At 63.3% G+C, this 67,803-nt stretch overlaps 2 protein-coding genes across 4 annotated transcripts in view; both read right to left on the bottom strand.

Annotated features, from left to right (window-relative positions):
• MICALL2 (MICAL like 2) overlaps positions 1-17,133 on the bottom strand; it is an 18,787-nt gene extending 1,654 nt beyond the window's left edge. Inside the window, exons 1-13 of one of the 2 annotated variants that reach the window (XM_047714238.1) lie at positions 16,851-17,133; positions 9,927-9,975; positions 8,137-8,278; positions 7,084-7,271; positions 6,372-6,481; positions 5,348-6,133; positions 3,411-3,667; positions 2,283-2,373; positions 1,575-1,819; positions 1,120-1,187; positions 903-1,026; positions 708-798; positions 491-564 (exon numbers count right to left, since the gene is read on the bottom strand). In XM_047714238.1, the coding sequence (XP_047570194.1) occupies positions 491-564; positions 708-798; positions 903-1,026; positions 1,120-1,187; positions 1,575-1,819; positions 2,283-2,373; positions 3,411-3,667; positions 5,348-6,133; positions 6,372-6,481; positions 7,084-7,271; positions 8,137-8,278; positions 9,927-9,975; positions 16,851-16,993 (2,368 nt within the window). In that variant the 5' untranslated portion in view covers positions 16,994-17,133. The remainder of the gene's footprint in view (positions 1-490; positions 565-707; positions 799-902; positions 1,027-1,119; positions 1,188-1,574; positions 1,820-2,282; positions 2,374-3,410; positions 3,668-5,347; positions 6,134-6,371; positions 6,482-7,083; positions 7,272-8,136; positions 8,279-9,926; positions 9,976-16,850) is intronic. The other variant, XM_047714239.1, reaches the window with a different exon arrangement.
• Positions 17,134-26,807: 9,674 nt separating this feature from the next.
• INTS1 (integrator complex subunit 1) lies at positions 26,808-55,831 on the bottom strand. 2 transcript variants are annotated; one of them, XM_047714635.1, is made up of 47 exons: positions 55,491-55,831; positions 54,769-55,059; positions 52,301-52,497; positions 52,020-52,157; positions 51,572-51,731; positions 51,327-51,432; positions 51,021-51,213; positions 50,785-50,930; positions 50,477-50,618; positions 49,447-49,623; positions 48,791-48,899; positions 48,101-48,221; positions 47,746-47,823; positions 46,979-47,136; positions 46,304-46,400; positions 43,508-43,599; positions 43,259-43,319; positions 42,489-42,686; positions 42,140-42,269; positions 41,692-41,871; positions 41,450-41,599; positions 40,925-41,104; positions 40,749-40,853; positions 39,611-39,778; positions 39,409-39,520; positions 38,371-38,532; positions 37,645-37,791; positions 37,195-37,293; positions 36,849-36,973; positions 35,681-35,935; positions 35,021-35,180; positions 34,612-34,752; positions 34,102-34,273; positions 33,901-34,024; positions 33,072-33,202; positions 32,503-32,590; positions 32,182-32,408; positions 31,968-32,091; positions 31,145-31,278; positions 30,560-30,752; positions 29,931-30,058; positions 29,554-29,666; positions 29,010-29,123; positions 27,915-27,985; positions 27,516-27,607; positions 27,276-27,385; positions 26,808-27,127 (listed from the first exon to the last, which is right to left on the bottom strand). In XM_047714635.1, exons 1-47 carry the CDS (start codon positions 55,546-55,548, stop codon positions 27,012-27,014), a joined length of 6,573 nt encoding a protein of 2,190 aa, XP_047570591.1. In that variant the 5' UTR covers positions 55,549-55,831; the 3' UTR covers positions 26,808-27,011. The 2 variants fall into 2 exon arrangements, with proteins under 2 accessions (XP_047570591.1, XP_047570592.1); XM_047714636.1 differs by having other exon boundaries at positions 51,021-51,207.
• Positions 55,832-67,803: the final 11,972 nt, after the last annotated feature.

The raw sequence follows: 67,803 nt of genomic DNA, 5'->3' as shown, positions 1-67,803 counted from the left end.
TTCTGCGGTGAGCTCTTGGCTACGCCAGATGGACAGATGGACGGATGGACAGGTGGAATGGAAGGGTGGACGGGTGGGTGAGTGAACGAATGAATGAATCAGTGGAAGAACGGCCAGATCAGACGCAAGCGCCGCTGCCGCCATCCCATAGCAAGGAAGGGCAGGGCCAGGACTGCCGGGCCTCAGCCCCACCATCTGCAGTACCCAGAGGCCGTGCTAGTCAGGGCTTACAGCCTGCACACACGATCAGCTCACGTAACCACTGCAGCTGAGGGGAGTGGAGGTGGTAATCACTGCAGAGGAGCACAGAGAGGGTGAGTGCTCTGGCCAAGGACACACAGCCAGGAGAAGAGGCGCTGAGACTTGACCCTGGGCAACCCATCAGCCTCTGCCAAGGTGGCTGCCCAGGCAGCCAGGAGGGGCCTGGGAGAGGCCGCCCCCACCCACCCACCCCGGCTGGCTGTGGCTCCCTGGGGTAGGCAGGACTCACTGGGTTTGGCCATCAGCTGCCGCAGAGCCCCCTCGAGGTCCAACTGCTGCTCCACCAGCCGCTGGTCCCTGGCCCTGCCGAGGGGACGCAGGCGTGAGGCCCAGCCCGCCTGGCTGGCTGCCCCCACCCGCCCAGTGCCTGAGCTGGGGCGGCCGGAAGAGGAGGCGGCCGTCCAGGAGAGGACCCCTTCCGGGGGAGGAGCGGCTGGACCCCTCACTTGTACATCAGCTCCGACTCCTGCCGCAGCAGCAGCTGCTTCTCGTGGATGAGCTGGAACCAGTCCGCCATGAGGGTGTCCTCGGAGGCATCTGTGGAGAGTGGGGGGGCCAGGATGGCTCAGCTGGGGCCAGGGCGGCTCCAGGGCGAAGCTGGCTAAGGCCAGGCTGGGGCACCAGGCAGAGTATCGGCTCACCTCCCTCAGCGGCACGGAGACGCTTCTCCAGTTCCACGCCCCTGAGCTCCAGGACGTCCAGCTGGTTCTCGATGTCCTGCATGTGCTTCTGGATCTCCTCCGGGGGCATGTAGTTAGGGGGCAGCTGCGGGCGGAGGGCTGGTGAGGGGCCGTGGGAGACGCCGGGCCATGCCCCAGCGGGCGGCGTTCCTGGCCCCCCATACCCTGGCTTACTCACCTTGGCGGGGTTGGTCACTGCCTTGCTGGTTGAAGAGGGGACACCAGCCGAACCCAAGGGCTTCCCTGCTGAGGGCGAAAAAGTCTCCTGGACCTGGTGGCACCAGGCCCAAAGCTGTGTTGACCCCACCCTGCCTGCCCAGCAGCCCTGCTCGCCCCTCTCCCTGGCAGCCCTAAGCAGTGCCCTGCTGGTGCCCAAAAACCAGAGCTCACAGACAGATCCAGGCACCATCCCCCCCAGCCCCTGTGCCCCCCCGTCAGCAGCCCAGGCACCCCAAGCGCAAACGCTCCCCTATCGCCAGGAGGACCTATCTGGTCCTCCCCTCCCTACTGGTGGGCAAGGGCTCAGGGACAGGGTCCTCCAAGCCCCCTGCCCCACCCGAAGCCCCTCTGACACCACTGGGTCGTGTTCCAGGGCCGGGCATCCGGAGCCTCCGGGTTCCCGCCCAGCATTACCTGAGGGGCTGGGCAGAGGGCTAGCTGCACCCACTGTCCCGTCAGGCGAAAGAGGGGTTGGGGGAACGTGGACGGGCCCCTCGGAACTCTCACGGGCCTTCCCAAGTGCCTCACCAGTCCGGGGCTCTGCCAGGACCCTAGACAGAGGGCAGGAGGTCAGCTGAGGGAAGGACAGGCTGCCCCCACACCCAGGTGCAGACAACCTGAGGCAGGGATGAGCTCGTGACCGACCAGCTGCGACCCTCCTAGAACACAGATGTGTATTCCCGTGAGCACTCACCTGTGGGTGTGAGCACCATCCTCACACCTGGCGCAGGACCCCAACCCTGCTGCCCGCCCCCGGGCCACACACTGCTACAGTGCACTCAGGGCGGCTGGTGTGACTGCCCCTACCATGACTCAGGCTGGTGTGACTGCCCTACCGTGATTTAGGCCGGTGTGACTGCCCCCCCGCCATCACTCAAGCCGGTGTGACTGCCCCCATCACTCATGCTGGTGTGAACTGGCTTCTGCTACCACTGCTGAGAGGTCTGGGCAGATGTGCACTCATCCCTCCCATGGGTATGTTAGTCGGTCCGTTTGTGCGCCATTATTCACCTGTGAGCGCTGGTGAGCACCTACTCTGTGCCTGACCCTGTGTTAGCCCTCAGACCACATGAGCACAAAGCCTGAGGCCCAGGTGCAGGTGCAGGGGAACCCCCCCTTCACCTCTCAGCAGGGTTTTTCTTCACCGGCTTCAGGCGGGCCCTCCATCCTGCTGGCCCGTCCTCCTGGTCTTCTTGGGGGCTGGCACTCATGCCTAGGTTGGGGGGCAGGGACACAGGTCACAGGGGGTGTTCTGCTGGGAAAGACTGGATCTCACCCACCCCCACCCCAGCTTCCTGCAACGGGTGCCTCTTGAATCCCCACACAGCCAGCCGGGCCCACAGGACAGAGTCAGGCTAGGAGTCGGGCTCAGGACTTCAAGCCTACACTGTGTGTGCTCAGGGGAATCGCTCCCCTCTCTGGGCCTCAACTTTCCCGGATGCCACATGGGTGAGGGGGAGGCCAGGTGAGCCCCATGGATGCTGAGTGCCCATGTGTCTGTGGGACGGATGGCTAAGCTGGGACAGCCCATCTGCTGGCTTCCTTGGCTGAGAACAGAGTGGCTTTCATTACAGGGGGACTCGGCTGAGGGAAAGATCTTGGTAAAACACTGAGCATGGGGTGTCATGTGAGCCTAGCTCAGTAACGCCAGGGCGCCCGTAAGAGATACCCAGGCATCCAGAAACAAGGTAACTCCACAGTTACCCCAAAAAGTGTATGAAACGGCGCCGGGAACACGAGGCCACAAGATGGTAGTAAGTGGTGGGAGGGGCCTCTAGGAGGGGCCCAGGGGCGGCTCCAGGACGCAGGGAGCCCCGGGGTACTGCTGTCAGGACAGAGCGGGAAGGACAGACACACACAGGAACCATGGACGCGAAACCCCAGGGAAGAGGGGGTGAGGTCACGACCAGGGCAAGGCAAGAGAGGAATCACGGACACCCTGGCGTGGTCACCAGGGACAGTGACGCCGATGACCGGGGCCACGGGGCCTCAGCAAGAAGGGCCAGTGAGGTAGGTGGGCGGCTAACAGTGACCATAAAGCCACGCCACCCCAAGAACATCGGCCGCCCCAAAACTTGAGTCAGGCAGAGCAGGGAGAGCAAGGACCAGGGTGGGTGCTGTGACCCAGGTGATACAGAGGACAGGCACTCAGGGCTGGCAAGCCCAGGTGCCAGGCAGGAACCCGAAAATCACTGCAGAACCACGGGCCAGGGAGCGCCCACCCCACCTCTGCTCCAGGGGAACTCTTACCCTTCACTGGTGGGGCCTCTGGCTTCGGCCTGGAGCCAGCACTCGCCCGACTGGCCCCGGGGCACACCCCGGAGCTCTTCCTGCCCGCCTGGGGCGATGTGGCTGCCCCTGACGTGGTGCCCACCTTCAGGGGGGCTGGAAGCTCAGGCCTCGCCGGGGGGCTAAGGGCCCGGGGAGATGCCAGCTGTGCCAGCTTGGCTGATGGACTTGCTTGTGGCCCTTCGGTTCTGGTATGGGATTGCAGAGCAGGGGAGGGTCTATGGGCGAGAGCGTAGGCATCAGGCACAGGTGGACCCAGGAGCCCTTCCCGCCATGACCCCCAGGCAGAAGCCCCTTGGTCTCCCCTGGCAGCTGATTCCTAATGTCCACCCTCCTGATGGGGACAGACAGCCCCTCCAAGGGACTAGCCAAGAGCACCCACTTCTGGCACAGGTGTATATGGCCCTGGATATTACCTTCCCATCTTACTCTGGTACGGGCTGAGATTTTTTTTTTTTTTTTTTAAAGATTTTATTTATTTATTTGACAGATCACAAGCAGGCAGAGAGGCAGGCAGAGAGAGAGGAGGAAGCAGGCTCCCTGCTGAGCAGAGAGCCCGATGCGGGGCTCGATCCCAGGACTCTGAGATCATGACCTGAGCCGAAGGCAGCGGCCCAACCCACTGAGCCACCCAGGCGCCCCACGGGCTGAGATTAAAACACCCCCAAAACACACTGTACACGGGGTGTGCGGAGGGGCCACACCCACAGCCCCGCCCCCTTCCAACTACCTGCCCAGAGCCGGGATGCCCTGGACCCGCCTAGCCCCATCTGAGCAACATGTGTGAGGCCTCCCCATGGGTGGCCCATCAGCGGCCATCCTGCACCCTCTCGGGGCACATGCGTGCAGGAAGCAGGGCTGCCAGCTCCCAACGGGGCCCAGGGCAGGGGGCTGGGACCTCCCCAAACCAGAGCAGCTCCTCCATGTGCCCCATGCTCCCCAGGAAACCAGTCTCTCCCTCCCACTTCTCCCCGCCATCTGGGTGCACGGTGACCGGGGCAGCCCTAAGCCAGAATGCCACCCCAAAATAAGGGGCCACACGAGGTAGCGGGCATGGCATCATCAGCCAGCCTGGTGTGCAACCTTCTTACTCACTAGGCCAGCATTGCATGGTGAACGGTTCCCCCCGCCCCAACATTCACGTCCACTTGGAAGCCCAGAGCATGGCCTTATTGGGAAATAGGGTGTTAGCAGACGTAACCAAGTATGGATGAGGTCATCCTGGATTAGGGAGGCCCTAAGTCCAGTGACGGGTGTCCTTATAAAAGACAGAAAAGTAGAGGACACAGACACAGAGAAATTCAGGTGACCCTGGAGGCTGAGAGGGAGGGTATGACCGCAAGCAAGGAAAGCGGGGCCACCAGGAGCTGGCTGAGGCGGGAAGGACGCCCCTCCCCCAACATCCCCGGAGGGAGTGCAGCCCTGCCTGCCCTGGGTTCGGCCCTCTGGCCTCCAGAACTGGGAGAGAACAAAGTTCCGTCGCTTGAGCCCCCAGAGCACGGTGCTCTGTCCAGTAGCCTCTGCACATGACCGCGGGGATACTCCATCCATCAGGGCCCGCTCCGTGTCCAGCGTGCAGAGGGCACTGGGGGAATTGTCGGGGGATGAGCTCTGCCCCGGTCAGACAGGACACTGGGACCTCTCCTATCCTCTGGTTCCCCATTGGGTGTCCTCCACGTGTGCCATATAGAGGCCCCAGGGGACAGCATCCATGCCCCTGAAAGCCCAACCACCACAACTCTAAGTGACAATGGTGTCCCCTCCTAATGACCACTGGGCACTCTGGGTCCCGTCTTATTCCCACTTCCCAGATGAGGAAGCTGAGGCTGGAGAGCACACCCAGGTAGGGCCTGGAAGCCTCCTCAGCTGCCCCTGACCCTGCCCAGCCCCTCACCCACCTGCCAGGCAGCTGGGCCCCGGTGTCCCCGAGCCTGGGAAGGGCCTTCCGGAGGCAGCTGAGTGCCTGCTCCCTGCTGCTGTCTCCAGAAGCCACATCTGCTGGAGCTGGGGCCCTGCCTGCCAGGCCAGGGCTGGGGGTGGCCCCAGGAGTCTGGAAGAATCTCTCGCGGGCCTGCTGCATCTTGGAAGCTGATGGGGTGCCGTCTGGGGTGTCTGCTGGGACTGGAGATGCTGGGCCCACACTGACCTTGGTCTGGGGGGCTGCTACATGGGGGGTCCCTGGGCCCTGTGGGGTGGCCAGGTGAGAGTCCGCAGCACTCGGCATCAGGGCAGGACGGGGGCTGACAGCTGCCGTGTCCTGGACCAGCGGTGACGACCCCGCTGGGGAGCTGTTGGCCACACGCATGCTGGCTTTGCCACCCTGGAGGCCCACCAAGAAACTGGGCCCGGCTGAGCTACCCGCGTGGACGTGGGAGGAGGTGGCGGCCGGAGGCTCAGCTGGAGTGGGGACACCCTTGGCCGCTGAGCTGCCCACCACCGGCTCCGGGGCCGCTGGCCTGGCTTTTGGCCTTGTGTCTCGGAGCCCATTTGCCTCCTGGGCCTTCCACGGGGCACTGCGTGGCTGGGAGTCCAAGGGCACAGCCCTTGGCTGTCGGGGGCCCAGGGCCCGCAATGTGGGGCTTGCGGACGTGGCTTCGGGGTGGTGGCTGGAACACACGAAGACGCCGGGCTCGCCGGTGGGCCTGTAGGCCCCAGAGTGCAGCGTGTTGGAGCACTGCTTACACCTGAGGCGGGGCAGAGGCAGGCCCGTGAGGACACTCCAGGCCGGCATGCGTGCCCCACTCACGCACACGCCTGGGCACAGGCTCGTGCAGCCCCACGTCCACGTGTGTGGCGGGGACTCACTCGACAGCCAGCCCTCCTCGCAGTCATTAGTGTCTGTGCCTATCAGCGCGGCACACGCACACACGCGAGCACACACGCGAGCACACGCACGTGCCAAAGCCCCCGCGCCGGCCCCACCTGAAGCAGCTCCGGTGGTAGAGTTTCCCGTCCGCCAGGTGTCGCTGCACAAGGTGCACGTGTTTGCCGCAGACCCCACAGGTGCTGCTGACTGAGCTGCTCGGCGAGGCCTGGCCCATGGGAAGGGTGCCAGCTGTCATTTCTGAGGGCCCCCCACCCCAGGCCTCCCTCCTGACCGCTGCCTCATCAGTGCGCGAGAAGATCCCACTTTACAGACCAGAGAACTGAGGCCCCAAGGGGAGCAGCAGCCTGCCAGACGCTGCCAGGAGGGCCCATGCCCCGGCCGGCCAGACTCCAACTTCAGGGTCTGCAGCCCAACCCCAGTATAGGGGGTCTGGGGGCACAGAGCACAGGTTCACGAGAGGGGCAGCAGTCCTAACAGCAGGCTCGAACAGCAGGGGGCGCCCAACCACAGCATATCCCCTGCCTCGTCCCCGCCTCTGAAAGTGGGGATACCCTAATGCCCTGGGCAGGCTGGGAGGACACACCCAGGATTCTTTCCTGGCCCACCCACAAGGGAGGGGCAGAAGGTCACAAAGGTCGGGACTCAGGGTCCCAGCTGTGCTCAGCCTGCACGACCTCCCTGGGCCTCAGAGACCTATGGGTACAATGGGGATCCTATCCCGACCGCGGGATAGGACCCCACTCCCAGGGGGTGTCAGGTCACACTCAGTGCCGGGAGCCAGAGGGAAGGCGGGGCTGGGGTGCTTACGGTCTTTGGCAGGAGGCCCCCTGAGCTGCCGTCCTTCCACTGGATGGTGGGGTTTCTATTGGCTGGAGACAGTGGCTGCTCCCGGGCTGCAGTGGGTGAGGGCCTGGCCGGCTGGGATGTGGCCTTCTTCCCGGACGGCTCCTCGCTGGGCTCCGATGAGGGTCTTTTGATACCAGCCACACCCCCAACTGCCATGACACAAACAGGCTCAGGCTCTGAAAGCATCTGGGGCCACCCCTGGTCCAGGTCCCCTGTGGGAGCCCGGGGCTGCTGGGAAGGGCAGCTCCCGCGCTGTCCGGGGGCGCGGGAGGGGTGGCCGAGGTCAACTGGGCGCACATTCCCAGCGGGGGCCTGGCCTCCCCCACGGCCCTCCCCTCTGGCTCTGAGAGCCCCGATCTGGGGTCTGGGAAGTGGAACTTTTCTGTTTCTCCACAAAGTGGAAAGATCAAGGCGGGGCTGGTCCTGTGCCCAGAGTGATTCCGGGGATTTCTGAGGCCTGGATGAGGAATGTGGGGGGAGGGGAAGTGGCTGAGCCTTGGGGTACACAAAGCAGCCAGAATAAAGTTCCTCGGGCCTGTCCCTCACCCACACGCGCCCCGCCTGGAGGCCCTGGCTTGCCAGGGCCAGCCTGGTGTCTATAAGGCCAAATGTCAGGACCAAATGGGGTGGTAGGGGGTGCGACCTCTGGAGCCAGGCCCGGGAGCCCACACAGGGTCTGCCAAGCTGCCTGAGGCAAGAGTTGTGGGCACAGTTTCCAGGCATGTAGATGGGCAAGCTGAGATCAAGAGGGTGAGGATCTGGGCGCATCCATTTGGTGGACAGATGTGGGGGGGCCTGCAGGGTCTGAACCCGTGCTCATTACTTCCAGAGCACGGGGGGGCCTTGCTCCCCCGGGGAGGAGACCACAGCTCAGGGAGCCCCATACATGTGGCACCAGAAGGGCCTCCCTGCCCACTTTCCGCCCCACCGGGCAGCGCTGGGGGCCGAGAGGGCGGGTGGGCCTGGCCGTGTGGGCTGTGCAGAGGCGAGGTGGGAGAGGGCCTCCTGACTCACTGGGGGAGCGTCCGTGGAAGTAGTTGTAGTACTGGGACACGTAGGTCAGGATGCTCAGCCGGTCAGGCACCTTCAGGGCCACCATGTCCTCAGCGTCCAGCAGGGCTGGGATGCCCAGCTCCTCCTCGGCCACACGGAAGGCCTGGTAGGGGGTGGTCAGCATGGGTGGGCTGGGGGACAACCCTTCCTCCTTCCCTGCCAGCCCACCAGCTCCTCCAGGAAGGAGGCCAGAAACCCGCTCAAGCCCAGATACCTCTGGGTTCAACGTTCACGCTCTGCTCAGGCTGCATGACCTCCCTGAGCCTCAGTTTACCAGTCCGTACAACAGGAACCATATCCTGGCCACGCATGAGCCAGTCCCTGCCATGGCCAGTGTGCTGTCTCCTGCCTGCAAATGCCCGTCCCTCACCTGATGGTCCTCGAATCCCACATGCACCCTTCCCCTAACTGCTGACACAGCCACACCACACCTGAGGACAATACCTCAGTCTCCAGGCGTCCGAAATAGGGCTCTAGGGGTGACCTTCCTGCCATGCTCAGGCCAAAAGCCTTAAATCTCCTTTGACTCCCTTTCAAAACACATTCAGAATCTGACTCCTCCTGCGGCCATCATCATCCCCTTGCCACCCACCCCGCTGTCAACACAGTTCCTGTGGACCCCGAGCACTCCCACAAAGCACTCCCACTCTCCCCTGGGAGAGGAGGCCAAGCACTTCCCATGCTCCGCCAGCCCCACTCTGCTCCCACCGCCTCCCTCACTGTTCCAGCCTTGCTCCCACTCTGTTCCCCCCGCCTCTCCAAGTCTGTTCCCACTGTGCCCCCACTCTCTTCCAGCCGCGCCCCCACTCGCTGTTTCTCCTACTACCCAGGTCCCTGCCTGCCCAGCGCCCTTGCCCGGGGAGCACCCCCCACCAGGTACGCCCCCCCCAGAAGTGCCCAGGGGGCTCCATCTTTCCAGGGCGGGACCTGCCCTGTCCCCTCATGAGGCCGCACACAGCTCTGCCGCACTGTCCCTGCATGTTCATCCTGCTGGCACACGCTACAGTGTCGCTACAGGACTTCCTGCCACGACAGACGAGCTCCCGTCCAAGCTGTCCATCCTGAGGGCGACACGTGGAGAGCGCGGCTGAGGAACTGAATCTGTCCTTTATTTCATCTAAATTAAGTCAAATTGAAAGGCAAACCATCCGTGAGCTGGGCAGGGCCGGCTGCGGACACCTGGGTTTGCCCCACCAGAGCCCAGTCTGACACCCCGCTGGAGAGCCAGCTCTGGGAGGAAGGGCGTGAGTCTTGTCTCTCTAGGCAACGGCCTCCAATGACAATGGGGCATGTTCTGCAGTGAGGAAACTGAGGCAGGGAAGGGTCTGGCATCAGTGCAGCAGAGTGTGCTCAGGACCCGGCAGCCAGGAGGTTGGCGGGCACACACTGTAGGTCTCCACAGGGCAGGGAAGGGCCACCGGCCCGCCAGGACCCACCCCAGGGCTGGTCCTCCCAGAGCCACCTCTGGCCCCCGTCTGCCTTGGGTGGGAACTGAGTCCCAGCCACTCCCGACCCCTGCCTTCCCCCACAGGAGGAAGGAGACCAGGAGGTCCGGGGTACCAGACAAGAGGCTGTATTTCTGGGGTAGGGTGACCTGGCTCAGGACAGGCTGCGGAGCTCAGCGGTGCGTCTCCGGCCACCGGGTGCTCACCTGCTAGGCCGGCAGCTCCCACAGCTGCCCTGGGGGCGCCCGAGGGGATCTGGGACCTGGGTGACGGTGCAGGGAAGACTAGAGAAACAGGGGCACTCACCAGTTTGTTGTTCTCATAAATGTTTTCCTTCCTGAGAGCATTGAAGTCTCTGGAAGAGAGAAAGACAGGTGTCCGAAGTAGCTCAGGGAGGGAGACCGAGGCACGAGGTCACCACCCGGCACCCCAAGCAGGCAGAGCTGGCCCTGCTCCGGGCTCAGCAATGCTGGTCGGCACCTGGGCAACCAGACTGACCAGCATGCTCCAAGCAGCGGGTCCCCACAGGGTGGGGAAGGGCCACAGCCAAGGCAGGACCCACCGCAGGGCCCTGTCCTCTCAGAGCCACCTCTGGTCAAGACAAAGGCACCAGCCTGGGCAGCACAGCCAAGCACACGTCCGAGTGGGCTGCTTCCAAACTCCCAGAAGCCTGTGGGCCTCGTGGGTCACCGGAGGCCCGTGTCCCAGGGGTGAGAGCAGGGGGTGGACATAAGAGGCAGTGGGGGACGGAGCTCCACGCTGCCCACTAGTCAGGGCACCACCAAAACCTGACCTCGGGGGTGCTGAATGTCCGAGGTGCCAGGCCCAGCCTGGACGGGACTCCGTGTCCCCACCCAACACGGGCACACCTCAGCTCACTGCCCCCCTGCAAGGGGGCTCCAAGCAGGAAATATGGCCAGCCCGGCAGCACCCGTCCTGACACAGGCCACTCAGATACCTACCGGCAGGGCCTCTGCCGCAGCTCAGCCCCTTCAGTATGTGCGCTATTGGACCCAGGGGGAGCCCTCTCCTCTCTCTCTAAGGCCTTAGTGTCCCCGTCTGGGAGGAGGATGGCAGCTTCTGACTGGAACTGGGGGGTCTGGCTGCAGCGGGTGCGGCAGGGAGGGGACGGGGCTGCCGTGTGCCCAGCTTCCTCCAAGGAGGCCCCCGCCAGCCTCCAGCCCCGCGTCCATCACCCTGCCCGGCTTCGGGGAGAACTCGCCATCCGCTCAGACCACCCCCCAGGTAACGTGTTCCAGATGCTAAGACCACCCCATGAGCACAGACAGTGCTTTTGTGCATGGGACAAGATGGAGGCAGCTCTGTCTCCAGGAGGACAAAGGGCCAGAGGGGCGGGCGCGGCACCCTCCTGGTTCTTCAGAGCAGCCACAAGCAGCTCACCCGGGGTCTGTCCCACCGGTGTCCACAGCACACGGAGGGGCCCGTCTCTACCCGTCACCCAGGGGGCTCTCGGCAGCCGGGGCCTCCGTCCGCCGCCCCCCTCCCTCTGCCACCCCATCCCTTTGAAAGTTCAATCTCTTTTCCAGACCTGCCCCGGGTCACTGACCCACATGGCCGTGTCCTCAGCAAGATGCCCCGGTAGTGGGAGGGCAGGATAACAAGGTCTGTTTTGTCTGCAAACACGCGGGGGGAAGGAGGCCCCAGCCCCTACATCTGCCGTGGGGAGGGGGCGCAGCGGCTCGCCTGGCGGAATGCGGGGAGGGGGGCCTCGCTTCGCCCAGACCCCAAGGGAGCACCTCACCGTGGTGGTGCCGACCCCGCTGAGCAGGCGCCAAGATGGGCAGGTCGGAGCCTGCCCCGTGGCCCTTTCACTCAAGGTCAAGGACCACCCTGCCCCCAGGACCCTGGGCCCTCAAGGCCTCCACAGTGGGCCCAGACTCCCCGGGCCAGTCTCATGGCCACCGCACCCTTCCTGAAGCAAGCTCTCTGCCCAGGGTCTTGCCCTCCCAGCCTCTTGAGCTCGGCCCACGCTGCCCCCTCCGTGGGGCACACACTGGCCCTGCCTGAGGCACCCGCCGCAGCCCCTCCCCAGAGGCACCCCACAGGGCCCCAGCGGACTCTTCTCTGCCTCTGGCTGGTGGCCGTGTGAGCTCACACCCCCACAGCAGGGGCCTCGGTCGGCGTTGCCTTTGTCCCTGAGGGCCGCCTGGCCCGGAGCTCTGGCAGAAATCTCTGGACTGAGTTGCCCAGCAAACCCTTCAGAGACTGCCAAGGAGAGACCACGCCGGTCCCTGCCAGGAAGTCCAACAGGGCCAGCTCTCCACCATCAGGGAGATGGTGGGTCCCCTCTTGCGGGGACTGGCGGAACTGGGCCCCCCACGATGATCTGTTGGAGAGTAACCCCTGCCCCGGGACCTCAAAACGTGACCTTTGGAAACCGGATCTTTGTTATTGACAGAATCCCGTTCAAATGAGGTCATGACAGTGGGCCCTAATCCAGAACGACTGGCGTCCTTATAAAAAGGGAAATCAGGCCCCAGACGCACAGAGGGGAGCCGGCCCTCCACCAGCCCAGGGGGGAGGCCCAGAGCCTCCGGAGGGGCCCACCTGCTGGCTCCTGACTCAGAGGACACACGTCTCTTCCAGCCGCCCTATGTGTGGTGCCTCGTGGAGCAGGCCTGACAGACAGACAGCCCGGCTTCAGCCAACCCTCCGAGGGGTGGGAAGGTGGCATATGAGGCCTTGCTGGACCAAAATGCATGAGGGGCACCCTCAGGGGCCGTGCTGGCTGACCCTCGGCGAGGCGGCTGTGGCTCAGAGCACCCCCACCCCTTCTACCCCGGTTAGATCATGTTTTAGTCGAATTCCTGTCATTTAAATTCAGTTCCGTTCTGGTACTACTCCCAGGTGCCTGGGGCTCTGCACACACTGGCTGATGAATTAGTTCCCAGGCTCCCCGAGCGAGGGGACTTCTGGGGCGTCCATCTATTCTTTTGACATCGGCCAGCAAACGGACTCGTCGGGTCTCTTCGTGTGTCCTGTGGCCGCTGACTGGTCTGCCGTCAGCCGGGCGCCGGCGTGGGCCCAGCCCTGGCCTGGCCACGAGAGCCAGGGCACGGCCCCCCACCGCTGGCCACAGCTGACCACGACTGTTGACCTCACACTGTTGTGCCAGCCCTCCTCCTGCCCCCACGCTTTCGGGGCTCTTAGGAATGCGTACCCCCTTCCGAATTCCTGGAGAGCTGACCTCACGCTGTTTATTTCCCGGAACAAAACGCAGCCACGCGGGGGGTGGGCGCTGGGCTGGGAGGGACTGACCGAAGGGAAGGCGCCTTTTCCAGGCACCCCCAGTACATCTGGAGTTAATCCCACAGAGAAGGGGAGCGGAGAGGAAGGGGAGACACAGAGACAGACACACAGAGATGGAGAGGGACAGAGACTAGACCGAGGCCGCACGGCAGAAGGGGAGGGAGGCAGCAGGCAGACTCTGGCACAGACCTCGGCAAGGTGGACGGCACAGGGAGGAATGGGACATGACAGGCGCCGGAGGCCCGAGGCAGGGAGAAGGGTCTCAGTTGGGGCAGGGCCCAGGGCCCCACCTCCTTTCACCCGGTGGACAAGTGAGACCCCTCAGCCTCACTGCAAAGCCGCAGGCCTCCCCGAGGTGGGAGTAGACCCTGACCCCGACCCTGGCCCGGGGCAGGGCCCAGCCAAGAGTCAGCCCTGGGGCTTCCATGGTGGCCTGAGGCGGGTATCACAGGTCACTGGCCCCAGGTGGCCCTAAGGAGGTGGGCTGGCAGCTCCTCCTGGGTCCATCCTGGAGAGTCTGGCCGGAAGGAGGCCACGGGGGCCTGGGCAGCAGGCCCTCAGGCCGGGGAACAGAAGGCCTCTGTCCCCAGGCAGCTTCCCGCTGGCCAAGAGGCTGGTGTGGGAGGGGACGCCAGCCTGGCTGCTTGGGCCCAGCCCACCCTCTGCTCTGGCCCAGGAAGGGAAACAGTGCTGTCTACAAGGATCTGGGTGCGGGGGCTCTCTGGACTCCGGACTATGTGCGAGTCTCAATGCACGTCTCAGGGAGCTCCGCCGTGGCCGGGGAGTCACCGTCCCCCCCCCATCTCTGCCCCAGCCCTGACGTTGGCCTCCCGAGCCGGAGGGACCTGGAGAAAGATCAGGTCCCCCCACCTCAGGACTGAGGGGCTGGGAAGGCCTCCTGCCCCCTCTTCCTGGTGGCAGCTGCCACCCCTACCTCCTGCATCTCCCCTAAAAACCTCAGCCACCCCTGGTCAGCCCAGAAGGGGAAGGAGCCTAGCTGCCCGCTCCAGCCCTGACAGGTCTACCGCCCGAGGCAGGAAGGGGCTGTTTGTTCTGGGTGGCTCCGGTGTTTACCAGGCTGCTTGGCTGAGGTGAGGTTCCTGGGGACATGGACCACAGGCGGGCACCCTGGAGGCCCACCCGAGAAAGCCTAGCACTCTGGGGCAAGCTGACCAGAGAGGGGCCCTGGCTGCTGCTGCCCGGCCAGCTCCGGTGGCGTATCTCGGGTACGCCTGCCTCCCGGGGTCCCCACGGGCCACCAGCATGTCACACGTGCCTCCCAGAGCCAAGCCGCAGGAGCGGAGCTGTAGCGTCAGGCAGCTGACCACCACCTGTCCGGCTCAGCGCCCGGGCTCCTTCACAGATGTTCCCCAGGAAACCGCGGGAGGAAACGGCTCTGGTGTAGCAGGAAGGCTGGAGATGGGGCACAGGGAAGGACTTCCTGGTGGCCAAGTCAGAGGACACAGAGCCGGATGTCCACTCTCCTGTGGCCAGAAGGCTTCTGAAGGACGGGGAGCCTGGATGGGGGGAGGGTCTCGTCCAGTCTGGCCTTGGAGGCGTCCTCCTGGAGACGGCATCTTGGACTACTCCTTACTTCGTACTTCCTCCCCTCCCCGCACCCCTCGGCGGGTGTGTGTGTGTGTGTGTGTGTGTGTGTGCACAGGGACTGGGGCGGGGGAGGGGTGCGTAAGGCACAACAAAGGACACATGTGTACCCACAGTCAGCATGTACACAGCACCAAGTACATGTACAGCGTTCCACCAGCCCTCCAGCGCCCGCCATGCATCAAAAACTACTAACGTTCTACCAGTGACCACAAACAGAAACCCACTCCCTCCCAGTTCCGGAGGCCAGAAGTCCAACATCAAGGCACCGGCAGGGCCGTGCTCCTTCCGGAGGCTCTCAGGGAACATCTGTTCCTTGTACCTCCCCATGGGCTCCAGGCGTTCCTTGGTTTGCGGTCCCATCACTGGGTCTCGGCCTCCATGGTCATGTGACCTCTTTCCCCTCCCCCCTGCACACAGGCACCTGCGGAGCCCCAACCTTGCAACGACACTTCCCAAACCCCTACTGTCCCTGTGGAGCCCCAAGTGCAGTGACCAAAAAAAGACATCCCCACCCTTTTGGAGCTAAAGGGCAGTGGGGGCAGATGGACAAAAACCAAGTCAGCAGTAAATGAGATAACTGATGCCCTCGATGTCACTCCCGGAGGCAGGGGCCAAGTCCACCTTCTTCAGTTTGCAGTGCTGAGTACACAGCAGGCACTCATTAACGGTTAAAGGACCAGTTGCTTGACGCCTGCCTGTGCCAGCACGGTACACACCCATATGTGCACACTTGTGCTCACGCTTGGGCAGTGCCCGCTGGGACAGGCTCAGGCGCCACATACACACCCACACACCCACAGGGGGGCCTCTACTCCAGCAGAGCAAGGAGCAGACAGAAGGCCCAGGGCTTGGAAAAGCCCTAAGTCTCCAGTGACACCCACAGTGTCGTCCTGAGGCTGCCGGCCCAGAGACGGCCATACCCCATTTGCCTGTAACCGTGGATTTCTCCTGCTGCTTGGTCCCAGCTGCCTGGGCTCAGGCCCCAGCCAGCCTCACCTCAGACCCTCCATGCTCCCCGGGGGGCTCCGCCTGTCCGGGTCCCACCCTTAGCCCTCCTCCCCATCAAAGCTCAGCTTAGGGTTTTCATTGTGGAAGCCCACTCTGCCCAACACCTCTGCCTGCAGGCATGACTGAGGTGCACCCCTGGGCAAGGGGCAGAAGCTGCTGCCTAAATGCCACATGGGGCGTCCCCAGGCAGCTCCAGTAATGCATTTCACAACCTGGGGCAGGAGCAGGAAGTAAGTGCAGGCCTTTGTCAAGACGAGCTTCCCTGTAGAGTGCCTGGGAGTACAGAGTACCTCTGAGTGCAAGGGAGGGGCCCCGAGGGCCGGCCCCGAGGGCCAGCCCCGGCTCTGCGGACATGCTCTGTGCCCTCAGCAGGCTGTGTGGCCTCTAGGCCTCAGTTCCCCAGTCTGGGCAGACAAGGGCCTCGCGGAGGTACTGTCTCTGGCCTCTCCCAGCCCCAAGACCACCCTGGCAAACACACACCCCAGCCTACCCCTGGATCCAGCCACAGCGTCTCAGAATGCTTTTGAACATCATGCCTCTTCCGGAAGGCAAGTGGCCTTCTGAGGACCCCCTTCCTAAGCCCTGGTGCCCCCAGTCCAGGCACCCTCCCCTGGAGCTTTACCCATCTCTAGTTCACATGAGTCAGGGGCCAGGCCATCAACACACAGACCTCTGCCCCAGCAAGCCGGGTCCTAGTCACTTAGCCGAAGAGCATTTGCTGTTCGTGACGGACGTGGGGACAAGATCCAGCCTGCGAGCCACCAACTCCAAGAGCCTCCTGGGGCAGTCGCCCTAGTCCCTTCCCCTGCCCATGTTCCTTGTCTCCCAGGGATAGGGGCTCAGCCTACACCTCATACCTGTCACTCTAGGGTGCCCAGGCAGGCCTGTGGGACAAGAGCTAGGAAGTCTGGGGCTTTCAGCTCTGTGCCCGTCCCTCTCCCACACTGTCCCTGGGCTGCATTCTTAAAGGTGCCTGGACCCCCTGGGGCAGAGACACAGCTCCTTCCATCTGGGGGGAAGTCCCTGGGAGCAAGGCGCTGGGGTTGGGGGACGCGCAGAAGGGCAGCCCTGCCAGCGCTCTCCCAGGGAAGCCGCGGGGTGGGCCGAGTGGCTGTGTCCGGAGCCCAGCCTGACTCACGGACTGACTAAGCCAGTGGGGGCGGCCGGCCGGCCGGCCTGGCTCCAGCCCAGCTCCACTCGGTGGACGGGCAAACTGAGGCCACCGGGCGGGTCGTGACCGCAGGGACCCCGCTCCGCGCCGCCCATCGCGCGGTTCCGCACACACGCCCCGCCCGGCGGCGCCACAGGCCCCAGCCTCAGTTTCCCCGCCTGCGGTGCACTCACAGGAGGTCAGGCCGGTGGCGGTGCAGGATGGCGCAGAAGGCCAGGCCGTCGCGGAACGACGTGGTCATGTTGGTGATGTTCACGTCCCGGTAGCCCTCGCACTGCTGCCGGCACCACTGCTGCAGCGCCTTAGTGGCGGCCATGCGGGCAGCGGCGCGCGCCCCGGCGGCGGCGGGGCTCCGACTGCGCCTCCCGGAGCTGCGGGCCGCTGCCCGCGCCGACCGCCGACTCCCCGCGCCGGCCCCAGGCGCCGACTGCCGCCCGAGCCCAGCCGGAGCCCTGCCGGAACCCTGCCAGAACCCTGCCGGAGCCCCGCAACGACAGCGAGCCTCAGCCGCGCCGCCGGCGGGAGTGCGGCCCGAGCCCGCCCCTGAGAAACCCCGCCCCCAGAGGGTCCCGCCCCCTTGAAGGGCCCGCCCCCGAGTGGCCCCGCCTCTAGGGAAGGGCCACGGCCCCTAGGGTCCGCTCCCTCCAGGCTCAGCTTAGACCGGCCACGCCCCCTCCAGGGCCCGCCCCCGCCCGGAGCCACGCCCACCCCACCTGCCCTCGGAGCCCCTCGGACCTCCACTGCTCTTGGGCTGCTTCGGGACTTTCTTTTCTTTTCTTTTCTTTTTTTTAAGATTTTTTTTTTTTTTTTAATTTGACAGACAGAGATCACAAGTAGGCAGAGAGGCAGGCAGAGAGAGAAGGAGGGGAAGCAGGCTCCCTGCTGAGCAGAGAGCCCAATACGGGGCTGGATTCCAGGATCCTGGGATCATGACCTGAGCCGAAGGCAGCGGCTTTAACCCACTGAGCCACCCAGGTGCCCCTGGGACTTTCTTTTAAACGCCCTCCCACCAACTGTCGTGGAGAAGTCAGGGACAAAGCCGCTCTACAGACGGGGAAACAGGCTAGGAAGTGCTGGAGCGCCCCAGCCTGCCTTTGACCTTGGGCACTCTTGACCCCAGGGAGGCCTCCCCTGAGCCCCCCAGCGCGGGAACGCCCCTCACGTTCCTGGGCTTTCAGGGGCTTTTCCTCCGGGGTGCTCACGCTGGCTGGCGGGGGGGGGGGGGGGGGGGGGGGGGGGGGGTGGGGTGGCCAGGCTAGGCGGTGATCTCGCATCTCGGGTTACAGCCCAGGGCGCTGAGGCTGGGAAGGCGGCACGGTCCTCGCCCTCGCGTGGCCCCGCCAGTGTGGGGGAGAGGTCAAGCCCTCCAGGAGTCTTCCCCCGTGGGCCTGTCCAAGGGGCTGTTCCCGGGGCTCTGCGACCCTCGCAGGTCATGCTGATCCGTTGTGTCCTACTTTTCCACCCAGAGCATCTGTGACAGAAGTCATGGGGGAGACGCACCTCCTGTGGGACTCCCAGTTACCCAGGCGGCATCCTCATTCTCATTCCTCATTCTCATGGAGCCCTGGCTGAGGCCAGGCCGCTGGACAGCCAGAAACACTGATACCAGAAATGGAGGATGACCTCACCTTCCCGGCCCCCCAGCTCCAAGGCTTGTCCAGACAAGGCCAACAGGAAGGAAGGTGTTTCCCCATGATTGGTCCCTGGCAGGGCTAAGGGGTAGCTTCTCTGTGCCCACCTGAAGGAGCAAAAACCATGGTCTTCCAGGCCAGAGCCAGGACATGGCATTCCAGCTCGTTACCGCAGCTGGGCCCTGACGGGTAGACATCCAGCTGCCCAGCAATGCGAGTGAGGCCTGTGTGTGGGTGGTGAGCTCCCCATCACAGGGGACATGCAAGCGGGTGCTAGACAGGGAGCCCCCAGACCTGGGATCAAGGCTGACAATGACCACTGCCCTGACCTGCTGGGGGTTTCCCAGTAGGAGGACAAAGGACAGTGTCATGCCAGTTTAGCCAGGCTGGTAGCTGGTCCTGGAACGAGGAACCAACTAGGTTTTCCTGCCCCCCAGGGCAGCAGTTAGGAGAACTGGAAAAGCCAGGGAGGGAGGGAGAGGCCTGGGGGGAGAGCAGGGGGCGAACACAGGGACTCACAAGAGACACACAGGGCTGGAGGCCCACCTCCCTCAGAAGGAAGAGTGGGGAATGTCTGGAGCTCTGGTCCCAGGGGTTTAAGCTACATTCTTGCCCCTGCTGGTCACACGCAGCTTCCTCTAGGGACAGTGACTTAGAGAGTAGCATTTGTGGTGGGGTCTCCATAAGCATGTCATGTCCTTCCATTGGCCCTGCTCCCTTCTAGGACCTCCAAGCCAGGGCACCCCAAGTCCACCCAATTCTCCCTACTGCCCCCTCCAGCCACCATAGCCCACTCCTCCCCCAGCAGCCAAGGGAGATTTCTAGAAAGCCAACTGGACAAGCAGTTTCCTGCTTGGCCTCTGCAGCACTCCGAATAAAGTTCAGGCCCCGTCATGTCTCCTGGTCCTTATCACGCCTGCCCTCCCTGGCGTCACCCTCCCCTTCTGGCCTCAGAGCCTCTTCCCTGCTGATCCCCTGAACTCAGTCCCTCCTCCAGGACCCCAACCAGGCCCTACCCACAGCTGGCCACACAGTGGTTAATGGCTCCTTCTTGTCTTCTCCATGCCCAAATGCAGTCCAGCAGAAAACCAACTATGGCCACCCCCTCCACCGCCACCACCTGGTATGAGCTTGGATTCCCACTGGAAACTTCTGACCCTGCCTCTGCATCAGCTTTGCTACCTACGGTGTATTCTCGACCCAAACTCTGGAACAGTGGGAGTGAGAGCATGCTCAAAGTCTCCTCAGCTCTCCTGGAAGGACATGTCCCTCTAGCCATCAGAGTGGCCATCCTCCCCTCTTTCCTGACGGGGCCTCTCCGCCTCTCTTCCCATGGCTGCGCTCTGCCCCCGCCCCAAGCTCACTGTCCTGCCTCTGGACCTCCGCATTCACGCTTTCCTCTGCTGGGCTCAATCTTCTAGCATCTCCTGCAGGACAGTGGGGCCGCGGGGCTGAGTTCTGGCTAACAGAGGGGATAGGCACACCTGCAGACTCGACTCCCCATCTTGCCTGGTTTGCCGGCCAGGTGCACAGGACACGCAGGTGAAGGCTGAGGCCTCACTGACCAGAGACGGCTATGTGGGCCTCTGGGCAAGTGAGACATGGACACACACTGGGCTCAGTTGGGGGCATTTTGCTGGCACAGCCAGCTGGCTTTCCCCTCCCATGACACATTCACAAGCAAAGGTAAAAGTGCCCCTAGCGGGGCGCCTGGGTGGCTCAGTGGGTTAGAGCCTCTGCCTTCGGCTCAGGTCATGATCCCAGGGTCCTGGGATTGAGCCCCATGTCTCTGCTCAGCAGGGAGCCTGCTTCCCTTCCTCTCTCGCTGCCTGCCTCTCTGCCTACTTGTGATCTCTGTCAAATAAATAAAATCGTAAAAAAAAAAAAAAGTGCCCCTGGCATGGCACCCCAAGGGCACACAGGGTGCCACTCACTCAATGGTAGAAGAAGGACCCTTGGTTCAGAAGGTGGCAAGGAGGTATCCCTGATGAGGGAGCACGGGAACTGAGACCTGAAGGATCCACAGATAGAGGGCAGGGAACACTTTCCCAGGCAGAAGGAAGGGTGTGTGCAAAGGCCCTGAGGCAGGAATGATGGGTCCAAGGAATACAGAAGGTGAGGGCAGCTCCCACAGAGGAACTGGGGAGAAGGGGGCAGGGCCACCAGGCCCCCTACTCCAGTCTGTCAGTTTCACACCCATTTCCCCTTTTAACACAGCCATCCTTTAAAAGTGGGTTGATCAGGGCACCTGGGTGGCTCAGGTGGTTAAAGGTCTTTTTTTTTTTTTTTCTTTTTAAAGATTTTTATCTTTAAGTGCTCCTCAACTCAGGTCTTGATCTTAGGGTTGAGTTCAAGCCCTGCTTTTAAGCAAAAAAAAAAAAAAAAGAAAAGAAAGAAAGAAAGAAAGAAGAATAAGTGGGTTGATCATCCCTTTCCTATAGCCCAAGAAACTGAGGTCCCAAGAAGAGAAGGGACTACCTGACTATCAGGGAGGACCCAGCCTGGAGAAGCCCCAGTCCCAGTGTCGGGCGAGGACCTGAGGAGCCTGGATCAGCACAGGCCGGTGTCCTGGCGTCCTGCCTGCGTGGTCACCCTGGTGTTGGGGGCAGGACTTCCAGGCCAGACAGCATCAGTTCCCCTACCTCCTGCTTCCAGAACATTCTGCCCCTCTTAGTGATGATGGGGCCTATTCTGGGAGGAAGAGGAGGGACAGGGACAGAGGCATTCTTTTTTTTTTTTTTTAAAGATTTTATTTATTTGACAGAAAGAAATCACAAGTAAGCAGAGAGGCAGGCAGAGAGAGAGGAGGAAGCAGGCTCCCTGCTGAGCAGAAAGCCCGATATGGGGCTCGAACCCAGGACCCGGGACCGTGACCTGAGCCGAAGGCAGCGGCTCAACCCACTGAGCCACCCAGGCGCCCCGACAGAGGCATTCTTAATCTCCATCCAAAAGCTAACCGCAGCTGGTATGTCAGTTTGGTTTCTGGAGGAGGCATTGGCCACTGGGCCCAAGGAAGAGTCCCAGTGGTGGGGTGGGACCCGCAGACTTGTCAACTGGATTCCACCCCAAGTAACTAATTTGACCCAGGACTGATGGGCCAAGCGGGAACAGCAGCACTTTAAGCCTCTGAGGCAGAGAGGAGAAACCAGGAGAGAAGCAAAGGCTGGGGGGACCAAAGGGGGCTTGAGATCAAAGGGAGGTGTCCTGGCCCTGCAGCTTTCTCTGCAGGGCTTCTCAGAGCCTTTATGTCCCACGGTACACCAGGATGTCCATGGGAGCAGCCACACTGCACAGGGGTGCCCACAGAACTCCACAGAACAGAAGTGGGGGCCTTGGCTCCCTCCGAAGATATGGCTTGGTATCAGATGTGTGGGCCAAGTTGGCGCTCTTGCTCAGACACCAGTTTGCCCTGGGACCTTGTGAAAGGCTCCCCACTTCTGGGGCTTCCTCATCTTCCTGGTAAGACACGGCCTCTCATCCTCGGGCGTTTAGGGACGATGGCACCACGGGTGATGGCTGGAGATATGGTTTCCTGCCCGGGGCCACGGGCCACAGCAGTCATGGTTGTAGGAGATGGACACTTGGCGGGGCAAGCTGGGCAGAGTGCCCCCGGAGTGGACCACAGCCCGCTTGTGCGTGGCCTGCACAGGAAGGACATTTGGGGGGTCACGCTGGCCTCACTGCAGAACCTCAGGGATGTCCCCCAGTTCCCAAGGCCACAGTCAGGTCGGCCGCAGCTTCACCCAGATTGCAGGGGACACCAATGCCGTGCCTGCGGCCTGGGCAGGGGAGGGAGCTGGAAGCTGTGACACCCCATTTTCAGGGGCCACCCATTAATTAATTAGGCCCAATGAATAATGCATGCCGCCTGGGGTATATTAATAGCATATTTATATGGCGTGCTATGGGTGGTACACATTTGCGTCGGAACACCTCACAAATAATTCAGGACCCCGCTCCTTTCCTGGGCTCCGGGAGAGCCTGGCCAGTGCTTCGGCGAGGGCTTGTGGGTTGCTTCTGACAGCCAAATTTTACATTTCATTATAAATGGCTTTGCTGGGCATGTCGGTAACTTCTCCATTTCTATCCACTTTATTATTAATGGCTTTCCTGAACGGTAGCAGCCCAACGTCGCACACAATGCGTTATAAATATTTGATCCAGCATCCATAGTCTGCCATTTATCATTTATAACGGGTTACAAAAACATTATAAAACATTTACCGCACATTTATAGATCATTTTCGGCTACCGCGACGATGTGTTATAAATACATTATTAATCCTCCTCACGCCGTTTATAGGAGCCCCTTGTAATGAGGCCTGGCCTGCCCAGCCCCTGGTAAACAGAGCGTGCAAGGGCTGGTGGGGGTGGCCAGGCGGCAGGCCCAGGGCCCACGGAAGCCCGGCCCTGCTTCTCATGGCTGTGTGTCCTTGGGCGGCTCACTGCATGTCTCTGTTCACAGAGCAGGTCATTTACTGAGCACTTCCTGTCAGACGCCGCTCATGGCCACCCTGAGCCTTGGCTTCAGGCCCATTTCACAGATGTGGACGCAGGCTCTAGGAGGAGAAGGAGGTGCCCGAGCCACAGCTGGGCTGGTGTGAGAGCTGGGGGCAGCCCCAGGGCTGGGGATGAGAGGTCAGGCGAGGCTGCCCTGGCCTTATGAGAGCAGGACTGAAGAACTTGGAAATTTAGGGTTGGGGGACACCCCTCCCACTGGCCTCTGACCAGGCGGCCCCTTGGCTCCTGCAGTCACATGCTTTGCCATCCCAAAGGCTCTCGGGGCTGCAAGTCTGGCCCATGGGCTCCTGGGATGCGGGTTGTAATGCTGACCAAGGAGGAGAGGGTCTGAGGAGACTTTGGGACCCAGCTGCCCCTCCATGGTACCCCAGCTCCAACTCTGCATCCTCGGGAGGCCTCCAGGGAGGCTGAGGTCAGGGGCAGCAGGCTGGGTGTGCAGCTCGATGGAGGTCAGCCCTCATATGGTCACAGGGACCCTGGGCCCTGCAGCTTAGGTCCCATGCTCACCCAGATCCTCTCTGCCTGTGGCTGTGTGACCTCCCCACGAAGCCTCCTCTCCCCATTGGGAACAGCAGGACCAGACCACTTGCCAGACAAGTGACCACCCAGGCCCACTACGTGTAGGCCCGGCCTCTTGTTCCCCACTCAGCCCCACCATCCCCCACAGGCCAGGAGGGCACAGGCAGAGAACCAGCACGGTGAGCTCACCACTCACACCCAAAGAGAGACCAGAGCCCGGCGGCTCCAACTGTAGGCTGATAGGTGGAGTCCTCGCCTGAAAACTCCTATTCATCCTTCAAGACCCACTTGGCAGTCTACCTTTCGTGAAGAACTCTTCCTGACTCCCCAGGCGTAGGCCTTATTGGTCCCCTGGGGGCCAAGCTGGGCCGGGCACTGGCACTGGGGTCTGGACAGGTGAGTGGGCTCTGGGGTAAGGGAACTGGACAGTCCTTCCAAAGTCCTTCCAGTCCTGGGAGGCCTCGAGCCACACTCTCCCTTTCGACACCTGAAATAACCCTGCCTCAGCCTGGCTGGGCCTAAATGGGTCAGTCCTCGGTTGCTCTAAGGAGACAAGGAGGAAGGTCCTGACTCAGGACCTAAGCAGATCTGCCCTGTGAGCCCTCGCTGCCCTCATCCGTGAAACCGGGGTGTCAGCCAGCCCTCCCAGGGTGAATGTGGAGGCACGAGGCCTGGGGAGCCTGGTGGGGAGAGCGCCAGGCCGCTCAGGGTCCACCCCTTCCCAGGACTGAAAATGAAACCAGGTGTTTATTCTGAAGCTGTTGGGAAGTGGTGCCCAGTCACTATGGCAACGCCTCACCCAGCCCCACCCCTTCCCACCTGCTGAAGGAAGCCCAGTGACTAGCTGCCCTTGCAGTGGGGCTGGCCACGAGTGGGGGCCCATCCTCGGGGGTCTTGTTAATGTTCCCTCCCCACAGCTGGGCCTTGGGGACCCTGGGCTCTGAAGGGGATGGCCACCATTGAGGGGCGTTGGGGATCAGAGAGACAGAGGCCAAGGTCACGGGACAGCCTGTCCCACCAGTGGGAGCCCCCGGGGAGAGCCCGGGTGTAAGGGCTGAGCAGGAGCATACACACCACGGCTCCCCCAGCCCCCGCTGCCAACCCAGAGTCTGGAGCCAAGCCTCCCAGACCGGACCTCCTCCTCTCTCTTGGCTGCTCGGCACGGCAGCCCCACCAGGAACAAGCAGCCCCACAGCCAGGACCCCACCTCTAGCCTGCCGTGGAGCGACGGGCATCACGACAGCACTGAGCCCAGGGTGCTGACCTGGTGAGAAGATGATCAGGACCCGGAAGGTCCTGACTGGACTGAGCTCCAGGTACCTGCTAAGCCTGTGGGGGCAAAGACCCCACGCTCAGGCCAGGGGCCGAGTGGGCAGGGCAGTTCACGACCCTCTGGGAGGTGAGATGACCCCAAGTGGGGGGCTCAGCTGGCCTCCAACACCCTCACTCCTGTGCACTCCCTCGCCCACAAAGCTGGAACCTGGGGGCGTGCACACCCCTGCCGGGCCCCTTCGCCCACACTTGGCCCGGCCTGTGCACCCGGGTGGCTGGGATCTCTGCCCATCTCCCCACATGAGGAGTGGCGCTGGTGGTGGTCCGGAGCACAGACTTTGGCCCCACAGCCCCCAGCACTCGCATCTCAGCCATCCAAGTCCTGGCCAGAGACCCAGAGCCTATTGACCCGCCCTGCACCTCGCGCCTGGACTGCAGCGCCGGGACTGCCGGTGACCAGGAGCGGACGTCCGGCCGGACCGCCCGCAGCGAGGTAACAGCCAGCGTCTCAGGAGCGCTCTGCCAGCAACAGCCAGAGCCTGCACACCTGCGTCGAGCCCCACCGTCCCTCTGCGTGTCTCACCCTTGTGCCCGGCTCCTTGCGGGCCCGTGGGCGACCGCCACTCCTACCACCACGGCCAATGCCGCAGCGAGCGGCCTGCCCACCTACCCCCATGCCAGGATGCCTTGGTCTTCCCCGCGCTGATGGGGGCAGGCGGCATCTTGGGGCCACTGGGGCTCCCACATTCCCCACGGCAGAGCTGAGCCCCTGCCTGTCGCCCTTCTCTGTCAGGCAGCTGTCACGCAGTGAGGGGAGTAGCAGGGCTGGCCAGGCCAAGGTGGGCAGGGGCCTAGGCTGCATCTGGCCCTGAGCTCCCCTGGACCTCGGCCTTAGGCCCAGAGATGGGTGAGCTGCCTCCCTGCCTGCTGGGACCCTTCCCACACGCCAGTGATAGAGGCTCTGTGCGCCAGCTGGCAGGCCGCCCGCCACCCACCTACTGGAAATCCTGGGGCCCCCTCGGTGAGGAGGTGCCACTCTGGGGCACTGCGTCTGTGATGCGATCCCAGCAGCCGGGCTTAGCAGCCCCTCAGAGCCCACCCTTCTCAGGGTCTCTGGGCTGTAGTTGAGGGGTGGGTCAGGCCAGGGTCACATGCCCCGGACGAGGCACTGTGAGCCACGAGGGATGGGGACAGCATGTGAGAAGCGACAGGATCTGGACCTGGGGGGCCGTCATGGGGTCAGGGGCGTGGGGGCTGACCTGTGGAGAGCTCGGGACCAGCAAGCAAGGGTACCTGGGAAGGGGCTCGGAAGAAGGAACACGGCACCAGCCGGCTGCACACAGGGAGGGGCACAGCAGCCGTCCCTGTGCTGAGGCCAGGCCAGGGTGCAGGGGCCCGTGGAGCAAGGGGCAAGGAGCACGGAGCAGCTGGGCACATGCCAGCTCTCACCACGCTTGAGGGCCAGTCCTTCCCCTGAGGCCGAGGTTCAGCCCGGACCGTCCTGCCTACCCACCAAGGCCCAGCAGCTCTGGGGCCAGTTCAGCCACAGCACCCCCTGGTGGCCCCGCTGAGCAGGAGCAGGAGAAGACCTGTGGGGGTGGGGGGGGTGCAGCCACTAGCCGGTAGGAGGGTAACGTGGGGGCGACATGGATGCTGCTGGGAACCTGCCAGGGTGCGGGGGCTCCCCTGTCCCACGCCAAACTGGTGAGATGCTAATGCAGCCAGGGACTGGGGCTTCATGTGAGGGGCTGACTTCATGGGGCACTGGCCCACCCCCGATGCCTCCAGGTCAAGTTCTGGGGCAGGGCCCCCACGCCAGCACCTGCAGCTTGACTGGGGGACACTCGCACCCCCATGATCCTTCAGGGCTTCCCCCCCCACTCCTCTCGTGAATGGGATCATCCAGGGACCCCAGCCAGTGCTCGGGGGTGGTTTAACTGGCTTCTGTACAGGTGCCCACGGCCAAGGGTCCTGGCCTGTGACCCCTTCTGGGGCGAGACGGGAGTCAGGTCCACAGGTGCCACCAGCAAGCCCCGCCCAACCCAAGCGCCCAGGAGCTGACACCTCCTTCTCCTGACTGCCCGAGAGCGGGTGCAGAGAAGGGACCAGAGGGAGTGAGCTCCCCATCTTGGGCCCCGCTCAACCCCCAGACGACTCGAGGGAGGTGAACACAGGCAACTAGCACTTGGAGAATTCACAATGTTTCATTTCAGACCAACCCCTTGCTGTGGTTCGCCAGGACATCAGCATCTGTTCCTGTCACCGCAGGCATGGAGCCACAGGCCATGGACGCTGTTGCAGTGGCTCGATGTTCTCCCCGCCCTAGAGGAGACCGGCAGGCGGCTGGCGGAGGCATGCAGGGGCGGCGTGCGGTCAGACTGCCACGCCGGCTCACATCACCGCCTCCATGTGCAGGATCCTCAGGGCCTCGGAGATCTGGACGCTGGTGTCCATCTGCCCATACATGCCCACCAGGAAGGCCCGATGCAACAATACTGCCGCGTGCTCTGTGTGGGAGACAGGACAGGACACGTCTGGCCCCGATGAGCTTGTGGCTCTTGGAAGCAGGGCGTCTGGGCCCCCCTGAGAGCCAGGCGTCGGGGAGCAAAGGCCTTGGGGGCACTAGGCGCCCTGGGTGGGCCAGGCCGGGCTCACCTTGGCAGAGGAGGGTGTACTCGGGCAGGTTCCTGAGGGCCGTCTGCACCACCTCGAAGTCCCGGCTGCCCAGGCAGCACATGAACGTGGGCAAGAAGTCTGCTGCAAAGCTGAGAAGGCGCACACTCAGGCAGGCACCTCTCCCGCACCCGAGATCGCCCTGGAGAGCCTCGGCCAGGACCTGAGCTGAGGGGGCCCAGACAGGGCTGGGGTCCGGGGTGCTGGGGATGCTGGGCTTACCTGGGGTTGTTCTGGATGGAGCGCAGGGCCAGGCCGAAGGCCAGGTTGCGGCAGGGCTCCTCCGCAGAGCTCATCAGCCGCTGCAGGTTGGTCTGCGGGGGGTGGGGGTGTTACTGGGGTTCCCCTCCTGGCAGGAGCTCAGCCACTCAGCCCTCAGGCTGCCGACAGCAACCACAGACCGTGCTCCCCATGCCCCCACCCCCACCGCTATGGCCTCAGGACACAGGGTGGGAAGCACTGGTAGTCTGCAGGCTCCAGCCCAGGCCAGGGGTGGGCTCCCGCCTCAACTGTGAGCTCCTGGGGCAAGGCCAGGTTCAGACGTGTGGTACCCCATCCCCCGGCCTGGCACGCTTCCTAACCAGAAGGCTGATGGGCTCCCCTGGCCCCCAGCTCACTCACCGAGAAAAAACCCAGGATCTCCGGTCTCCGCCGAGACATCTCGTCTATGTCGCTCAGAACTTCCAGCACATCTGAGACAGCCAGAGAGGCACGTGAGGGCCACGTCGTGGCTGCTGGACTCAAGGCCGGACCTGTGTCCCCACGCAGCCCAGAGGCAGGAGGGGGCAGGCCCTGGGACCAGAGCCTACGGTGTGGCAGGACCCCAGGCCATGCTGGCCCTCACCCCGCCTGTCAGGCAGGGGCAGAGTGGAGGCTCCATAGGGACTCTGGCCAGTCCCTGGTCCAGCCTCAGCAGAGGTTCCAGCAGAGGGACCCTGTGTTCCGGCTGCAGTACGGCCCCTCAGAACGCTGGTGCCAGGACCTCCAGAACCTTCCATGCCACCTGAGTGCTGGATAAGCCCAGGAGTCCCCAGTGTCTCCAGATAAAAAGCACCAGGACTTAGGCTAGCTTCCCAGTCCCACCAGGCCAGCGACCCCAAAGTGTAGGTGCTGGTTGACTGGGAGGGTTTTGGAGGTACAGGCTCCCCAAACCCTTGTCTGGCAGGTCTGAGGCACCCAGTGGTCTGTGCTGGAACCCCCTGCCCAGCTGCCTGTCCCTGGCTGCCCAGAGCCACTCCCACTGCGAGGTAGCACCCAGCTCCCAGAGATCCTTTCTGCACAGGGACACCGACCCCCAGATGCACGGCCATTTCTGGGGGTCGCCAGCACCACGGTATACCCAACAGCCCAAATTTGTGCAGCTGCCCTGCCCTCTGCTCCCCTCCCCTGCACACGGCTGGCCCTCCCCCTACCAGCTGCAGTCAGGCCTCCCTTCTGCAGGTCCCCCTCAGCCCCGGGAGTCCCTGATCTCCTGCCGTCTGCAGACTGCTGCCCCGTCAGACCACCAGCCAAGCTGTCTGTCCTTGCCTCGAGCCCCTGCGTCTTCCCTATAGGCCCTCTCTGGCCCCTGACCGTGAGGAGACAGCCCTGCTCCTCCTGAAGCCTGGCAGGGACCCTGCTATCTTCTGGAGAGCCACGGCACCACAGAACTCCGATGGGAGCCCTCCACCCACCAGGGGCCGACCTGGCCTGCGGGAGCCCGGCTCCCAAACTCACCCTCAACAGTCTGGCCCCGGGAAAGCCTCTTCATGTAGGGGGCCATCTCTGCCGCTGTCAGGGGGGTGAACAGGGAGACGCTGACCAGGGGCAGGGAGCCGGCCGAGCTCTCATCTGGAAGCCAGGAAGTCAATGCCGTCAGGCCAGAGGTAGAGACAGCCCACTCCGGGAGCACAGTCCGGCCAGGGCCTGCAGGGAGGTCCGCCCGGGGGAATGGCCTGCCAGCACTCAACACCCAAACTCCAGAACCCGCCTATAAGCAAGGGCTGTCCTTGCCAAGCAGCCCCTGGGGTCCCACACAAGCCCAGAAGATACGGCCACTGCCCCAGGACTGAGCACAACGCCCAAGACACAGTGGGCGCCCAATAAGGGTGTGGGAACTGTGAGCCCAATGGGACCTGCCCCCCAAGCCTCTCAGCCACCGCATGGAGCGCGACCTCACGGCAGGCGCAGCGATGGCCCAGCTGAGGCCCAGGCATGCCCACAGACACCGGATGGTCCCGAGGGCTGCCAGGCCTGCAGAACCCCCATGGGCCCTACTCACCCTCACCCTCCTCATCCAGGCCCCGGTCGGCTCTGCCATCTCTGCTGGGAAGGCTCAGCCCTGCAAGGAGGGACTTGAGCATCACCAGGTCACTGCTGTCGAAGGACAGGTCGCTGGGGAGAGCACAGGTGCTCTGTGAGGAAGACGCCACAGACGGCAGACAGGGCGGGGAGGAGGGCGGGCGTGGGAGGCCAGAGCTTTGGGAAGCGGGTTCAGAGCTGCGTGGCCCCAGCCCCCACCACCCTGGGCTCTGGCACTGCAGGCCCCCTGACCCCGTGGCTCGGGAGGCCCTCACCCCTGCAGCCCGGCAGTGGGACCCTTGCCAGACGGAGCCCGAGTGCCCGAGCAGGCCAGGCCGGACGCGCACACACACTCACTGCAGTGCGTCCGCGTGTTTCTGCAGGAAGGCCACGGCCGCTGGGGCATTGCAGGTCACGTACTTGTGGGTGAAGTGCACGAACTTGTGGATGAAGGGCGCCAGGTGGCGGGAAGACTTCCTGTAGCTCTGCAAAGCAACAGCCTTGTGTTCACAGCCGGAGCACCCCCGCCCTGCCCCCGCACTTGCCCAGGAGGTCTCAGGACGGACCATGGATGCCAGCAATGCCTGTGCTGAAGATGGCCTTGCCGTTTGCGAGCCACCGGTGCAGCCAGACAGGTGTCTAACGGGCACCGACAGCAGCCGGCCACAGAGAAGGCAGCACTGAGCACGACCATGGCTCCTGGTCGGCCCTCTGCAGAACGCGGGCCTTCCCCGGGCATGCCACCAGCGAGAAGCTGGTCCCCAGGGCGGGCAGCAGAAGCCACTAGAGAGGCCTGCCCTCGATCAGAGCCCATGTCCTGTGTCCGCCCTCACCCGACAGCCTCGGGCAGAAACGTCAGGCCAGGCCGGGCAGCGGAGGGGGCCGCAGGAGGAAACAGCGGCCAGAGGAGGGATGGGACACATGGGTAGGGCCGGCTGAAAGCCCGCGTCCCCACCGCCCAAGCAGATGCAGGCAGCAGGACGCACCAGAAGCAGGCGGACGAAGGAGCGCATACAGTCCCACAGCGCCCCCTGGTGCTCGTTCTGGAACACCTGCGGCTGCAGAAGCTCCAGGACCCCCAGCACGTGCAGGAAGAAGGTCAGGTGGTTCTGCTGGCGGAACTCCTGGAAGTTGAGGTGGGTGCGGCCGTGAAGGAGCGCAGCAATCATGGGCAAGTGCCTGGGGACGACCAAGAGCGCTCACTGCTCCGTGCCCCCAGGAATCCAGCACCCCTGCCTGGCCCCGCAGGAAACCCACACTCGGGGACATGACAGGCAGGCACACGCCAGCTTCCCCATGGGGTCTGGGGCTTGCAGACATGTCCCCTTGCAACCTGGCCACCCTGTCTGTCCCACCTGATTCTGTCTCTAAGGCGCTGTCTCTCCCAACCCCCGCCCCAGGGCTCTCCCGGCCAGGCTCTGCTTAGTCAGAAAGCAGCCGTCACTGCCCTGCACTGTGCACGGCAGCTTGCAGACGCAGACCCCATTCCTGCACAAGCCCCCGAGTGCAGGAAGAGCCCCCAGAGGGCCTGCCGGGCCTGGAGTGGGAGGGGCCCGCTGGGGCGCCCGTACCTGAGCAGCAGGATGGGGTGCGCCACAGCCAGCTTCCGGCAGGCCATGTTAGCGTCGGCCACTCTGTTCTCCGAAGACCGGGAGTCGCTGGTGTCCGCGAGGAGGGTGATGAAGCGGTGGATGAGGCCGTCCAGCTGAGGGGATGGGGGAGGTGAGCCCCAGGGGCCGCCCGCAACTCTGGTGTCTCACATGCCTGCCCCCCACGGGGCCTGAGTCCACCATGGAAGGGCCCACGACGGGGCTCACTGGGGGCGGGGCGCCCCGGGTCCCCCAAAGGCCTGGCATGGCCGTGCAGTGACCAGAGAAGCTACTCACCCCCGGGCCCCCTGCTTTCTGGGTGCACGAGGGGCACGTGCCCAGACAAACTCCAGGGGGGGTTGCCTGGGAGGGGCTGGGGCGGGGCGTGGGGAAGCCCGGGTGGGGGATATCCGAGGGACGGGCCCCTCTGGCGCACACAGCCGCCACTGGGCCCCAGGCTGTGTGTCTCCGACGCCTTGGGAAGGAGACACAGGGGTGCCGGCGGACGGCCCCTCTGCTCGCCGCACAGCCTGAGGGGCTGCTTGGAGGAGAAGAGACGGCTTCTGGCCCTTGGAGAGACGCGCTAGGCCGGGGGGGCGAGGTGGGCTCTGCCCTCAGGCGCCGATGGGGGCAAGGACAGCTGCCCGGACGCGCCAGCACTGCCTGCATGTCGTTGTCTTCCTCAAACCCGAGGAAGCGCACTTCTCCGCGACTCAGCTCGGGTCTCTACACCAGCAGTAAAGGATGGAGGCGGCCCCGAGCACCCGCTCATCAGGGCCACGCCGCCCCGCCCCTCCCCGCTCACCTTGCAGGTGCTGCCGCTGGTGGCCCCTCCGCTGTGCGGCAGGACCTCAGGCACGGGCACCCGCAGCTCCGGCCACTGCAGGTAGAGCTGCACCAGCAGGTCCCGGCAGCGCCTGCCCAGCACACTGCAAGACACGGGATCGGGCTGCGGGGCGGGCGGGGCTGGCAGGGCACCAGCCCGGGGCGCCTGTGGGCAAGGGGGCCCGAGCCCTCACCTGTCACCCCACTGCTGGATGCAGCCCGTCAGGTGCGCCGTCACCTTCCGGACGCTCTCGTCGTGCCCCCAGCAGCAGCTGAGCAGCAGGGGCAGCCGGGCCTGGAGGAGGCTGCAGGCGGCGGCGTCCCCGTCCTGGCTCCTGGCCTCCGCCTCCGCCAGGATCAGCTCCACCAGGCCGATGAGCTCGGCCGCCTGCACCCGCAGCACCAGCTCCTCCCGCCGCTTCTGCAAGCAGCACCGCGGTCAGCGCCGGGGTGGACAGGCCGGGCCCGCGCCTGTCCTCTCCCCACCCTGCAGGGCAACGCGCCCCAACACCTGCCTGGGGCGTGCGCTGGTCCCTTCCCTGCCAGATTCGTGGAACGTGGATGCAGGCCCAGAGGAAGTCCAGAGAGGCTGAAGGGTCAAACCTGCAAGCACGTGGGAGCTTTGCCTCAGTGTCCAGGCGGGAGAGGAGAACAAACGGTAGGATGAGGCATGGTCACAGAAGTTCAGGCCACAACACCACCTCTTAATCAGCAATCTAGACGGGCCCAGGTCAGCTGTTCAAGGATGTGCACCCCTCCACCCCCCAACCAGCAAAACCAACTCCGGTCCTGCCCACCATCAGGGCTGCTGGCCACACAGAGGGGACATCTGAGTCCCCTGCATACGGCTTGGACGACAGCCACGAACACCATCTGAGGAGCAGACCGTCTGCCCTGGTGGTTGCCCAGAGCAGCCACACCTGGACCAGGTGGGCTCTGTATCCCCAGGGTTGTGACAGCCACTACAGGAACCCTTTCCAGGGTGCCAGTGGGGGGACGCCAGGCCAGATGCCCAGAGGGCCCCTGGGTGCTGCCGTCATACCACCTGGCCTGCCGGGCAGGGGTGCGGGGAGGGGGTGCTCACCTCTGCTCCCGGTTCTTGCCCAGCAAGATGTGGACACACTGGTGCAGTGTGGACCAGCTGGACTGGTGAGTGAGCAGGGCCAGCAGGTAGGGTCGGAAGGATGGCACCTGGGGGCCGGGATGACCTTTGCCCTGGGAAAGAAAGACACCGGGGATGGTCCCTGTGGGGCTGACTGGCCACCTGGCCCTGAGGCACCGGAAAGCAGAGGGAGAAGGCTGTTTCCAGAAAGACCCAGAGTTCCTGCCTGGAAGGCAGCCTCAGCAGTCTGTGCAGCATGTGGGGCCCGGCTGGGGTGTGCCGGGAAGGCCACGTGTGCTGACCTGAACCAGCTCCTCAGAGATAGCAAGTGCCCGTGAACAAAGACAACCAATCAACCCAAACCCCCAACTCCTGCCTCCAGAACATCCCCTGAGTCTTGTCCGAGGCCCCCAGCTGCAGGAGCACCTTGAGAGATTCACGGACACAGGAGGGTGGTGGGGGGGGTCTCTGAGACCCCCAGCAGCCCCCACAGTGTCCTCAGGGGACCCATCCCGGTGGAGTGCTGGGCTCCACTCTCCACTCCGCTCAGTTACGGTGTCTCCCATCCCGGCAGGAGGCCCTGGGCCACAAAGCTCTGGTTCTCCTCCCCCACACCCGCCCCGAGCAGCCAGATCTGGCCGCTGCAGCGACTGGTCACCGGGGACGGGACACCCATCCAGACCAGTGAGAGTCAGGCCCGGGTTTCTGCTGGAACCAACACAAAGAGACTGTCCAGGCAGAGGCTGCCGCGGGACCCCACCACACCCAGGGTCGCACCGGTCCTCGGTCCTCGGCGCAGAGCGCAGCCCACCTTGCCCCGGGAGAACAGCAGCCTCTGCTGTAGCTCAGGGCAGCTGCTGATCACCTCAGGGTCCAGCATCTCCAGCCAGTCGACGAGGAGCCCAGAGCAGGGACCCAGCTGCACGGCCTCCAGGCTGAAGAAAAAGCAGGGAAGGCTCAGCAACGGCCAGCCAGGGGCGCACACAGACCGGCCGCAGCCCCGCCGGCTCACCTGCAGCCGTCGGCTTCCGGATCCCCTGGGGCTGGGGGCTCCTTCTCCTGCAGCAGCAGGGAGCTCACCACGGCGACGGGCCGCAGGGTTGGGGACGCAGGGGCGGTGGCAAAGAGCGCGGCCAGCAGCTCCTCCAGGTGAGGTGACCCCCCCTCAATCAGACCCTGGAGGACTGTGGGGACAAGGGTGCTCCAGGTCGCTCCGGCTTGATGGACAGACAGGCTCCAGACCACCCAACTCCAGGACAGACAACCCCTGGCCCCCCTAAGGCCACCGAGGCCCCTGCATGCCCAGGCCAGGGCGGCTGGCGGTAAGCACTGGTTCTGGGGGTGGGCTCCCCACGTGCACATGATGCCAACAGCAGAGCCCGGGCATGGCTACTGTGCTGGGGGTGGGCCCTTCCTGCCAGACCGCCACTCCTCTCTACGGCTCCCGTTTCTGGGAAACCTGGGAGAACCTCTGCGCTGGCCGCCAAGCCGGGGGTCCTCCCAGTTCCCGGGCCCGAGGTACCTTTGCCGACAAGCTCGGGCTCCACGCTACACTTCTCCCCTGACTTAAGGGTGGTGACCACAGCCCGGACGGTGGAGCTGACCACCTCCGAGTCCCCTCGAAACGCCAGGGCCTCGGCTAGGCGCAGGAATCCACTCCGCACTGCCGGAAAGCATGGGTGTGAGCCAGCGGATAAGCCCTCGAACCGCCGCTCTGGCCCACCCTGTCCCGGGAGCCCCCGGGGCCTCGTGTGCGTTTCCAGCCAAGGATCCTACCTCGCTCCCCAAAGCCCTTGCTTTCCAACCATCAACCCTGTCCACACGGACGCCCCTCTGGGGCCCAAAGAGCCTGAGGGCTGACACCCCTGTATCAACGAGGCTATCACCCCCTCCCTGCTGCCCCCCACCCCAGGACGCGGCCGGCCCCTCACCGTCGCTGATCCTGTGGCGTGCGGAGTACTGGACGGCGAAGAGCTTGAGCTGTGCCTGTAGGGGCCCCCCCTCCCCCGTGGGGCCGTCCAGCCACTGCAGCATCTGCATGAGCACTTTGAGGAAGAGTGACGAGAAGCCGGTGTCCTGGGGCACACAGCGCTGTGGGGACAAGCGGCAGCTCAGCGTGGGCGCGTGGCCAGAATGGTCCCCGGCTGTCACCCTGCCCCTCCGTTTCGCACACAGCCTCTCCGAGCCCCCGGCTGACTGGGCACCCCACTGTTTGTGAGTCACTTCTGTGCAGCTTGGAGAAGAGACACCCCTGCACCCACAAAGGCACGTCGACACACTCACACGCTTGCGCAGACAGAGCAGTAGCTACGGTAGAATTACCACACCCGGGCGCACGTGGGCTAGAACGACTCCCGTGCCTCCTATTTCCTGGAAAGCTTCTGTCAGCAGAAGCGGGGGCTCCACGCCTGGCTCCGCAGAAGCCTGTCTCCTCTGTCCACTGAGAGCCAACCCCCAGGCCACGGAGGCACAGAGCTAGGGTGCTCCACGGGCAGAGGGGAGCAGCCGTGGACAGATGCGCAGCTCCGGGGGATACACCGCGGACAGCTGCAGGCCCCCGTGGACCCGGGCTCTGCGGCGCCCGCACCCACCTGGTACTGGCAGAGCTGGCGCATCAGGGGGCAGGCGAGGAAGTGGCTCCGGTGCATGGACATCACCAGGGCCCCGCTGTGCGGCGAGTTGAGCAGGGTGGCAATGGCCTGCAGCAGGCGCACGGCGACACCCGTCACCTCGGGGCTCCCCTGACGGACGCGGGCTAGCTCCTGGCCCAGGGCCTGCTGCAGCGCGAGGGCAGCGGGGCGGGCGCTGGAGCTCTGCCACCGGGGGCCTGGGCTCAGCGGGAAGATCTGTGCCAGAGCAAAGGGCAGCATCAGGAGGACACGCTCGGCCCTGGTGGGCCTGCCATGCCCTGCACTCATGACGGGACCGCTCACGCCCAGTGGGCCAGACCCTGCCTGGGCACCGCTGGCAGCTCCCCGTCCCTGCCAGAGGCCCCTAGGAGGCGCAGGGAGGGGACCCAGGACTCCTCACGGGCCTGCATGGGGAGCCCCATTAGGGCTGAGACCACAGGCAATCCCACCACCTGGCAAACACTGCCTGTTCCGTTCACAGAACTGGGCACCGACCCCAGAGGGTGTGCGGATTGCAGCCGGCGGCTAAGGGGCCCCCCAGGCACAGCCCGGACTCCAGAGAAACCACTGGAGGTAAAGAGTGCATGCGGGCGCATGAGCAGGAAGATGCATGCTCGGCAGCGACCGTCGGCTTGTGAGCAGGCGAGCTCCCACATGGAGGACCCCAGGTGGCAGGCGACGCATGTGCGGCATGTGGGGCAGAGGCACAGCCACAGAGCAGGGTGACGGCCGGGGGAGGAGTGCTCACACGGCTGTTCTACACACATAGCTCCCAGCAGGCTGAAGGCTGGGTGCCGGCCGCGGCAGCAGGAGCAGCGCAGGAACAACACCCACGTGGGCACAGCACGTCTGCCCCCAGGACGGCGCTCGGGCTGAGCACTTGCGCCAGCCGCACCTCCAGGCCCCGCCCCCCGAGCGGACACAGCCCAGCGAGGGGACCTTCCCGGCCGCAGTTCTGGATGAGCACGCTAAGGCCTGCAGCAGGTGAGCAGCCAGGCTGTGGTCCCCCCGGCTCCTGCCCAGCGACAGGCTCCCCATGGATGTGGAGTTCTGGGGTGAAGCCCCTACCCATCCCTGGGCCCAGGGCACCCCCTTCTGCAGAGCTTGTCCCAGGTAGCGGCAGCAGTACCTGCAGGAGCATGCTGGCCAGGTCGTCCTCAGGGCCAAGCACCCGCACCTGGGTCACAGCCCGGGTCCGCCCCGGTCCCGAGGGCTGCTCCGGGCTGCTTTTGGGTTTGGGCGCCTCTGCGCTGTCTGCAGAGAAATGGGGAGAGGCTTCAGCTGCTGACACTTCCCGGCCGGCCTCCAGCAGGGGACGTTCCCCCAAGCACCCCAGCCTCCCTCGGGCCTACTGAGGCCTAAAAGCAGCAGGGCCTTTACACAGGAAGCCAGACACTGGCTGGAGACGAGACTGTGCCCCAGGTCTCCCCATGCTGGCGAGTGCTGAGCTGTGAGGAAGGGGGACGGGTCGGTACCTCGCCGTGGAGGCAGGGAGGCTGTGAGCAGAGAGTGGAAGGTCTGGCCTCCGGACGCTCCTCTCTCGTGCTGAACTTCAACCAGGTGAGCCATGTAATCTGCGAGCCAGCAGCCAACAGTTAAACACCCGAGCCCCGAAGCAGCGACGGCCTCCCTATACCCCAGAAATCTGTGCTGGAAACACCCTGCCACCCAAACACCCCAGCACACAGTGTCGCAAGCTGCGCTATGGGATCTTTTAGCCAAGGACCCAGTCGCACAGAGCCCGCCCCTGTGGCTCCTATCTCCTCAAAGCCCAGAGCACACACGGACGCCGGGGGCGCAGGGCAGCCCAGCCTCTCCTAGTGTGCCCGCCCCCGGTGCCTCCCGCCCCGGACCGCCCATCGCACATGTTGGGCCGGAGCCGCTCAGTTGGGGTCTGCAGCACGCGCAAGGCCCCTGGCTCTCACTCTTGTCCATGATGTTCTGCTCCAGGGTCTGGGGGTCGTGGGCCACCGCCTGGTCCAGGTGCCGCAGCAGTTTGCTCATGCTGGACACGGGGATGCCGAAGGACTGCACGAACAGCAGGAGCTGCTGTGGCTCCAGGTCCTGCAGGGCTGAGAGGGGCGCTGGCTCGTGGAGCCCCCGCCCGGCACCCGCCCTCCCCGCCCGGCTCCCAGTGGGCTCCCCTACCCTGGTCCCTGCGGCTCCTTCCCTCTGGCCCCTGAGCTCCCCTGGAGTCATCGCTGGCTCCCCTACAGTGTGCCCTCCCCACACCTCCCACACTCAGCCCACCGCGTACCAAACTGCCTCCCAGGCTGCCCCCACCTGCCCAGGAGCTACCTGACCGGATGCCCACTGGCCGCTGTGGGACCAGTACTGCTCCTCAGGCGGGACACCCTGCAGCCACTCATCGTCCAGCAGCAGCGCAGAGGACCCTTCCCTCTCCCCTCGAACCCTGTCCTGTGGCACCATGTGCCCCTCCCTGCCTGCCTGTGAGGAGCTGATGGACAGGGGCCAGGCAATGTGGCGCTTGCCCCAAAGCCCAGGGTGGCCCCGGGCACAGAGGGAACCCCAGACGCGCCTGCGGGATGACAGACGCCTGGTGCCAACAAAGCTGCGGAGCTGTCCTCTCGCACGTGCGGTGGTGGGAGCGCCCAGCCCGGCGGGCGGCTCGAGGCCGGGCAGCCCCGTACCGGCGTCCACCAGGCGGGGGACCTCTGAGCGGATCATGCGCAGCTTCAGCCAGTCGGGCAGCAGCAGCGCCTCCTCTGACGTGTCCACCAGGAAGGCCGTGGGCAGAGGCTGCTTCTCCGGGAACCAGATGTCCAGCAGGGCCTGGAACTCGCCGTCACCGGCTTTGAGAGAGACGATGGGGTGAGCGGCAGGACAGCTCAGCCTCCGCAGCAAAGGCGCGCCGGGCCCTGAGGGACCGGAGGCGAGGCTGGGAGAGCCTCCTCTCCCTGCTGTGTCTGGGGGAACAGAGGCTTCACGGCACAGGAGAGCCAACGTGAGCTGCACCTGCTCCTGGCCTAACCCACGACTCCCGCTGAGGGCACACAGAGACTCAGAAGCTGGCCAGTCTACCTTGGGGGGCTGTGACATGGGCAGGCACCATCCCGGGCTCCTGGGCCTGGCTGAACCAGCTCCCTTCCCACTCCCAAGCTCCGAAGACTCCCCAGGGCTGACAGGAGGCCAGTCCCCCCCCTAGTCGCCCAGGGCTTGTGAACTCCTGTCCTTCTGAGGGGACACATCCTCTTCACTGGCCCCCAAGGGACCACCTTCCCAGCAGAGCCAGTGCCCCGCCTCTCCTCCTGGACACGAGCATGCAGCAGACTGGTCCACGGCAGCCAGCAAGGAAGGGACAGAGGAAAGGCTGCCAGGCCAGCAAGGGTGCAGCCACCTGGACGGACATAGGCCACGGCCAGTGAGGGGCAGGCCTGTGCAGAGGAGCTGGACCCCCCAGCTCTGGAGCTCAATGCACTCAGCAGACACAGCAAGGCATTGCCTCCCACAACCACTCTGCTATGGGCCAGGGTGACGAGGCCGGAGATCATAGGCTTGTTAACCTGCAGACCCTGCTGCCACCCAACGGGGACCTGCCCGAAACCGTGGTGGGTGCAGGCGCTCTTCCCGCTCCGCATGGTGGGGCTGGCACTCACGTGCCTCATGGAGGAGAAAGCCCGTTGGCACAGACCCCGGGACTAGCCCTCACGCACCCGCTGGCCACTCACCACGGGGTGGCCCCAACGTCAGGAGAATGACCATGGCGTGGACCACCAGAATGTGCATGGTGGCTGTCTCCCCACTGGTCCAGCGAAGGAAGACCTGGTCCTGGGACTCGGACTGCAGAAGAAGGGGGAGGGTGCCTGGGCTGTGCCACGGGGCCACCGGACAGGGGAGGGGCCCGACCCGGGGAGCAGCCGCCGGCCTTACCCAGCTGTACACCTCCTCCCCCTCCTTGCTCTTGCGCATGCGCCGCACGTAGCGGGAGAAGATGGAGAGCAGGGCGACGAGCACGGCGTCCGACTCTGCGCTGCAGGAGCGCTTAGAGAACAGGTGGGACATGATGGTGGAGCGCTCCACGACCAGCCGGGCCACGTCCTAGAGGCAGCAGCACGGCCGTCAGAGGGCCTCCCCCGCCGGCCCTCATCTCCACACCAGGTCCACAGGCAGCGGCGGCCTGCCATGGCCAGGGTCACCAAGACCCAGCTGCATGCAGTGGGCGGGCTGTCGGCGGAGGGAGGGGCTCTCGTGGACACACTCCGAGTCAGACCACCAGGCGGCTGGGCGTGGCAGGGCGAAAAGTGACACACATGCCCTGAAGGAAGGGGATGTCCACCTGGCCTCCAAGAGGGACACTGGCGTCCGCCCCCGCCTGAGAGCAACAGTGGCACACCTTTCTCAAGACCCAAAATGAAAAGCCAACAGCCACAAGTGTTAATGCGAAACCCACGGCAACAGTACCGGCACACGGGCCACCAGAGCAGACTCAGGGCGAGGTGTCAGGGCCTGGGCTGCTGTTCCACCCAGCCCTCAGCAAGGAACCCACACTTGGAAAGAAGCCCCCCTCCAAGGACCTTTAGCTGACTGCATGCCTTCATCCCACAAAGCCCGGGGTCCTCAGGAGCCGCGTGAGGGCCAGAGCAGGTGGATGGGACAGCAAGGTCCCAAGAAAGCTGACCAGGGCAGTGGGCGAGGAGGAAACGGCCAAGCCCTGGGCCCCACTGCCCACAATGGAGGGACTGTCCCACGGAGAGCTGCCACAACACCCCGGGTTTGGCCCGGCTCCCTGTCCTGCCTGCCCCAAGCCAGTGTGCCTGGGTGGGGGGAGCACAACCCACCTCAGAGCCCAGGCACCATCGCCCCGGAGGCAAAGGTAGTGTCGAAGCCAGCCGGTGACCCCGACGGCTATGCTGGCACCAAGCATGCCAGGACCCTCACACCCCTGATGCTGAGTCTGGGCAGAAAGTCAAGGGGAAGTGAGTGGGGCACATGCAGGCCCGGCTCCCCACCCCAGGGGCTGCCCTACCACTCTCTCCACAAGGGCCCGGGGCTGCCCCCGCCCCCTCACCAGCGCCAGGTCACTATGCTGGCCCTGCTCCTCCACAGGCGTGTGCTGGGACAGGTAGACCAGGTAGGCGCTGATAGTCTGCGGGTCGGTCTCCATGTGGATGGCCTGGGGACGGAGGGCCATGTGAGCTCCGGCTGCAGGCCGTGCCCCCCCCCCCATCCCGGCACCTCCCCCACCTGCTGCAGCGCCAGGGCGGTGGTGGGCCTGACGCTGTCGAACAGAGGCAGCCGGGGCAGGTCCCGCAGAAGCCACTGGTAGCCGCGCAGCGCCTCTGGATCCCCGGGGTCGTCCTCCATTGGGGGCTCCTTCTCCTCGCCATCCCGCACACTGCCCTCCGACAGCACCAAGGACAGGCCCTGCAGGCAGACGTTCCCATGCCACGTCTCGGCCCCAACCCGCATGTGGGTCTCGGGGGACGGACACGTTCTCTCAAAGCCCCGGGAAGACGGGGGCCACCCAACTAATGAGGACACCGCGTCTGGTCACAAACACTTGAGCCGACGTGACAAGAGCAGTGCAAGCCGGTTTCCTTGGACAGTCGCCCAGCCCCTCAGAAGACAGGGCAAGGATGGTTATGAGGGTCCAACTCCCCCTGACGGCACCCCATCCCCCCTCCAGTGAGCGGAACCCGCTGGACGGAGCCCAGGAGCATACAGGCTTGCCCATGCCATGGAGCAAGGGGGCAGGGGGCCAAACCTCACCTTCATGGCCAGCACCCTGGAGGCCACCTGGGAGGAACCGAGGCGCCGCAGAAAGTAGTCCAGCACCTCACATGTGGTCTGCTCGTCGGCCTTGGGGCCCAGCAGCAGGTCCTGTAGGCGCCCCAGCAGCTGCCGCTGCTTCTGCCGCCTCTGCAGAGGCGAAGGAGACCCCCGTGGGCCTGCGGGGCCACGGGCAAGAGCTGGCGCCCTGGGGGGCCTGGAGGCAAGGGGAGGGCACCGACCTGCCGCTTCTTGGCCTTTTGCTCTCTGCTCTCGCCCTCCTCCTCCTCCTCCCCAGAGGTGGCGTCGTCGGCCGCGTCGTGCAGCAGGAACTCACACAGGCACTGCACGGGCAGTACGTCCAGGGAGCCCTCGCTTGACTGTACCAGGTCAGCCAGCCATGGCATGGACTGCGAGGAGGCCTGGGCGGGCGACATACACATTCAGCCTGCCCAGCACGAACGAGCCTGATGCTTCCCCACTGTGGCCCGTCTGCCTGCCTCCCCGCGTGCCCCGGCCACAGGGCACGGACTCCACTTGTACGCGGGCAGCTGCCTACAGCCATGGAGCCCGTCCTCTGTGGCCCGGTGTCCCGGGCTGCCCTCTCTGGCTATAGTCTCACTTAATGCCAAAGCCTGGGACGCCTCTGCCAGGCCCCAGCCCCGCACCCCAGAGCCGCCTGGAACTCGCCTGCCTCTGGATGATGTTGAGGAGGAAATCCGGGTTTCGGCTCCGACACAGCAGGTGCCCGAGACGCAGGGACTGGTTGAGGCCTTTCACTTGGTCCAGGATGTGGGGCGGAGGCCTCCGAGGGGGTCCTCTGAAGGTCCCAGAGGACACGAGTGTTAGGAAGCCACGTGTGCACAGAGTCCCCAGAGCAACGGCCGCATGTGAGGGCAGGGGGACGGCCTATGTCCCACCTAAGGCCGCCCCCCAGAGGCCCAGCAGTCCCTCCGTCTGCTCCTCCAGCTGTGCCCCCCCCCCCACAGCCCCGCCACCGCCCGATCCAGCTTGGCCCCAGGGCGTGGGCTCCACGTACTGAGGGTCCAGGCTGGTGAGCTGCGACAGCAGAAGGCTGCTGCTCTCCGTGATGGTCTGCTTGGTGGAAGCCGCCGCCAGATGGCCCTCGAATGCCAGGATCTCCTGCTTTTCCCGCTGGGAGGTCTGCAGCTCCCGATTAATCATCTCTGTCCGGGTCTCCTCGTCCGTCAGGGTGCATGGGGGGTATGAGTAGTTGCTGGGGACCGAACAGAAGGAATGCGCTTCTGTGCCCGTCTGAGGCGTGTGGCCACCAGACAGCAGCCCACGGGGTCAAGGATGGCACAACCGATACCCTGCGGATAGCCTCGGCTGCCAAGTGCTCCAGAGAGACTGGCTGGGCCGTCAGCAGTGCTGCTGGGTCGGGGCCCTGGGAGGGAGCCCCGTGCCCGGCAAGCCGCTCGCCCTCTGCAAGGCAGCCCATGAGGCACCCCTAGAATTGAGCCTGTAGGCGTCAGGATCCTGGATGCCCGCTCTGTCCTCCCCAGACCACAACCCCCTTCCACACGGCATCTGCAGGCCGACCAGCTGCTCCCAGAGGCACAAACAGCTCCGCCGAGCAACCCAGCTGTCACGGGTTCTGAGATGGAACCCACCGCCTGTGATAGCCACTCAGGACCGTATCACATGTACCCAGCCACCGGCTCGGCTCGGCAGGAACACAGCGGACAGCAGGGCGCAGTCGCCCAGCCCAGGCGTCGAGCACCCATGCCCCCCGTGTAGCTCGGCAGCTGTGGACCCCAGGCACCCAGTCCTCCCAGGTGGACTCACTTGGTCATCACCATCTCCATGAGCATCTTCAGCGTGGGGTACTCCTCCCAAGCAGCCAGGCCTAGGGAGCAACGAGACAGCGGCTGGAAGCCAGCACACAGCACTCCTGCCCATCTGGGGTCCCGGCCCACCACCCAGTCCCCGGGCAGGCTCCACCCCGGATTCCAACAAGCAGGAAGTCCCGACAGGACGTTAAGAGCAGCACCCGGGGCGGGGGAGTGACTGCGAGCTGGCCAGAGGAAGGCTCACCGATGTTCTCAGGGTTGAACGCCGCGACCACCAGCAGGAGGGGCCACGCCTTCCAGTAGAGGGTGGAGATGGCCAGGTTCGGTGGCTGGTACCTGAAATGCAAGGACACCCTGACATGGCTTGGCCTCGACAGTGCGAGGCAGTGATGGGACTCGGTCCTGACCAGGGTGGAACGGCCCAGAGACGATGTGGTGACAGACCAGTGAGGGGACTACTTCAGAGATCAAAATGTCGACACCTGTGACTCCACAACCCCTGGATCTGGTCATTCAGGAACACTGGCGTCCCAGGAAGGGCACAGTGGCCACCATGACGCTGCCCAGAACCCAGCCCTGGGACTCACCGCCCAGGTCCCTGCACCGGCTGAGCCCCGGCATGCTGGCAGCTAAGTGCGAGCAAGGGCGGTCACAACGCGAGATCTTAGTGTTCCCTATGGGTCTTATTCTCTCCATTGGAGAGCCAGAAGCAGCCCTCTACCCACCCACACAAACTTTAACACCGCCTCCGTGACGTAAAAATCATGTTTACAACACACTTCTGATTAAAGTGCAGCTCTTTCGGGTGATAGAACATTCTAGAGAGTGAAGCAGAATGCCACTGCTGCTGAGTACAAAGAAGATCCGAAAAGCCAACTTGGAGAGATAAGTGAAGGGCTGCCACGTGAGAGCGAGCAGGTCGGGAAGCAGAGCACGCACCAGCAGCCTGAAAAGGCAACAAAGAAATGAATGCCGGGCATGACAAACAGCATCGGGAAGGAAAAAAATCCTCAGGTACAAACAACGGAAGACGCGCGAGACTAACCCATTAGAAGCGGCAGGCCGATGCTGACGGGAAGAAGAGATCTAAACGAACGGAGACCAGAGCTTCGACACCGTGAACCTGGCCACACCCCCCAAACCCATCTGTACCCACAGTGATACCGTCAAAACCCCGCTGCGCTTTTTTCTAGAAATTAACAAGCTGACCTGAAAATTCACGGGGAAACACAAGGACCCAAAGAGCCAAAACAGCCTTGCAAAACAAAACTGGAGGACTCCCACCTCCCAATTTCGGAACTCAGCCTCGCCCACAGGTGTGAAGAGAGTGGCGCGGACGCGGCACAGACACACGCACCAACAGAACAGAACCAAGAGCCCAGAAGAAAACACGTCATTGTCACCTGATCGCCGACCAGAGTGACAAAACCTTCAGCAGGACGGGGAAAGGAGAACAGCCTTCAGCGCACAGTGCCGGCACCAAAGGCTGTCCACGGAGGGAGAATGAAGTCGGACCTGATGAGCTAAAACTCTCGAGGTCTTGGGAGGACATGCAAGAGAGCTCCGTGAGCCTGGGTAGGCCACAACAGCCACGCAGCAGTACAGCAGCACACGGGGCCATGTCGTCAGTGGGTTCCTGCGCAGAGCAGAGTGGGGGCGCCTGGACAAGCCACGCGAGCGCAGCCAGCAAACAGTGCTGGGGCAACGCCTCGTCTGCCGTGGCAGAGCGAACCTGGACCTGGCCTTTCGGTCCACATAACTAACTCGGGGGATCAGAGGCCTAAATTCCAGAGCTGAAGCCATAAAACACAGATGCAAATTTTCACAATCCCACACAAGGCAACAGTTCCTTAGAAATGACACAGGAGGACAAGAAATGGGAGAGAACCAGCAGGATGGGACTTTCCCACAACTAAAGCATTTGTTTCTCAGAGGCTCAAAGGGCACGATCAGGAGCTCGGAAGACAACCCACAGGACGGGAAGACGCATGCAGATTACAGACCTGTTTGCGGTCTACATGCAAAATAGAGAGCTCCCAGCAACAAAAATCCAAACCCCTCAACTTAAAAATGGACAAAGGACCCAGACAGACATCTCTCCAGACAGGATGGACACATGGCCGAACAGCACACGAAGGGAAGTTCAGCGCCGTCAGTGCTTGGAGACGCGCCCGTGGGAGCCACAGCAGGACACCTCCGCACACTCGCTGGGACAGTGAGCGCAGGAGACACAGGCGCTGGTGGGGCGAGGATACAGCGGGACTGGAGCCCCAGGCGCTGCTGCGGAGAAGTCAGCAGCACCTCAGTTAACCACGTGACCCCTGCCCCCCCCAGGAGGAGCCCTGGAAACACAGGTCTGCACGGCATGGCAGAACGTCCTTGGCAGTGTTCTCGGGGCACCGGGAGCTTAAACAGAGCGTGGTATCCGCACGGAGCAATGCTACGCGGCCAGGAGAAGAAAGGGAGTGCGGCCGTCTTACACCCTGGCTGAACCCCAGCGAGCCCAGCGAGGGGGGCCAGACGCAGGCCATGGGTCGCCGGCTTCTGTCACTGTGAGGTGTCCAACAACGTCCCAGCCACAGGGACAGAGTGCAGGTCAGAGGTTGCCCAGGGCTGTGTGCAGCAGGGCAGGGACGGCTCCCAGTGCGGGCTTCTTGAGGGGGACAGACACGCTCTAAACCAGGACTGTGGCGGTGGCACCACAGCCCCGTGTATTTGCTAGAACCAGTGCACCAGCAATTCTGAATGGGTGAGGCCTATGCGGACCACAGCTGGATAAAGCGGATGCGGGACTCCACATGAACCCCTGCTGGGCGCCTGGGAATGTGTGTGTGTGCGCGCGCGCGTGCGTGCCCGTAAACAGGAGAGAGAGACAGCTGGGCCGCGAGTCCCTGAGATGCGGGTGCGGGCAGGACAGCAGGCCTGGGGCCCCCGCAAGCTGTCCGGCCCCACGTCCAGCCTTGCGGGCCTTGCAGGGCATCTGTGCCCGGCACGCCCAACATGGGAGGAGGGGTGGGGAGGAAGGGAAAGAGCGCCTTACCCGGGGGGGAGCTGGATGTTCTCGGGGTGGTGGTAAGTGCACAGGTTCAGGACCGCGTCGATCAGCTGGATCCTCTCCACCTTCAGCACTTCCACGTCTGAAACCGAGAGCCACGTGCAGCTGCCAGAAGCCCGCTCACACGCACCGGGGGGGGCCCAGGGCCCAGGGCTCGGGCCGTGGGAGGACAGCAGGCAGATGGGGCCTCGCTCTCCAGCAGCCGAGGCATGGGCAGGGACAGGGATGGACACGGGCGGCCCAAGCAGGTGGGCCAAGGGCGCAGATGTGGGCCCCGCGGCAGCCGGAGGAGGCAAGTGGCTCTCGCGGCACGGGTGCCATCCTCAGGACTGCTGGTGCGGCTCTTTCCGGGGGCAGACGCTGCACCTGCCGCCGTGCATCCCACAGACAGCAAGCACAGACCCAGACACAGCGCCCTGAGTCATTGCCAGATGAATGCCCACTGCCCCATCCCCGATTCCAGGGACCAGTCAGGTCCAGCGGGCACGGGGCTGTGGGACGGAGCAGATGCCCAGCTAGACACCAGGACGTGGGCCCACCCCAGCAGCCCGGGAGCACGCACATAGGTGCCCAAGGGGCATCTGCAGGGATGTGAGCACCAGAGGCCCACTGGGGGAGGCCGTCACTGAGGGGTGCCAGACCATGAGAAGGGACCCTCACCATCTGCCTGCACGGCCGCGGCTCGCTTCACCAGGTGGTCGGCAAGCTCCATGGCGTCTGCGGGACCCAGTGGGAGCTCCCGGGACAGCCCGATGACCAGGATGCGCATCAGTGTGTCCTCCAGGATGGGCACCTCCGAGCAAAGGCGGAGGAAGAAGCTGTGGGCAGAGCAGGTAGGGCTGGCTCGGGAGGGGCTGCACATGCCCCCCACCCCATGCAGGAGAGGCCCCGGCTCCGAGTCTCTACAGGGCAGGGAGGGGGACACCATCCCACTCCTGAGGCCTCCATGGACAAGGCCTGGCCACGCCAGGGAAGGAAGCGAGAAGGCGCCCGACCCCCAGGGCACAGATAAACCAGCCACCACCCACAGCCGCCCACAGCACAGCACAAGGAGGGGCGAGGAGCACGGGGGTAGGAGGTGCGCAAGCTGGACCGGGCAGCAGGGACCCAAAAGGAAAGATGGCCAGGAGCCACTCAAGAATGCTCGGGAGATGGGGCCACAACACCGACCCGGGGGGGAAGGGCACGTGTACGTGGCTGCTTGGAGGCCCAGAGGGAGCAGTGAGTTTGAGGGTCCCGCGGACATGGGCCAGCTGGAGCCCTGGGAGTGGACGGCACTGCAGAGGCACGGCAGGTGCAGCACACGGGGATGGGGAAGGGGACAGGGATGGCGATCCGGGAGAACAGAGGGAGCCCTGGCGTCCACAGTGCTCATGGGAGCAGAGCACCCCACACACTGCCCCTGTGCATGCAGGGGGCACGCTCACTTGCGGTCGCTCTCCGGGGGCCAGTTGTCCCACTTGTAGTAGGTCTCCGGCTGCTCCGTGAAGAGCACCTTGTGCAGGCTGGGGGTAGAGAGGGGCTGTCGGTGCAGGTGCCCGGGGCTCTCCCCAGCCCACTGGGCTCCGCGGGGTGGAAACTGCACGCTCTAGGCAGGGACTCCGGGGCATCTCTCAGAGCCTAGGCAGACCAGACCCTGCAGCTGAGCCCGTGTCCCCTGCTCGGGGCACATCTCTGGCTGAGAGGCCAGCGCCAGTGCATGGCCACATCCAGCGTGGCAGGCTCCCGTGGGCTGGGCCCAGGGAAGGGGCCACCGTGGAAGCAGAGCAAGCCGGCCCATACCAGTGCACGTAGTCCTTGGGGGCGAGCTTGCTGATGGAGGGGACGACAGTGTGCAGCCACCACACAGCATCCCGCTGGATTGCGGCGATCTGGTTCTGGAAGGAGCGCAGTACCTCGAGGTCTGAAAAGGACATGCAGGGTCACGGTGTGCCTGCACGGCAGCCTCCCAGGGTCGGGGGGTGAGAAGGGGCAGGGATGGGGTCTCTGAGCATCCATCCTTGCGCCTCCTATGGGCGAGAGGAGGGATACAATGACGGACACCAACGCAGCCGGAGGAACACTCAGGGAGCACCGTGTAAGCCTCCTGTGGGCCGGGGAAATTCCAGATAAAGAAAATCCCCAAATTCCCAAGGGTTTCATTCCTCACATTTTTCATGACTTCAAGACACTTGGGCAACCTCTGCCACCAGGCTCCCAGCAGGCTTCGTGATGAGACCAAGCAGCAGGACCACCCACCCCAGCCTCCTGCTCTCGGAAGTGGGACTGCAAGCCCGAAATGGCCCCCAGTGAGCAGATGACCTGAGCAGACAGCAGGCCCTGGGCCCAGAGAACAGGCAACGGCAATTTCCAGAAGCTCCCTGCGTGTCCGGGATGGTGGGCGGGTCCCCCGGGGGACAGCCTACAGCCTTGGGAATGGCCCCCGGCCCTGCTCTCAAGCTGGGTGGCATCCGGTCTGTCCTGAGTCCTTACTTTTCTTCTCTCCTTTGTCCCAGGCGGTGCCAGCCTCCTTCACCTGCGCCGTGATACCCAGCATCATGGCGACAGCCAGGACGTCTGTGACATGTACCACAAATCGCTCCTGTAAGCACAGCCCCGCACAGCCAGGTTCACATGGGGCAGGGGCCCGCAGCCCAGAGGCCCTGCTCAGGCCCCGCAGCCCACAGGCAGCCGGCGCAGGAGGACGCCCAGGGAGCACTATGCCTGGAGGCAACATGCGCGAGGAGGTATGGGGACCAGGAGCAGGTCAGCGAAAGGCTCAGACCACGGAAGAAAGTTCAGCCGACAAAGCCGGCCAAGGCCCACCATTTGGGGCGTGGGGCCATCTGCCAACTCGCCCCTGTGGCTCTCAAGACTCTCTACAACCTGCTCCTGTCCTCCTCCTCTCCCTCCGCACCTCAAAGTCCAACACCTCCCTAGGGCATACCTGCGGCTCCAGCAGCTCCAACTCTGTCCCCAAGTCCGTCCCCACCTCCATGCCTCGCCAGATCACCCACATGCGCCCAGTCCTTCCTCAGACCCCACAGAGAATAGAACCCAGGCCACCCTCTGAGACCAGCCGCTGGCCACAGGGGGCGCCACCCATGGATGGCAGAAGAGGCCACGGAGCACGGCGGGGGGAGGGGCACCTTGAACTCCATGTCCAGATACTGGGGCTCCTTGCGCTCCTGCATGAGCCCAAGGCAGAAGGCCTGGAAGTTGACCTCGTGCTTGGTTTGCTTGATGATCTCCCGCAGCAGCGCCCGCGAGGCCCGCAGGTAGTCGTCCTTGTTGGTCAGCAGGTCCTGGAACACCATGGCCAGGAACTGGGAGGAGAGAGAACACCCAGGCAGGTCACTCCCCACCGCCACCAGTTCCCCTACCATCACAGGCCTGCCGTCAGGGCCTCCCTTGGCCCTGCGCGAGGCTTCCTACATCCCTGCCGGGAAGACGGCCCTGTCTGTCTCCCTGGGGCACACTGGGCCTGAGCAAGCAGGAACGCTTCCACACTGGCCGCTCCCAGACAGCATGGCACAGTGGAGGACACGGCTTTCACTCTCAGGGCAGCTGGTTCGTGGGGGACCAGGCCTCATTAAACCACTGCCTGGGGGTGAGGCGTGCCAGGCTCCCGGGCTGCGGGAATGAGTGAAGAGGGGATGGCAGAGTGGCGGCGAGAAGCGGCACCCCGCGCAGACGCCGTTTACAGCCCTAGCTCGCTCCAGCAACGACCCTAAGGCTGCTCTCGGCTCTCCCTTCACAAGCACCTGCAGTGCAGGGGACTCTCATACTGGGGACCCGAAGGCCAATGCCAGAGATGCCGGTCCCGTTTGGGAAAGACCAGCCCTCAGAAGGGTGGGACGGGCCTTGGCTTGGAAACAGGGGCCTTTTGGGGGGACTCAGTGCTGCCTCCTCCCGAACAAGCTGAGCCCGGGCTTCTGAGGAAGATGCCCCATGGCAGGGCTGTACCCACTCCGGACCCAACCTGAAGTCAGGCCACCGGGTGCTGCTACCTGGGCCCTCTACGCCCTCTTGGGCTTTCTCCCACGCAGCTCGGCCCATACCACCCACTGCATCCCAGTGCCCGGGGCTGCAGCTGCCACCGAGCACTCCTCTCCTCTCCCCACGTCCACAGGGGCTCCCGGGCTTGCGGCTGGCCCCCCGTGCTGCGGAGAACCCCACCTTGGGCGCCAGCTCCGAGCTGTGCTGCAGCACAGTGTAGAGGATCTGCATGTTGTTGGGGTTCCGGGCATTGGAGAGCTCGTTGAAGACCACAAACTTGATGGTGGTGCCCAGGTTGTCCTTGTGCGCGCTCAGCAGCTCCCTGGACACAGGGCGAATCAAGGGGCGCTGGTGCAGACTATGGCCGCCCACCTGCCACCCTCCTGCCCGCTGGCTCCCGCCTGGCTCCCCTCCCACTCCCCTGCCCGCCCTCCGGCTCCCCACCTCTGGCCCTGCCGCCCTCCCACCGGCTCCCGTCCAGGCCGCACCTGACACACAGCATGTAATGGTTCAGGAGGACCTTGGGCTTGAGGCGGATCTTGATCAGGTGCGAGATGACGTCCATGTCCTCCACGCCGTGCGTGTTGCAGTTCATGCACACGGACATCAGCAGGTCCTGGGCAGGCCTGGTCAGCTACAGGGGGCGGGGCAGCGCCCCATCAGCCTCGCGCACAGCCCAGCCCCCACAGCGCCCCGGAGGAGGAGGCCCCGCCCCCGCCCTCACCTTGGGGTTCTGCAGCCACATCTCCAGCCTCTGCACGGCCATCAGCCGCACCTCCTTGTAGCCGCAGGTGGAGGTGAGCAGCCGCAAGAGGTTCCGCGACACGTTGTCAATGGGCTGCCGCCGGTTCAGCTGGTCACGGAGCATGTCCAGGACGTACTCCTCCACGCTCTCTGCCAGGTCGTCGTACCTAGGCCAGAGGGGCGGGGGGACGAAGGAAGGAGAGCTGGCTCCCCTCACAGACCCACCCCTCCAGCCTCCCAGCCACACGCAGGGCCCCATGGACGGGGGGCCGCTTGGCACGCCTACCTGGGCATGAGCTGGCCCTCCTGCTCGGGACTGAGCTTTTCCTCAGCGATCAGGAGCTCCGTCTGGCTGTCCTCCTCCTCCGTGAGGGAAGGGTGAGGGCTGCTCCCTGTGGACCCAGGCACTTGTGGACACATCCCCCAGCCACCCTGCGAGCACCCATCCCCGCCAACAGCGGGCTCCGTGGAGGGCGGCGACCTAACCCCCACCCCGGATGCTCCCTAGCTCGGCCACCCAGCGTGTCTCACCAGCACTGAGATCCCCGCCACTGCGTGCCACCTCCCCCTGCAGAAGCATGCTCTTGGGGGGCATCTTGGTGTTAAACGCCGTTTGGATGTTGTCCACAAAGGTCTTGCAGTGCGGGCTGTCTACCCAGATCCGCTCACCCAGGGAGTCTTCGATGTACACCTGCATGGGACAGACATCCACACTCCTGGCCCCTGCTGGGCAGTTCTCTTCTGCCCGCGCTCTGTGCTTCCCCAAGCACCTCCAGTTGCCTGGGGTGGGAGGGGGCTCCCAGAACGACCTCCCCAGAGACCAGCACAGGAGACAGACGCCCCGGGCTGCCAGATACGCAGCCTCCCGAGAGGACACACTCAGGTTGGCCTCTTTTTCCTCCCGGGGTCCTGTGCTCTGCCCCCATCACCCCAAGCAGGGTGGAGGTCCCAGGGAGCTGCCCAGGAGAGGCGAACCCACCTTGACGAAGATCTCAGGCCAGTTCTCATCCTCTTCGTATGCAGCCATGAGCAGGTTACAGGCCAACACGGACACTAGACTGTTCCCCTTGGCCTTGAAGTTGATGGAGGCGTCCCGCCGCAGAAGGCTGCACAGAGCCTATGAGAGATAGCATGTCATCAGGGAAGCAGTGCCCTGCACACAGGGCAGAGCTGGCAAGCTTCTGGAGAAGCAGATTGGGGTGGGAGGGGACGGGACACGAGGCCAGAGTGAAGGCCTGTCTCACTCAGCCAGGCCCTCACCTCAATGACCCCCTCTGTGGCGAAGATGTTGGGCTTGATCTTGGCCAGATACATGAGGCTCAGGTACAGTGCGCCATCGGGCTTGGCCCGCGTGGCCTTCAGCTGCTTCACAGCCCCACACAGCACGCCCTCGATCCGGCCGTCATTGCCCTCCAGCTCGGCGGCCTCGATCTCGTCCAGCAGCACGGACGGCGGCACTGGCAGGTACAAGAAGGGCATCATTAGAGCGGGCAGCCAGGAGCAGAACCCGCCTTCAGGGTCCCTCCCAAAGCCAGGGGACAACAGGGTAAACCCACAGAAGCCCAGTGAGTGAGGGTCTCAGGGCTGTGCCACGGGTCCCCCACCTCCAAGGACAACAGCTGGGGAGGGAGCGCCCGCCTCACAGGGCCCGACCCAGCCAACGATGGGCCACCACAGGAACAGGGCCCTCCAGACCCCGAGTACCGGCCCAGCCACCTCCAGACCTTTCCCTACGTCCCTCATGGTTACTCTGGGTTTAACTGCTCCTGCACTACGTTTTTCTACAAATAGCTCAACTTTTTCTGAGTTTTCAAATTAACCAGCCCAATGCCATTCATTGCCTTTCCTCTTAACAGCGGCCACTTCTCTGCTAGTCTCCCCGCCTGGCACTGCTGGCCCTCTCAACTCTGATCTGCCCCGCAGGGTTTTGCTTCAATGGTCTCTGCTCCTTGGGTTTTGACCTTCTCTCCCATGTTCACTTCCACCATTTCTTCATGCCTCCTTGCCCCCTCCTTTGCGTTGTGCGTCCGCGGCACACGGACCCTGTGCGGTCAGCCCCTGGAGCACGCCACAGGTCCACCGCGCCCCTTCCTGGAGTGACAGCCCGTGTCGCTCCGACGCAGAGACTGCAATCCCCACCGTAGCGGCTTCTCTGACCCAAGAGAGTGTTCTGGTGGTTTTTAAAGATGCAAACACGCAGAGGGAGGTGCTGCCGTTGGTATGAGTTAACCGTTCGAGGGCAGAGGACTCAGTGATACCCACTGGACGCTTTCCAGGTGCCTGGGACACGAGGCAAGCAGGCCGCGCAGATGCACTGGATGCCGCGAAGGCGTCGACCTTCCACATGCCCGGGGCTATGCACGGCTGTGCTGTGTTCCGCCTTCTGTTTGCTTAACACGTTTGTAAAGTGCTTCATCGCTCAGCGCACATTTTCTGTAACTGAGTTTCATTTCATCTCCAGAAGCACCTCGTACAGGAGATGCCAGCTGGGGCCTCAGCCCTCGGTGCCAGGAGTGGGTGCCATGGGGCTGGCGGGGCGGCGGCCCGGGGAGGGTTGGGCTGGATGAGAGGTCTGATTCACCCCTGAAGCCCAGCCGTGTCCTCCTGCTCCTCCTGCCCCGGGGCTCCCCGCTGCTGACTTCATCTTCCCTGCCTGCCAGATTTGGTTCTTGCCCCCGAGAGCTGCCCAGAGAGTTGAGAGCTGCTCAACTCTTCCCCGGGCACGGTTCCATTCTCCAGGACACGTGCCTCGCTCAGCGGCTTATTTTCTAATGTCCTCAACCACCTGTCAAAACCCTGTCCAGATTTCAAGGCTCAACGTCACCGATCCCTCATGGGTCTTCCCTGTGCCAAAGCTGTCGTGTGAATCCCTCTGTGCTCAAAACCTGGGGCTAGCTTGATATTTCACGGATCTGATCTATAGGGTATCGTGGAGCAGCCAGAAATAATCAATGGGAAGATGACACAGAAAAGCAGGCCCAACCTGATGTGCACATAGATTAAAAGCTCTTCTATAAGTAACAGAATTATAAGTGCTTTTTAAGAAACTCTCCCTGGATGTCACTGATGTTGTAGCACCACCTCCTGAAGTGAAGAAACAAGAGACAGACGAGCCCTTCACTGTCCGTGGAGATCACTGAAGTCCAAACGCCCACGCAGCAGGCAGAGAGGGGAACGCACGAGAACACAGAGCCCACAAAACAAGGCTCTGGTCTCCGTTTCTGCTGATGTCCAATGCGCAGACCAGGCACAGAGGATGCACGCGGCGAGCACATCAGAGGAATCACCAGGCAAAGAAAGGATTCCGCTCCCCGAAGAACAGCCGCTGTCAGCACAGCAGGGGCACCCCCTCATGACGTGGGAACAGCTGAAGAGTCACCAACCATCCGTCTCCCAGCTGACAGAACACCGGCACAAGCTGCTGAGCTCACTCGCCAGCACGAGCTCCCGCAGCACGTCGGGGCCTGAGACCCGCCTGTGCCACGCTGCCCTGGGTCCCATTAACACTTCCCATCTCCATCCCAGTTTGGAAGCACATGGCAGTAAGGGCACCTGCGTGAGGAGTGCTTTGCAGAACAGACTCCCTGATGACTCCTCTCCCCGCTTCTCCAGAGAACCTGTCCTCCACTCTGGTGCTAAGCCGGGAAGCCGCCTTCAGCGAATCCCCGGGAGGCGGCCGCAGGGTGGGATGTGCTTTCTGGGAAGGGAAGCCCAGAAACCAACTTTACCTTCAATTGGGACCACAGATGGCTCTTTAATGGATGGAGAGATGGCACGCTTCTCCGCCACTGCAGCCTCAGCCAGGCGCCCCAGGGCACTCAGGGGGGGTGTGGATGAGAGTTTGGGGCGCTTGGTGAGGCCGGTCAGGGCTGAGGCGCCCGCCAAGGCGGCTGCAGCATCCCGCTTGCGCTCAGAAGGCAGGCCAGAAGGGGCAGGCTTCAGCAGGGTGGACGCTGTTTTGGATTCATTGGCCTGACCCTTTGAGCCCAGAGCAATGAAGTCTCCTGGTGGAGGGTGCCCTGCAGAGAAGAGGGGTGAGCAAACACGCACTTTAGGTGGTGGCGGTGGAAAGGGTGCTGGAGATGGACCGAAACCTGCCACGGTCTCCAAGGGATTAAACAAGGGTCAGGGCAGGCAAGGGACAAGTGGCCAGCAAGCCCAGGGCGCAGCCGTGTCTGGAGCACTCAGGGACAACAGGGGCTGACAGTCACGCCGTGCTCACCACAGAGCAGACCTGGGCAGGACCGTCAGCCAGGCCGCGACCTCCGCGTTGCAGAGGAAAACAAGGGACAGACCGAGCTCGCGGTGGCAGAGGCCGATCTGACGCCAAGCAAGCCTCCCGCCCTGGGCTCCCAGCGCCGGCCCGCCCTCGGCTCCCCCGCCCGGGATGTGGTGGGCACAGGGAGCCCGCCACCCGGAGCCCCGCCGCTGCCGCAGCCCAAGCCCACACCTGACGGCTTGGCCGCCGCGCTGGGCCTGCGCACCGTCGCGGGCTTGGCGCGGTTCATCCCGTCCCCCGCCCCGCGCTGGCCGCCGAGGTGTCAGCCGCGGAGAAAGCCGGCGCCGGGTCCGCCGTCCCCGCTCATTCATTCATTCGCCCCGGGGCCGTCGGGCCTGCAGCCTGCGGGCGCACGGGCAGAGACTGTCGCGCGGGGCGACTCCGGGAGGCCGCGGATGCCCGCCTCCGATCGGCCGGGCGGGGAGCGGCGTCGCGGGCAGCCGCGACCCACGAATCACCGCCCGCCAGCACCGGCCCGGCGCAGCCTTCACGACCGCCCCGGAACCGGAAGCGCCGCCACCGCCCTCAGCAGCCCACTTCCGGAGCTACCGGAAGCAAACCCCGCCGCAGGGGCCCGCGGGCGGCGACGGCCAGGGACCGCTGCGTGCTGCCTGCGGCGCTCTCTGGCGGCGGGAGGCCGGCCGGGCGCCGAGCCGTCTAGCACCTGCTGATGCAGGTGAGGGTGACGTCACTGAGCCATGCTCCCGTGGACGCGCAATGTGGGAGGGGGTACGGGATTCTGACCCCGCCGCGCTGCACCTCCAGGGTCCTCTTGTCCTGTTTAGTTGTCCAAGGGCAGGGTCTGGGGTGCCCAGCGTGGAATGTGAGGAGGGGACTAGGTAGAGCTGGGAGTGGGCACAACCCACATTAAAACCGGGGTGTGGGTGGGGCGCCTGGGTGGTTCAGTGGGTTAAGCCTCTGCCTTGGGCTCAGGTCATGATCCCAGGGTGCTGGGATCGAGCCCCAAATCGGTCTCTCTGCAGGGAGCCTGCTTCCCCTCTCTCTCTGCCTGCCTCTCTGCCTACTTGTGATCTCTCTCTGTCAAATAAATAAGTAAAATCTTTAAAAATAAAAAAATAAAACCGGGGTTGGGGGGAGGAGAGGCATCTGTCCCAGCCTTAGTTTCCCCGCCTGCACAGTGGGTCTCAGCAACCTCTCCCAGTCCCTTTGGTGGCAGAGGAGGAGTCCAGCCTCCTAGAGTGAGGGCTCCATGGCAGCAGAGAACCCCTGGCCCTACTCCTCCCAGAGGTCTGGGTGTGTCCAAGGGGTGTCTGGCTGCAACCCCACCCGGCAGCAGGAACCAGGCCCGGAGCAACTACCAGGCCCACAGCCCCGCACTCACAAGCTAGTGCCTTTCTTTATGGAGTGGATGGCCTGGCCTGAAGGGACAAGGCCTGTGCACAGACACTGAGCTCCAGGCTCCTACCAGACCACGTGCTTCACCAAGGCAGAGGCTAAGAGACCTTAGTCCATCGTGGCTGCGGGCAGGAAGGGCTAGCTTCAGGGGAGAAGGAGGGTGTGGAGCCCAGGTGAAGACTGGCAAAGGGCACCCACTGTGGAGGCACGGCTAACTGGGTCCACGGGTGGGCGGTGGCCAGAGAGGGGAGATGGGGCCCAGCCTCCTGATGGTCCCATCCACAGAGATGACAGTGGGTCCCTGTGTGTATCCCAGAGGGATTCAGGAAAGCTCACCATTACAAGCCTGTGTTGGCCCTGCCTGGAGTCCCTCCATCTATGGGCACTGGTAGAACCGGTGGCCTTTGCAGGAAGGAGGGAGGCTCCTTTGTCCCAGGGAGAGGGTATCACTCAGAACCCAGAACCGCACTCTGGTGTGCCTAGTGGGGCCCTTCTGTCCTCCACAGAGGAAGGGAGGTGGTATTGGGGCCATGTTGCTGGGGGCAGTGTAGGGTGTAAATTGGAAAGCCTGTGGGAGATACCCGGTGGCCAGTAGTACTCCCACAAACAGCGCCCACTCTCCCTGCTGTGGTTATTGTCATTACTCAGACCCTCGGGCTCCAGAAAGCAGGCCAGGAGGTGAGCAGGGGAAGGAACTAAGGCCCAGGGTCTGTGCTACCCCAGGGCTAGAGGGTGGGACCCCTGTGATGGGATTAGTGTCCTTTTGAGAAGAGACGGGTGAGTCCTCTCCCACTGCTTGCCCCAACAGCACCCCCCCCCACACACACACAGACGCACCTGTGGCTAGGTGCTGTCTGCGGGCCGGAAAGCCTGCTCTCACTAGACGCCAAGGCTGTGGGCAGCTGGATCTCCGACTCCCAGCCTCCAGAACCTGGAGAAGGAAGTGTCTGTGCTTTGGGCCCCTTGTGGTACCATGCTGTAGCAGCTGGAACCAAAGCCTTCCTCCTGCTTTTGTGGCCTTGGGAGAGGGAGACGAGGGTGCTAGTTCCAGCAGGCGTGTGTGGCACTCACAGGGCAGAGGCGACCAGAGGCCTCCTGAGATTCCAGCCACACCTGCCTGCAGCCCCCCACCACCGACTGCCTTCCTTGTCTCCCCCACCCACAGCCCCCGCCCCTGCGGGAACGCCAGGACCCACGTGCATGAGCTCGGAGGACAGGATGGGCACTGCATAGGAGCTCAGGGTGGGAGGATGACCGCTGCACCCCATCACCCCGGCGAGGACAGATGCTAACAAGTGCGGGTAAGGACATGGTGCTGGTGGGACATGGGCTGTTGGTCACGTGTGAACGGAGCTGCCACAGGACCCCACAGGTACACTCCTGAGCGCAGACCCCAGAGAACCGAGAGATGGCGCTCAGATGCACACCCGCTCACAGTGTTCATGGCAGCACCACGCACAGACGCCAAGAGGTGGGGCCAACGTCCGTCAACGGGTGAAGGGACACAGAAACATGGTCTGTCTGCACCGTGGAGTATTATTTAGCGAGGAGAAAGAAGGAAGCACAGATCTATGCCACGACACGATGAACCCCACAAGTATGCTGGGAGAAGCCAGACGCGAAAGACCCTGTGTTGTCCACCTCCAGGGATATGAGATGTCTGGAACAAGTCCACAGAGGCGGAAAGCAGCCTTGGGTGGGTGGGTGGGGGGTGTGCTGTGAGTGGGGGAGGGGCACTGCTCCACAGGCCCCAGGTTTCTTTGGGGGCGATAAACTCATCTGGTATTTGATGCTGGCGCTGGAGGCAGGACGCGTGAATGCACTACCAGCTGCTGAATCATGTGCTTCGGGATGGAAACGTTACAGTCTGTGTCCCCGAAGTTACTGAGAAAGGAGCAGGTGCGATGATAAGTAGTGGGGATTTTTTCCTGTAGCGAGAAAAAAATGGGCTTTTCCGAACTTCATGGATGTATAATTGACAACAATTATAAGTGTATAAGGTAGAGAACGTGACGTTTGACATATGTGTTGTTTGTGAAATGATTCCTGCGATCCTGTGGATTCCTGGTTCCTTGGTGTCACCTGGTCACTGCTTGGATAGCGTATAGTGGTTTTGACAGAAAGCTGTGTGAGCCCCCCGATAGCCAGAGGTGGGGTCCCGCTGCGTCCCTCTGGAGCTGGCACCCCTGAGTGCTTGGCACCCAGAACTCAGCAGCTGGGACACCGTGCCCGCCGCCGTGCTCTGTTCCTGGGATGGCGGCTCCTGGAACCCAGCCACATCTCAGAGTCTGTGACACGGGACCCTAGGGAGGGGGTGGCAGAGGTCCAGAGCACAGACCCATGAGCAAGGTGGTGACCATTGTTACTTTAACTCACTAAGGTGTTTTTTTTAAAGATGTGTTTATTTATATGAGGGAGGCTTTGTGGGAGGGGCAGAGGGAGGCAGGCTTCATGCCCAGCAGAGTGGGACTCAATCCTAGGACCCTGAGATCTCGATCTGGGCTGAAACTAAGAGTCAGATGCTGAATGGACTGAGCCTTCCGGATGCCCCTTAAATCACTAAGTTTTTAAAAAAATGGTGGACGTGATTTCAAACACAAAGAGTCTGTAAGAACGGAGCCCAGCGTTACTGGATAGTCTTATACCAAATCCCTCCATGTTAACCGTGTGCTGTCTTCATTTTATTCTCTTCTCTTTCCCCATAATTTTTCCTGAACCATTTAAGAATAAAGAAAAGATGGGGCGCCTGGGTGGCTTAATGGGTTAAACCTCTGCCTTCAGGTCAGGTCATGATCTCAGGGTCCTGGGATCAAGCCCTGCATCAGGCTCTCTGCTCAGTGGGGAGCCTGCTTCTTCCTCTCTCTCTGCCTGCTTCTCTGCCTACTTGTGACTTCTTTCTGTCAAATTAAAAAAAAAAAAAGAAGAATAAGGAGAAGATTCCCTTAACCCCCAGACATTGAGCATGTCTTTCCTGAAAACAAGGAACTCTTACATGAGGACATCGCTGTTACCAGCATCAAAGAAACAACATCAGAGCGACACTCCTGTCCACCTAAGGCCTTGGGAGACACTGTCCATTGTCCCAGCAATATCTTTGTGGCAGAGATGATCCGAGATCCTGCACTGCATTCCCTGGCCCCATCCCCTGCAGCCCCCCAACCTTTCTTCTAGAACAGTCTCCCAGTCGTCCTTGGTCATTCAGGACACTGACGTTTTTGAAGTGTCTGGCTTGCTCTTTTGTCGAATTCCCGTCCAAGTTCGCACACGGGCTCACGATTAGGCTCCGGTTCTGCGCTTCTGGTGAGAATAGTGCACAGATGCTAACTTCTCGCCCATCTAATCAACAGGCACACGACTTTAACTTAACTGTAGTTTATCTCATTCCTGGCAAAGTTAACTTGATTACTTGGTTCGGGGCAGGGAAGGGCTGTCTGCTGGATTTCTCCTTTCTTTCACTGCACCCCCCGCAACTTTAAGCCACTCAGATTTAGCTTCCTCTGGGACCCTCACATGACTCCGTCCTGGGGATCACTGATCACCGTTGACAAGTGATGCTTTTTGGTTTCCCTCTCCATCCTGGGTTTGTGGGCCGGCATTCCCATGTCTGGAGGAGCTTCCCTCCTCCCCACGACCCATTACCTTCTCATCAGGATGGACTCGGGGATTCCTTACCCAGCAGATTAGCGTAACCCTTCACCATCATTATTTATTTGAGGCACAAATGCCCCAGATTTTGGACAGTGGGGCCCTGCCTAGCTCACTTGTGGCTTGTAGCCTTCCAACACAACTCATCATTATGAAACTCGTCCTTCCTATTTTCCCCTCTCCTCACTCTGTGAAGCCACTAAGCGTGGAGGTTGTTTGGTACAGACGGCTGGGCTGGAGGATGAAGAGTGAGGGGCAGACGGATCAGAGGAGGGAGGGAGTGGGGCATACTTGGTCGCCTGAGCGATGGTGCGGGAGCACAGGCCGGGTGGCAGCTGAGGCAAGTGTGCTGGACGCAGGAGGGGCTACTGTCAGCCTCCCCACCTGTCCCTTCCAGGTTCCCCATCTTCAAGCCTCCCTTTGGTGGGTAGATCTGGGCTGCTGGCAGCTGCAGGGTCGGGGGACGGCGAGAAGGGCCAAACCAGGGCCAGACCCCAACCGAGGTTCCGCCCGCTGCCAACCGTGTGTGGGCAAGATGGGACGTCTGGCAAGAGCCATCAGAGAGCGAGTTGTGCCTGACCTCTGATCCCAGGTTTGAGCCCAAATGTGCAGAAATGCAGGCTCCAGCTTGACCACCACGGGCCCCGGCGTCCAGCCATGCCGACCACTCAGTACAGCTGCGGGGTATCCAGAGGCCCTGCACCTCCAAAGCTTCTGTGAGAGGCCCACGCCCACCCTCCAGTGCCAAAACGACCAGACGGCGGGGAAAGGGAGCTGCTTATGGCCCCGTCTGTGTGCTGGGACCACCTCTGTTGCAAGTGGGAAGGAACGGGTCGCGGAGCTCACAGGGACGTGTGGCTCCATTTTTGCAATCAGGTGGATTTCCCAGAGAAAAGGAAGTTTCTGACAGGAAGCAAAGAGGTGTGTGCAGGCTGGTGGGCTGTATCAGACCCAGGCCCGCGGAGACCAGGGGGCCGCCTGGTCTGCCTGGGTCCCAGGACCAGACACGAAGGCAGCCCCACCCCAGAAGTGAGGGCTGTCAGCCTCCCAGGTGTCTGCATTCCACGGGCTCCCCACGGACACCAAAGCCCTAGGCTCCTGGAGATGTGCTGAGTCCCCTCCAAGGGCTGCTGGGGAGAGCTGAACAATGGAAGTTCATTCTCCCCCAGTGCTGGAGGCCCAACCCCGAGATCAAGGTGGCAACAGGCTGCGCTCCCTCCAGGCCTCCAGGGAGGGTCCTTCCTGGTCCCTCCCAGCTCCTGGGGGGTGGGGGGCACTGCTTGCCCCCCACCCCGGGGCCTGCTCCTCGCCCAGCCCCTGCTGCCTCTTCCCACCTCTTCCGCGGAGATGGCCTCTGTGTCCCTGCTGCCTGTTCCTCCTAGTGAATGGAGGGCCCACTCCGGGCCAGGGTGATCTCAGACCCTTACCTGACTTACATGTGCAAGGACTCTGCTTCCCAGTAAGGCCCGTTCTGTGTTTGGGGGCCACTGCTCCATACTGGGACCTGGGGGTGCTGGGGGTCTGCTTTCTGTTTCCATGTCAGGAGCCCCCGGCATGCCCATGGATACCATTCCCCTTCACTGGTCTTTGCTCAGTGTGGCCTTCTTCCCTCGCACCCACAACCAAGCCCCCACCCCCGGACCTGGCTGGCACCTTGACCCCCTCTGGTCACTGCTTCTCACCCCCCAGGTGGCCTGACTCGAGTCCCCAGCAGCCCTGGCCGCCACCTCCTGTTGCATCGAGGCCACACGCCACGCGTGAGACACGTGGGCAGGACTAAGAAACAGCCCCACACAGAGCAAGCTTCCAAGCAGGAAAGCCATCACTGTTCAGAGCTGGGCTCAGCCGCAGGGGTGCGTCAGGTGGGCCAACACAGGTCTCTGAGGCCCATATGCCCAGTCCCCTTTGCTGGGGCCTTGGGTCACCACGAGAGTCTTATCCACCACTGGCCCTGACCCAGCGGCTGTGCGGCGCGCTCACGCGGCCCCGAGAGGGAAGGAGGGAGGTTCTTGCAACGGGGACCAGACGGGGCGGCCCTCCCGGGACCTGAAATGCCGGGGGCTAGTGGCCAGCAGGGTAGGGGGCACAGGTGAACAGGGGCTGGCCTAGGCGCCCCTCCGGGGAGTGGGAGGAGTTGGGGAGGCACAGGTCTGCAGTTGCCTGCGGTCTAACGACCTCTAGGCCAGGAAGCAGCTGCTCCCGCTGCCTGGCCTGGGCCCCAGGGCTGGGCTTGGAGTTGGGCTGTGTCTCCCTGGGGTCCAGGTCTCCCCGCCTGGGTCAGGCGTCCCCAGACCCGGACCAGGCAGGGCCCTTCCCAGCGCTCACATTGGGGGGACAGTGAGATGAGGCGCAGGGTGCCCTGGGGGGGGCTGGTCGATTCCCAACTACCTTGTCTGCTAAATTTAGAAAGCGCTTCACCCATGCTGGAAGCCCCAGTGACTAGGTTTCAAAGCCCTGCGGCGGCAGTTATTAGGGCTCAGACGCCCATGTCCTGGGGGGGCGGGTCAGGACGACTCGGAGACTCATCTACACTCAGACGGACGTTTGGGTCACTTCTCCACCAGCGAACACTGTGACACGGAGCGCTCAAGACCGGTATCCACCAGTGAGATGCCCCTGTGGTGGGGTCCGCTGGCGGCGCCCGAGGAGGCCGTCAGGACAGCTCTTCTCCTGGTGCCCAGGGAAGGCTGGGCGGCAAGATATCCGAGACTGTGCTGGGCAGACGCTGGCCAGCGAGCGGAAACTCTGGGGAGGCAGCCTCTGGCTGGAGGTGGGGAAGTGCTTTCCAACAATTGTCTGAAAATAGAACGGGCTGGCTCACGAGGAAATGAGTCTCCCGTCACGGGAAGGGAGCAAGCAGCAGCAGGAAGACTGCTTAGCAGGCAGGGGATCCAAGGTGTCTGAACCCGCCAGGCCCTGAGACTCGTTTCTCACCTGCTGCTCCCTCCCCCCAAATGCTTGGGGGCTGGAGATAAGAAACCAGGAGGGGTGCAGGCACCTTTCTCCCAGTCATGCTGCGGGGGGGCGGGGAGCTGGCAGAGAGCACTTTCTCTGGGATCGCGGGTGTGCAGAGCAAAGAACCAATGGTGAGGGGGATCCGTGTGGTCCCATCTGAAGGCCCTGCATCCCTCTCCCTGAGCCTCGGCTTTCCTTTCCCTTCAGTTAGCGTCAGGCTACAGCTCTCAGTGCCGCACACCGACATCCAGGGGCTCAGCAGCCTGCAAACGCCAGGAGAAGGAGGCCCACGCTTTTGTTGGGAGCCAGCTGTGAGCTCCCCACCTTTGGAAGACCATGAGGGGACCTCAGGGCCCCTCAGCATGGCTTGCCCCCCCATGGGACCCTGGGGTTCCGGGGAACACAGTTTAAGAACCAATGACAGCGTGGCTGCAGACTGAGTAGGGGATCCCACAGCCCGGCTACACGCTCCCAGCCGGCATCCCGCCCACCTTCCGAAATTTCCCCTGGAATGGCTGAGGCTTTCTTTGGTGGCTGGTGGGAACCCGCGTCCCTGAGGACACCCTGTGACCAGTCAGCTGTGGTGGGAGGCAGAGGGCAGAGGTCATGGGCATGGGCATGGGGCTGGCTAGGCTGGAGGTTGCAGCCCACGTCAGGCAGGACCGAGAGGTGGCCTGGGTGGGGAGAGTCTTGTCCCCTGGGGGATGGCAGATGGAGAACCTGGGTCCCTTCCCCTGGGCCTGTGCCCCCGTTCTCTCTCCATCCTGCAGCTGGGTGGGGGGTGGGAGGGGAGGCACGGGGGTGATGATGGCCTCCTCCTGCCCTGCGCAGCACAGACCTGACTCCATGCCTTCGTCTCACTGTCCCTGTGCACCATCCAAGTGTCCCCATGCTGTCAGGGCGGGGGCCACACACGGTTTGGTTTCCTTGTCCGTCCTCGTGCAGATTTTCTGCCAAGAGCATGTGGTATACTCGAAATGAGAAAAAGGCCCTCCTCGACTTTTCTTACAAGGAGATACATCCATGCAATGCATGTCCCAGAAATTTCGTGTCCTAATCGCAGTTGCCAGGGGTTATCTTATTTATGGAGAAGCACCACTGCACGCCCACACCACTGACTTGTGGGGCAGCGATTACCGTCAGTCCACGTGACGTTCTCAGGCTCCACGGAGGACAAGGCATGTCCGATTTCCAGGGGTCGTGATGTCTCCTGCAGGTTGGCATTGCTCGTGCTGTTGGTCGTTTACAACCCACGTTTGCACAGGGGGCCTCTGCGGTGACTGGTCATGGCCGGGGTCCACTGGGCCCGGCTGGGCTTGTGCCTGAGGCTAGTCATGTTCCTCCAACGTAGTGCGGGGCTCCCCGAGCAGGAGGCCAGGCAGAAGCTGCGTGGCCGTGAAACACGTGGAAACAAGGAGGATATGTTTGGTCCAGGGTCCTGGCACCAAGCTCCTACAGCCCTTGAAATTTCCTGAATGGTAGGAACCTCTTTTGTTATTCCTGAAGAGCCCCCTTGACCTTACCTGAGTTTGTGCTAAGGAGGTGACTGCAGTTGGGGCCCCCGGACAGCCTCAGGATGGGGATGGTGGATGGTCTAGGTAGCGTTGATTAGAGGCCTGGGCCTCCAGGGAGGGGAGGGGCGGAGGCAGCCAGCCAGTAGTCCATTCCTGCTCCCCTAACTGATCTTCGAAGCAAACTCAAAGACTGGAACAGCTCCGCTAGCCCAGGGTCGCGGCCTGGGGAGGGTGGGAAGTGGAGTATCCCTCTCCCCCTTTTTTTCCCCCGCATCTCCTTCTCTGGCTGTTGCTGCACAGGTTCCTTTATGGTAACACCGTACCTCTAGGTTTGATGCGCTCCTGCATTTTACGATTTGAGCCTGAGCCTGATTTTGTTGTCGGCAGACAGAAGGGGGTGACCTGGGGGCCCAGGGCCTGTGACAGGTGCCTGAGGTCGTGGGGGTTGCTGGTGGGACCAAGCCCTTCACCCCTGCTCTATGCAACCCTGGGAGGTCATGAAGGACTGCAGTGAACTGTGGGACACCCAGCAGGTGCTGGAGAGCTGGAGAACTGGTGGGTGTTTGGGCAGACAGAACGCTGGACCTCACGCCCACTGCCTGTCATAGGTCAAGACTACTGGGAGGCCACGTGGTCCGCTCCTGGTAGGAAGACGCTGCCACAGCTGCCCTGGGAGTTGGGGTGTGCTACAGTCATGGAACGTGGCTCCTGGCCTGCCACGACCACAGACATCCGGTCAGGGGCCACGCCGGCTGGCTGGGGGACATGTGGGTGATCCCACTTGGCAAGATGATGAGTCAGGCCAAGAGAAACGCTCACCCAGGAGCCTCCCACTCCATCCAGATTCCACCTGCACGGCTGCGTCTGGGCCCAGGGTCTGGCTCTCTGATGCTCCCCAACCTGGAGATGACCAAGCCTTCTGGCCAGGCTCATCAGCAGAGTCAAACAAAAGCATGCCAGGTACCTAAGCCCGTGTCTGGCCCAAAAGAGGGACTAAGACTCACTGCTGTCCACTGCTAGCACTGTGGCCCTTGGGGGTGAGGGGAAGATGGCTGTCGGACGGTGGCTTCCCGGTCCAATATCCGTATTTGGTGCCGGATCAGTCTCTGTGTGAGGGGCCGTCCTGTGTGCAGTGGCATTCCCAGCCTCTACCCGCTAGATGCCAATAGTAACCCCCGGCCCCCAGCTGCCACTACCGAGGATGGAAGAATGTCTCCAGACCTGGCCAAAGGTCCCCTGGGGGCCGAGTCCCCCTGTGGGTGAGAACCACTGCCCAAAGTGTCTCCATGTTCCACAGGCGGGAACGGGGTGTGTGTTTGCAGGGTAAACGACATGGGTCCCGGGGTGGAGGGAGCGAATGTGGCACCAGTCCCTCTGCCCCAGAGGTGCCAGGCAAGGTGCCCTCTGCCCCCATGGAGCAGGCCAAGCTCTCCTGTGGCTCTTGAGTACTGAACATGGCAGGACCCCGAGTTACGGTGGTGGCCACGGACATGAATTGCCAAGGAGGGCGGCCAGATGCTCCCTGTCCACTGGGCATGTTGGTGACTGGTGGGCTGGAGATCATGACCAGAGGCAGCAGGAGCCTCACTGGTTTGCAGACAGGAGGTGGCTGCTGCCCCCCGAGGGTATGGGAGGGGTGGGGGACAAGTATCTTCTTCAGGAATCTTGACCCAATTGCTCTCAAAGGATGAATGGAAATCAACTCTATTACTTCATAACAACTTAGTATCATCACAACGACAGAAGTCTTTTCATTTGAGAACTCTGCATTTTACAAAGACCTTCCCACGTCTGATCCTCAGTCAGTCCTACTCCCGGGGTCAGGATGTGCAGACAGGCTCAGCGACCGGGTGACCGGCCCAAGGCCACACAGCTGGCCAATGCCGGGGAGCGCCTAGAAGCCCACTTCTGCTTCTGCTCCCCCCAGGATCTGAAAGAGAGATCACTTTCCCCTCTGCTAGTGGAAAAAAGGTGGTTTCAAGACCGGCCCCTCCCCAAGCTGAGCCGACCACCTCCTTTGCCCCCAGAAGGGAGCAGGGGACAAGCAGACAAAGGCTCTTAGCCACCCCCAAGCTCCCACTGTAGCCATCAGCCACTTTGTGGCAGAGAACTCAGCCTGCTGGAGCCCAGCTGCAGGGAACTGGGCTGGACAGGCACCCCTCTGGGGAGGGGGCGCTGAGGGTCCGAGGAACTCCCCAGCTAGGCTGAGTCCCGGCCCTGAGAGCAGGTGCATAGTGGCGTCAGAGGCAGAGGTGAAGGCAAGCGCATGCCACCTGGGGTGTGGGGAGGGGGGCTTCTCCCTTGTCCTCAAGGGCAGTCCTGGACAGCAAGGGGTGAGGGAAGGGCATCACTGAGCACTGCTGGCCCTGCACAGAAGCATGAGTCATCTGTTCCAGGTCAGCAAACTTCCGTCTACAAAGGCTGCCCTCTTACAGGGTGTGGGGTGCAAACACCCCGCCCCACTGACTTCCTAGAGGGCTGTACCAGCCCGCCCGATGTGGGGGGGGGGGGTTCGTGCAGCAGGTTGTCCCCAAGGCCAGCCTATCCAAGTTTTAACCCCTCACCTTCCTGGGGTCAGGGCTGGGACCACGGGGGCCCCTTCAGGGGGAGCAGTCACCCCCACAGGCTAGAGCTAGCGCAGCCGCTGCCTCTCCTTTTCCCCCAGAGTGATCGGCGTCCCTCCCTCGCCCTGGACCTTGCCCAGGGCCACCTGAGTCTGCCCTGTGGCACTCCCTATATCAGCTCTCTGGAAGGAGGGTGGGGCAGCATGCCCAGCTGGCCAAGGGGCAGTCCTGCTGCTCCCCAGGGCCCAGCACCCTCGGGTCTCCCCCACCACGCCCAGGGTGAAGAGGGACACTTTATCTGGTATAAGCAGATGCTTGCTATGAGCTTGTCCTTCCTGCAGTCTCCCTTTGGCAGGGACAGATGTACAGACACCCGTTTTATCTCCCTCCTTCCTCATGCTGAAGGCGGGACAGTGTACACACTGTTGGGCACCTTGCCAGTCATTCACA

This window comes from Lutra lutra, chromosome 18 (genome assembly GCF_902655055.1).
Source record: "Lutra lutra chromosome 18, mLutLut1.2, whole genome shotgun sequence".
NCBI lineage: Eukaryota > Metazoa > Chordata > Mammalia > Carnivora > Mustelidae > Lutra > Lutra lutra.
The sequence above is the reverse complement of the archived record's forward strand: the minus strand, read 5'-3'. Positions and strand labels throughout refer to the sequence as shown.

Bases quoted from the DNA above. Each gene is read 5' to 3' on its own strand.
- INTS1 (XM_047714635.1), bottom strand. From the start codon at position 55,548: ATGAACCGCGCCAAGCCCGCGACGGTGCGCAGGCCCAGCGCGGCGGCC. The intron at 55,060-55,490 runs GTGTGGGCTTGG...TCTTCTCTGCAG, and splicing joins CGCGGCGGCCAAGCCGTCAG to GGCACCCTCCACCAGGAGAC. The intron at 42,270-42,488 runs GTACGTGGAGCC...TGGGACCTTCAG, and splicing joins CTCACCAGCCTGGACCCTCA to AGGACCCCCTCGGAGGCCTC.